Here is a 72,089-nt window from a genome sequence, read left to right on the forward strand (position 1 = left end):
GCCGCGACGTAAATTTTGCGATGTTTATGGACCTAGTGTATTTATTTATTCATTTATTACACTTCATGTAAAATTTGCATTGGCGGACTTAATGCCTAAGGCATTCTCTACCAGTCAACCAAAGGTAGTGCAGAGTAAATAGTGGTAGGTGCAATGAAATTTTATACTAAGTTACGAATACATACAATATACGAATATAGTGTAGTGTCTGTGGGAGTAGCACAAATTGGTCTAAGAGTTTTCAATCCCGAAATTATGATGTCAAAGGTGCACGTCGCTCTGGTCGCCCTATTACGGATGAAATGGATGGAATTTTTGGAAAAGTGGAGCAAGATCGGCATATCAGTAGTTACGACGTAGCTGAAGAACTGGGAATTGTTCACAAAACAGTTTTGGCGCATTTGAAAGAAAACTGGGTACACAAAAAAGCTCGATATTTGGGTACCTCACGAGCTCACTGAAAGAAACCTAATGAACCGTGTACTGATTTGTGATCCTTTATTACGACGTAATAAAACCGAACCATTTTTGAAGAAACTGATAACTGGTGATGAAAAGTGGATCTCGTACGACAATAACGTGCGAAAAAGGTCGTGGTCAAAGGCCGGTCAGGCTTCACAGACTGTGGCGAAATCCGGGTTAACTCGCAACAAGGTGATGCTGTGTGTGTGGTGGGATTGGAAGGGCATTATTAATTATGAGCTATTACCACCGGGCAGGACCATCGATTTTGAACTCTATTGCGAACAAATGATGAGATTAAAGCAAGAAGTTGAGAGAAATCGGCCGGAATTAATCAACAGAAGGGTTGTGGTTTTTCATCACGATAACGATAGACCTCACACATCTTTAGCCACTCAGCAAACAGTAAGAGAGCTTGGCTGGGGGGTGTTAATGCATCTGCCGTATAGTCCTGACCTTGCACCTTCATATTTCCATCTGTTTCGGTCTCTTCAGAATTCTTTAGTCAGTGTCAGGTTAACACCACGAGAGGATTATCAAAACCAATTGTCGCGGTATTTTGATCAGAAGCCCCAACATTTCTATAGCAATGGAATCATGTCCCTACCAACAAGATGGCAAAATGTTATCGAACAAAGTGGTACCTACATGCTTTAGTTAAATGTAAATAAATTATATTAAAAAATGTTGCGAATTTTCTTAAAAATGCGAAGAAACTTTTTCCCCAACCTATTATTTCACAAACAAACTGGATTCTGATCGAGAATCGAACCGTGACAAACACCAGACGAAGCCACTAAGCATTCCACGAACGAGGCGACATTTATTGTCCGGCATAGTCTATACCGGCATAGTTAAGCGTTACATCTTAAAACAATACGACCAGTGAACCGAGTTAATCTCACGGACCACAGACATTTGTCCGCTGATGCATTAAATTAAAAATACCAGAGACGCCATGACCCAGCGGTTCGTCTACCGGAATTTAATGTTTCCGGGTGCGGCAGATACCGAGTCAAAGTGTGTTACATACACATATCGCTTTTTTTTTATTACTTAGATGGGCCGACTAAGGTCTCAGTATAGTTACAACGACTGCCCCGCCCTTCAAACCGAAATGCATTACTGCTTCGCGGCAGGAATAGGTAGGGTGATGGTATCTACCCGCGCGGACTCACAAGAGGTCCTACCACCAGAAAAACTTGCTTGGAGAATGGTCTATCGCAATGACCTAACTCCAAGCGAGCTTTTAGATCAGGTTTTTTTGTTGCCTTTGTAGGCAAACGTGCATACGGGCCACCTGATTATGAGTGGTTACCGTCGCCCATAGACTTCAGTAATGCCAGGGGCAGAGCCAAGCCGCTGCTTACCGTTCAGTACTCTTCACAAGCCTCGTTTGAAGAAGGACATATCGTAGCATCGGGTAGCATTTTTTTAGGAGGAAATACGAGCGGGTTGCTCGAACTATCGGACAGTAAAAATTCCCCGGTAATTATGTAGCTTAAAATTAAACAGAAGAAATAACAAAAGATAACACTCGAAGTTTGTGGAAAAGCTGTGTCAGCCACGGGTTTTTATCCGAAAGCAGCGAAAATGAAGTGCTGGGAACTCACCCATTTACGGTGAATGAGCAGTGCATTGCTGCCATATGGTCCGATAAAGCGCATCGATTAAAATATCCGGTCAGTATAACGCTATACAATAAACATTGTAGTCATTTAACTATGGTAACATTGTAATGAGGTAAACTGTTTATACAGGGTGTACAGAAAACTTTACCCAAGCTGAGAAGGTAATTTAGGAAGCATGCCCGGGTAAGTATGGCCATCCGATTTCTGTCACGATCGACTCCTAGATTCCGAATGGTAGGCCAGTGATAATACAAGATTAAGATCTCGATCTCATACTTTAAGCAGCATTTATGTGCTCATGTATAGAGTTTCACGACCATTTAACAACAGGTGAACCGTGAGCCAGTTTTTATATCTACGTAAAAAAGGATCACATTTTAAGTGGTTTCACTAAATTTATTATATGCGTAACGTAAGGCAATTTACAACGTGTTGAGAAGTACAACACCATCTATTGTCAGATAGCGGAAACACACAATACTCGACTTGTGTGGAATATTCTCGATAATTCTAGGGATATAGACTACTAGCGACCCGCCCTCGCTTCGCTTCGGAAACATTAAAACACACATGAAACCAAAAAAAAAAATTAAAAAAAAATTTAAAAAAGTAGCCTATGTTCATCAGGGACAATGTCGGCTTCTAATGGAAAAAGAATTTTTCAAATCGGTCCAGTAGTTTCGGAGCCTATTCGAAACAAACAAACAAACAAATCTTTCCTCTTTATAATATTAGTATAGATATAGATAAAAGCGTTGCAGAGATGGCACGAGTCAGTTCGTAATCGGAACTACTCGAAGCGAAACAGCGAACGGATCACCTGAAGCGAAGCGAAAGAAGTGAATTGAGAATTTTAAAGTGTTTGTAAATTGTTTTAAGTGACAATACAGTTAACTTGTAATTCGGTAGAATTTTTATTTATCCCGTACCGCAGCGCGTAACAGATCTATGGTCGCCTTCGCAGCGTGTTGTATGGGCTATGGGCTTTCAGAACTATTTAGATCCATGTGGTTCTTGACCTCGTTTGTCCAATCGTGTTACGTTATATATTATGTACTATGCTAACGAAAAAACAACCTCGCATGTCGTCGCTATCTCAATAGCGCTATGTGCTCAGCCGGTTGGGTATGGAAATAAAACAAAAACAGAACAGGGCACGTGCGAGTCGGGGTACAGTGAAGGGTTCCGTAGCCAAGATGAATGTAGACGGCGAATGTTCTATCTCTAAACACTATACAGGGTGTAGCCATATAAGACCATTTTGGTGGTAGGACCTCTGGCAAGTCCGCACGGGCAGGTACCACCGCCCTGCCTGCCGTGAAGCAGCAGATGCGTTTCGGCTTAAAGGGTGGAGCAGCCGTTGTAACTATACCTGAGACCTTAGAACTCATATCTCAAGGTAGGTGGCAGCATTTACGTTGTAGATGTCTATGGGCTCCGGTAACCACTCAACACCAGGTGGGCTATGAGCTCATTCACACAACTAAGCAATAGAAAATAAAAACATAATATACCTTAGTTAGTTACATACTCGAACCCATTTAACTGAAAGTGACTTTAAAACTAGCATTTTTAATAGGTTCAATTAAACACTGCATGACGGCCCTATCACTTGTTTAAATGATGCTTTTCCCCAAATACACTTATCCTCGTATCTTTAGTCTTTTTTTTAAATTTCGTCATTTCCTCAGTTCATTTATTCCACTCCGGTGAGGAGAATTTTCGAAGGACGTTTGAGTGGAGTTTATTTTTATAATCAAGCATACCAAAACGCGCGTCGGAGGTTGAGTCGAGTCAAGTTAAACTGGTGTGAACGATACGGAGGATAGACTTGGTCGTACGGACCAAAAAAAAAACTGACCGAAATCATAAGTTTTCTGGGTTTTTTTTTCGGTCATTTGGCTGCGGAACTCTATAAAAGGGCTTTATAGCGTGTTGATTAACGACACAATTCTGTTGCAACTTTGTATGTTTTTTTGATAATAAAAAAATCCTTTATCACGCGTTTCTGTAGCAGATATGTCTAATGTAATGTTATATTGTTTGCTAAAGATTCTGCATACATAATGACGTCACGTTACTAGTAATAAGTCATATTTTAAAGGATTACTGGTGGCCTAGAGGCCTCTCCAGTTTCAACTGGGCAGGTGGGTGAGCAAATGCTCAGTCAGGAGATGGGATTATCTAACAGCTGCCTGAGCGCCTCTGAAGGAGACCTGACAACTCAAGAGCAGCTGCTTCCCGAATCAATCTACTATCGGTATCGCGACCCGCTGAGAAGATCCGGAGAGAAGCTTTTTACTGGTGGTAGGACCTCTTGTGAGTCCGCGCGGTTGGGTACCACCACCCTGCTTATTTCTGCCGTAAAGCAGTAATGCGTTTCGGTTTGAAGGATGGGGCAGCCGTTGTAACTATACTTGAGACCTTAGAACTTATATCTCAAGGTGGGTGGCGCATTTACGTGGTGGATGTCTATGTTCTCCAGTAACCACTTAACACCAGGTGGGCTGAGAGCTCGTCCACCCAATCTAAGCAATAAAAAAAAAAACTCAGAAGGCTGATGCATGGGTTGGTTGCATGTCAAACTCTTTGCCGAGTTCGACGAGTACGGTTACCGAAATCCCTAAGTCTGCTCCCAGTAGGCTCCCTGAAGGCGTCTAATGCAAGAGTTATTGGATCTGATGGATCCGTAAGGACGTGAATAAGTTTTACTGTGGCGTGCAAGTGTATCGATATTCTGTTTCAATTGAAATTACTTTTAGGACTTAATCTCGCGTCTTTGATTTTAATTACACTATCAGCATCCAAGACATCCAAGACTAGATAAACAGTAAAGTAAAAAAAAGTAAAGCACCTATTTGAAACATCGGAAATAATATCGCGCCTTTAGAATTTAAGTGGCAGAACTTAATAATTTTAAGAAAAATTAGTTTTATAGGTACTTCGAACAACTTATAAACATCTATTCTATCACTCTATAAAATCAAACAGTCTCTTTTAGGCTAGAAAAGGACAAACGTACCCTTTCCGCATCTTTTAAATCAAGGGTAAGTATACCCCAAAATATTAAACTCGAAAAATTTTTAAATTAGAATTCTTCAATTACAATTTTGGCGTTTATTAAAAAAACAAGACTTTTGGATTGAGCCACTTAAATTCTAAAGGTGTATTATTGTCAAAATAATAACAAAAAAAATATTTATCCGTAAAAGTACTTCCAATCATATCTACGATTTGTAAAAACATTATTTCTATGAGTACCACGAAACTATTATATTGTAGATGTACCATTGAGGCTTGAGGAGTGGAATTCACATTAAGAACAGGTAGGCTGTGAGCTCGTCTAGAATTGTTTCTTTTTCCAAGTCTATCGAATGACAAACAAAAGTAAGGGCCCCTCCTATGGTTACGTATTCGAGTTGTATGCTAAATCTAACGAAAGAGTAAAGACTCAGTTTTATCACAGCGGGCCAAATATTAAACTTAGAGTGAACCAACCGATTCGCGATTTTTTTTTTTTATTGCTTAGATGGATGGACGAGCTCACAGCCCACCTGGTGTTAAGTGGTTACTGGAGCCCATAGATATCTACAACGTAAATGCGCCACCCACCTCGAGATATAAGTTCTAAGGTCTCAGTATAGTTACAACGTTACTTCTGACATACGAAAAGGAATTTGTATTGAATATTCATAGAATTCTTTCAAATTTCGAAAAAAGTTATGTACCAACTGTATCAGAGAATCTCGGCTCATCCAAAAGCATTTAATTCGTGTTGATACCGCCATCTTACCGATTTCTTCCGTGAAGCAGTCATAAGTTTGGATTCGAAGGGTGAGACAGACACTCATCATTCTCCTGCCCTTATCCCAGTCACCTGGGGTCGGCGCAACATGTTTTCTCCTTCCATACTTCTCTATAATATACTATTTCTTCACTCACTCCCCTCTTACACATATCGTCTTTCAAGCAATCCATCCATTTTTTCTTAGGTCTAGTTCTTCTTCTAAAGCCTTCCATATTCATAGTTAAAACTCTCTTACCAACCTCATTTTCTTTTCGTTTCATTACATGTCCATACCATCCCAAACGCGCACTTCTCAACTTCTCTGTCACGGGTGTTACTTTCAAACTTCCTCTAAGATATTCATTCCGTATTCTATCCATTCTCGTTACTCCACACATCCATCGCAACATTCGTATCTCTGCTCCATGCAATCGCCTTTCATCCACCACTTTAGTGGTCCAACACGCTGATCCATACAAGGGTGAGATAAACACTATACTGTTTAAATTAGACTTTGATCCTTAGCCTCAAGGTGGGTGGCAGGGTTGGCGTTTCAATGTCTGGCTGCGGTAATCATTGACCACCAGTCCAGCCGTGTCTTTGTCTTCCCATACAGTATATGTATAGAATAAGAAATTGTATGCGCTATACCCGCTATGCTACCATCACCGCTGTCACAAAGCCTCGGCGCGTTTGTTATGTATTCAATGTAAAACATTTCATTCACGGTCAATACGTATCGATCGATGACTGTAAATCGTCATTCCGTGCATCTCATTGAATTTTATTTACTTCAATTAATTTATTATGATTAACTATTACATTATCTAATTAATAATGCATTGCGGGTGCTCTACTCAGGACTGTTTGAAACTGGTCTCGCATTAGACTACAATATAATCACAACACCTAACCTAGCCTCTAATTAGTCTAATTTAATTAATCTAATCTAGTCCTCTACAGTTCTGTATTGATCCGGAACTCTTCCCAATCAGTCACAGATATTTACAGATTCGACCTACGGCTAGACAAAGGTTTTTTTTTTATTGCTTAAAAGGTTGGACGAGCTCAAAGCCCATCTGGTATTAAGTCGTTACTGGAGCCCATAGACATCTACAAAGTAAATGCCGCAACGCACCTTGAGATATGAGGCCGCATCATGAGATATGAGTTCTAAGGTCTCAGTATAGTTACAACAGCTGTCGCACCCTTCGAACTGAAACGCATTACTGCTTCACGGATAAAACAGGCAGGGCGGCGGTACCTACCCATGCGGACTCACAATAGGTCCTACCACCAGTAAGCTAGTAACTACACCACAATATAAACACAGTCCTAGTTGCAGATTAGCCACCAGATTGGGTATGCTGGAGTCTAGACAGGCAGATTTCTTAGAACTAAATATTTTTTGTGTCTTATAGAAATGAAAAGATTCATATCAAATCGAAATCTTATTTGGTTTACAATGTTTTAGCGCTTTTAGGGTAGGTAGGGTTGGCATGGAGTGGAGACAGCGAATTGGCAAACTAAGTGCAGGGTTGCAGTGCAGGAGAAAAAAAAAACAAAAAAGTGGATCGTGGTCAGTGGCGAGCAATCGGAGAGGCCTAGGTATGTCCAGCAGTGGACTGGCTAATGATGATGATAAGTGGCTTTTTTTTAGACGGGTGGACAAGTTCACAGCCCACCTGGTGTTAAGTGGTTACTGGAGTCCATAGACATCTACGACGTAAATGCGCCACCCACCTTGATATATAAGTTCTAAGGTCTCAAGTAAAGTTAAAGCGGCTGCCCCGCCCTTCGAACCGAAACGCATGACTGCTTCACGGCAGAAACAAGCAGCGTGGTGGTACCTACCCGCGCGGACTCACAAGAGGTCCTACCACCAGTAAGGCGTGTTACCCAGTAAGTATTTAGGTAGCTTACTCGAGGTATATGTGTATAGCCGCCTCTATTCTTTGCGGCTCTGTGTTGATCGCTAACTATTGAACTCCGAGTCTCCTATCCAAGAAATGATCGAAATTCCAAGAAGCCCGCGTGTTTCAATTGAAATCGGACGACGTTCTGATGTACCAGATTGTGGTCGGACCGTTAACTGTGTTCAATGCCTTGATGTTAATTAATTAGTATCTTGCAATGGTTTAGATTGAATTCTAACCTTGAATATTTCTTATTGCATGTTTGAAACAAGAATGCGTGCACTCGTGATGTTAGTTACATTAATACGCGATCTAAAATAAACTTGTAACATTGTTTGGTGGTGTTTCTTTTATAAGATTGTACTCGTAGGCAGAGTTGCATTATTTAATAAAACGATCAAACAAACATCTCTCTCATGTCTTTGATGACTACGACATATCACACATTAGACGCTTTCAGTTCTAACACTAGGAGCAGGCTTAGGGACCCGGTAACCGTACTCGTCGAACTCGACAGTAGAGGTCGACGTGCAACCTAATAGAGCAAGAGCCCGCGACAGCCAGACCTTCGTTATTTTATAAAAGCTGAAAGTTTCTCTGTGTATGTCTCCAACACAGGTAAGAACGACCCGCGATTATAGAGTTTCGATTGTGGTTACTTGGGCAGGTAACAGGCAGTAAAGGTATATAAAATAGTACCTTAAATTCGTTAAAGTATAAAGGTTTTTTTTTTAAATATTTACTCCAGAATATCTTTAGAAAGCACGATATCCGTTGCCGGACACTTTTTCCAGTTGTTACCCCCTGCCAGACACCCCTAAACTTTAATAAATTTTAATTATACTTTCGTTATACTATAAAAGCTAAATTTTATATATGTTACTTAGGGACTTATAAAAATATGTTACCCCAATAGCCGGACAGTTTTAATGGTTCTTACATCTTGCCAGACACATTGAGATCCCGCTGTAGGTGCGAGCGCGAGGTAGCAACTGTTCAAGCGGGTGTGAGCGAGATAGAGTGCTTAGTCTATTGTGATCTTTTAAGATATTATCCAATAAAAAAATTATTTTATTACGTTCATAGCAATATTATAGAAAATAAAAAATTTTATTTTAATATTATAAAGTACAAACAAAATATTACATGTCAAAGAAAAATATTTAATCGTTCTTATAATTTTCCTCATTGTCGTCGATATTGAACTGATGAATAAGGCGATATCAATATCGCCTTATTCATCAGTTTCTGTAAAAAATTAAGAACGAGATCATCGACTAACGCGTCGAGCCGCCTGCCATTAGGGGTTGTGGTGTGTGAGTTCCACCTGATGTGTTTACAATTTAGGTCGCCCGCCAGAATGACAGAGCTTCCCATGCCGAGTAGCGCCTCGATATCACTGCTTAGAACGGATAAATCCTATAAACGACAGCTGATGTGCAGTAAAAGATCACAATAGACTAAGCACTCTATCTCGCTCACACCCGCTTGAACAGTTGCTACCTCGCGCTCGCACCTACAGCGGGCTCTCAATGTGTCTGGCAAGATGTAAGAACCATTAAAACTGTCCGGCTATTGGGGTAACATATTTTTATAAGTCCCTAAGTAACATATATAAAATTTAGCTTTTATAGTATAACGAAAGTATAATTAAAATTTATTAAAGTTTAGGGGTGTCTGGCAGGGGGTAACAACTGGAAAAAGTGTCCGGCAACGGATATCATGATTTCTAAAGATATTCTGGAGTAAATATAAAAAAAAAAACCTTTATACTTTAACGAATTTAAGGTACTATTTTATATACCTTTACTGCCTGTCACCTGCCCAAGTAACCACAATAGAAACTCTATAATCGCGGGTCGTTCTTACCTGTGTTGGAGACATACACAGAGAAACTTTCAGCTTTTATAAAATAACGAAGGTCTGGCTGTCGCGGGCTCTTGGGCTATAACCCATGCATCAGCTCGCTGAGTTTCTCGCCGGATCTCGTCAGTGGGTCGCGATTCCGATCCGGTAGTAGATTCATTCGCGAAGCAATTGCTCTTGAGTTGTTAGTTCTCCTTCGGAGGCGCTCGGGCAGTTGTTAGCAAATCCCACACCTCCTGGCTGAGCATTTGCTCGCCAGCTTGTCTTGGTGAAACTAGAAAGGCCTTCGGGCCAGTAATCTTCCAATAATAAAAAAATAACCAATCACGCATACGGTACGATAGCGTCACTTATGCAAATTATGTAATTTTTCAGGAGAAACGTTGGAAAATTCATCTTATTAAATAATTCTTATATAGTTCTGCTAGGCTATAGAAATTAAATGATAATATTTAAACTACAACTTTAAACTTCATCAGTAAAAGTAAACATCTCTCTCGTCTCACTAATCTATACATATAAATAAAATTGGAGTGTCTGTTTGTATATTGAAATAGCCTCTTTTTACTACATGCATACGAATATATATACGGTACATACACCAAAATAACATTTTTGAAGTTATACTTTTTTAGGCGCGTTATGAAAAATTGATGAGAGTGAAATTTTACGATGCGCGCGCACCGTGACACAAAATTAACAGAAATGAAGTTGCCCACTAAATCGCTCATTACAATACGACCGACGTAACTTGGCGAGTCTGAATATAGCCGCAGGTGAACTTTCCGAACCGTACCAAGAATTACCGAATTTATACGATGTCAAGAAAAGGGATGTCCAATATGCGTGTTTGAGGATGTTGTTTAATCGATGTTTTTTCAAATTGATTAAAATTTAAATAATAAAAAAAGAAACAAATTTAATAAAAATAAAGTATAACTTCTTACGCGCGTACATAAGTACACGCACCCTTTATTTTACAATTTTTGTCTGTCTATTTGTTGCGGCTAATCTCTGGAACGGCTGGACCGATTTTGACGGAATTTTCACTGATAGGTAGCTGATGATATAAGGAGTAACTTAGGCTACTTTTTTTAGACTAGCTTTGCCCCGCGGCGTCACCCGCGGTATGACAATAACCGCGGGTAACGTCGCGGGACTCCGCTATCAATAATAAAATTTAATGTTTCCGAAGCGAAGCGAGGGCGGGTCGCTAGTAACATATAAAAAAATGTATTTTCTCATACTAAGTTCAGTGTTAACAATTTTTTTTTTATTGCCTAGATGTGTGGACGAGCTCAAAGCCCACCTGGTGTTAAGTGGTTACTGGAATCCATAGACATCTACAACGTAAATGCGCCACACACCTTGAGATATAAGTTCTAAGGTCTCAGTATAGTTACAACGGCTGCCCCACCCTACAAACCGAAACGCATTACTGCTTCACGGCAGACATAGGCGGGGCGGTGGCACCTATCCGTGCGGACTCACAAGAGGTCCTACCACCAGTAAAACTTTATAGCACCGTATGAACGATATATTTAGAGAGATATTTATTTATGCTGCCGCTAAATAATAATCTCCATAACATATTCATTATCCCATTTAGTACCAGTTAAAAGGAAGTCAAAAATTCCATGAATTTGTTCTCGATTTGGTCATTCCTATAAACGAATCCAAGGTCGAATTCTATTAGTTAAAAGCATGCTTAAATGAATGTAATTAACGGTGTTACATTCGTGTGTGTGAAGGACATTGGGTACACTGTTGTAGTCGTCGTGGCCTAAAGGATAAGACGTCCGGAGCATTCGTATGTAGCGATGCACCGGTGTTCGAATCCCGCAGGCGGGTACCAATTTTTCTAATGAAATACGTATTTAACAAATGTTCACGATCGACTTCCACGGTGAAGGAATGACATCGTTTAATAAAAATCAAACCCGCAAAATTATAATTTGCGTAATTACTGGTGGTAGGACGTCTTGTGAATCCGCACGGGTAGGTACTAACCTACCTATAGGCTTCGGTAACCACTTAATACCAGGTGGGCCGTGAGCTCGTCTACCCATCTAAGCAATAAAAAAAAACTGTGGCCACCTACCAAATCTCAAAGACGCTGCCTCTACGACTGCTATTTACCAATCTTATATCTATTAGGAATCTCATAAAAAATGCTTGTAAAGAAATACGCTTAAGAATATCACAACCTCAACACTTTTTACGGCTTAATACAGTTTTCATTGATAGTTCTGCACAGACGGCTCCTACTGGTACTGAATGGCTGTGTAGTTCTCGTAAGCATTGTTGGAACTTGCACCGACTATGCTTATTGTTATAGAAGCAGTAGCGTTCAGCTTAAAAACTGTAGCAGCTGTTGTTCTACCGTCACGCTTAACACCAGGTGGGTCGTGAGCTCGCTTATCTTCTTAATATATGTAAATTACGTGTCACGTTGTTTGTCCGCGATGGACACCTAAACTACCGAACCGATTTTTCCTTTTTTTATTTTAAATATGTGTTTTGTTCCAACTTAGGCCATAGGATGGTTTTTATTTCGATTAATGGTCGCAATATTTATTAATTAACAATAAAATGATTTCTTATGTTGATTATTGTTATTAATTGTAAGTTTCATAAGTCTAAAACAGATGGCGCCTTAAATCAGTTTTTTACAGACAATTGTAATACTGTCTGACAGTAATATCTCATAGATGGCGCTGTTTTAAAAATACCAACGTTTCACGTAAGCTACAATTAAATGGCATAAACACCACGTGTTGCCGAGGCTAAAGTCTAAGTGAAATTTATTTCGTAGTAAACGCAATACAGCGAAATCCAATTGTTGTTACTTTGTTAATTTTTGGTATTAGCGTAGCCGGCCACGTGTTATTTAGAAACAAAAATCGGTTGTCTGTAAAGTCGGTTTACTGACGATAGTTGAACGTGACAACGTCATAAGGAAATACTGATGGAATGGTTTCATTTTACAAAAGAAAATTTCAATTTTGTTTGATAGATATTGTCGCTCATTGCGCGCTCTCGCTTGCACTTCAAGCCTTAAATGGAACGCCTCAGAGCGAGGTAACGCCGCATTAGTCATGTTTTTTCGTGCGTACAGCCGGCTCCATCGAATTATAAGTCGTTGTCACGTCAAAAACCTTAGTCACAGCAACGTATGGCCGGGTCCGCTAGTACAAGTATATAAAAATAAAAGGTAGTCGGTATCATATTGGACTACACTTGGACAACACGTTAAACCTTCACAGTTCTGGGTGAACTTGTCAAACAAACTGTATTAAGCCGTAAAATTGTTATTTGTCTTTGACTCTTCAATACTTAAAGCTAATGTTTTCTTATCTAATTTCACTTATACTAATCACATTTATATAGAATATTTGGATCCTTGTTTCTAAGTAACTAATCTTATAACGACAGCTTGGCAGTTTTTGTTATATATTTTTTTTATTATTTATATATTTTTTAAATATCTTTTGTGCCGATTGAAATCGTGCATAAACGCATTAGCTGGGCCGCATATTGCAAGCAGTCCGCCAGAAAACGAGAATATTTGAGCAAGAACGTGAACGGCGACAATGTGCGTTCTACGACCGGACGATTGCTCCGACTATGAAGTTTAATATTTCTTACAATGTGCGAGATCTGTAGTACTTTATAGTAACAAATGTATTCATCTGTGCTCTTTGTTCGACTTAGTAATTTCCGTCAGAAGCATCACCGTTTGCCTTTAATTTGTTGGATTGTGATTGTTTTGATTGATTACCTAGGCCCTTAACACATTACAAAATTATGTGGACTGGAGAAGTTCTCCTGGTTTGTAGATGTACGTCTCACTAAAATATAATTCAACTTTTACACGACACAATACTCGGCAAAAGGAATCATCGTCAAAAATCCACGAAAAATATCTTACGCAAAAAAAAATTACATACTTTTTTCTGTTTCTCATTGGAAGGCGAATATCATTATCAACAACGGCACGGCGATAACGCACACCATGTACACTGAGGTCCTGGGTTCGCATTCCGATATGATGACGAATTGTTCGTTCCACAAGGAGTCGTTGTTACGGAGAGGCACTTCAAGGACCACCTGTAAACAAAAACATCGTGCTTAGTGAGAGTTTTTTAACGTTCTCGATAGCGTAAAAGTTAACCCAATTTTGTAAGCAATGCTGGACATAGGCCTCCCTGATTTGAGCCCAAAGATCGCTCCAGCACCGCCTGCATCCAGCGAACCCCCAATTTCCATAAGATCGCCACTCAAGAACTCTTCAGCTTATTGACCTTCCGTTCTTATGCTAACACATTTGAGGGTAGTTCATACTAGTCATGAGTGGAGCCTTAAGAAGACGTGCGCTCCGGGAGTCCCCTTCTACACTGACGATAACAAAACATTGTACATTCAATATTATTTTTATTCGAGCTTACGAAAGCCATATCTTGAAGTTCTAGTGAAAGTGAAAGCCTTATAAGTGGCTGCCATTGTAGCTGATTGCCTAATATCATGGGTATTGCTACGGTGAAAGTGTTTAGTGAAATTGTTGTCTTTTGTGTTCACTGCTCTTGTTAAATGCCGCCCATCATTTTGACCCAGAAGTTCGAAATCTTTAAAATAGCTCGGGCACCCTTCAGGTCGGTTTGCACGTTGCTTCTTTGGAGAAACAGGTCGGATGGTGGTAGGTACCCGCGTGGCGAACTAGCCATATGTAATTTAGTACTGGTGGTAAGACCTTTTGTGAGTCCGCGCGGGTAGGTACAACCACCCTGCCTATTTCTGCCGTGAAGTAGTAATGCGTTTCGGTTTGAAGGGCGGGGCGGCCGTTGTAACTATACTGAGATCTTAGAACTTATATCTCAAGGTGGGTGGCGCATTTACGTTGTAGATGTCTATGGGCTCCAGTAACCACTTAACACCAGGTGGGCTTTGAGCTTGTCCACCCATCTAAGCAATAAAAAAAAAACTCTTTTAAAAAGGAATTTTTAAATTCTCGTTTAACAGTACCTTTTGAGTGGAGAAAATGTCCAGCGCCAGATCGCATCTCGCAGTGCTGTTGGTGCACTCGCGCAGCTTGCTTCGCGCCACTTCGTACTTCGTCTTCTGAAGGTCGAACCGAGCCCGGATGTAGTTCCTTTGCACTTCGTTCTCGGAGTTAAACACGAAGAAGTAGTAGCCATTCGCTGGGACTCTGATGGGGAAAGGGAATTTATTTTATCGGCATACTTACATATTTTTTATTGCTTAGATGGATGGACGATCACAGCTCACCTAGTATTGAGTGGTTACTGGAGCCTATAGACATCTACAGCGTAAATGCGCCACCCACCTTGAGATATAAGTTCTAAGGTCTCAGTATAGTTACAACGGCTTCCCCGCCCTTCAAACCGAAACGCGGTAGAAATAGGCAGGCTACCCGCGCGGACTCACAAGAGGTCCTACCACCAGTAAACCGTTCCGCACACTATAGATTCGGTAGTGTCTCGCAAGGCACCGGCGCCACTGACCTGTACGTGAGCGCATTGGCCTTGGAGGCGGAGAGGGCGTCGTCGGCACCGGCCCCGCGGCGACAGGCACCGTGCGGCGTCAGGGGCAGATACAGCACCAGACCCGCGCACTCTAGAAGCGCCTCTTCGCTGCTGGAGAACGACGACCAGAACTCCGAATTGCTCATGTCGAACGCTGTCGTCTCGTTGACTTGGTCGTGGTGTTCCGCGTAGCCGTCTGGTGAGAGACCCTGGAGTGAGAAGTTGTTTTTAATGTGAAGTATGTGTAGTAGAACCAAATTATACGAGCCAAGAGAGTTATATTTTTATTTTATTTTTATTGCCCGTTATGGTGATGGTTACCGTCGCCCATGGACTTCAGCAATGCCAGGGGCAGGGCCAAGCCGCTGCCTACCGCTTAATACTCTCCACAAGCCTCGTTTGAAGAAGGACATTTCATAGCGCTCGGGAAACACCGTGGAGGGGAGCTCATTCCATAGCCGGATGGTGCGTGGCAAAAACCGTGTTTAATTATGTTTATTTATAAGTGCTGGACTTATACAGACTGCCTTTACAGACACCACTGTTTTTTTTTTTAATTTTTAATTTTTTTGCATAGATGGGTGGACGAGCTCACAGCCCACCTGTTGTTAAGTGGTTACCGAAGCCCATAGACATCTACAATGTAAATGCCGCAACCCACCTCAAGATATGAGTTCTAAGGTCTCAGTATAGTTACAACGGCTGCCCCATCCTTCAAACCGAAACGCATTACTGCTTCACGGCAGAAATAAGCAGGGTGGTGGTACCTACCCGTGCGGACTCACAAGGGGTCCTACCACCAGTAAAGTCTTTTATTTATCGATTAAGGCACTACGAAGTCTGCCGGGTCAGCAAGTTTCGAATAAAATTTCATTTACAAGGGGAGTATTGTCTGGGCAGTAGAACACAACACTATGTACCTACTTCTTCTGCCGCGAGATCCCTCGCCTCGTCGTTTTGGTTCAGAAGTTGTTGCAGCTCCTGCTGTCGCAGCATCAGGTCCCTCCTGGAGCGCGCCTCCTCTCTAGCGTCGCGTCGCTTCTCTGCAATACAATCAATGGTCTGTGCATTCTTCTGTTCAGGAAGCAGGAAGAATTTCGTCGCAAGTTCGTACGTATTTGAAATTCAGAAGAGGGGTCTTCATCTCCATCTATCGCCGAATAGTCGAACGAATATCGAAGGATCTAGTAGCACCTAGAACGCTCGAGAAGTACAACGCCATCTATTGTCAGATAACGGAAACACAATACTAAAGATGTGTGGAATATTCTCGATAATTCTAGGGATGTGGTATCGGCTATAAAAGCGTTGCAGGGATGGCACGCAGTCAGTCAGTAATCGGAGCTACTCGAAGCGAAACAACGAACGGATCACCTAAAGCGAAGCGGAAGAAGTGAATTGAGAATTTTAAAGTGTTTGTTGAGTGTTTTAAGTGCTCTAAGTGCTGAATACAGTTTTTAGTTGTACTTTGGTGGAATTTTACTTATCCCGAACCCCAGTGCGTAACATTATTTTGGTTGGGGGAACTTTTTCCAGTGTTTTTTTTATTGCTTAGTTGGGTGGACAAGCACTACGAGCAACAAATTCTAAGCCCAAGTTGAACAATGCAACGACTGCTTTTAAAACACCCTTGATACCGAGATGCATTATTGCTTCACGGCAGAAATGGGTATGATGATTATTGGATGGATTGGATGGATTATTGCTTCACGACAGATATGGGTATGATATTGATATTGCAGGTTACCAGTACGCGTTAAGACCACTAAAGAAAAAAATTATAATGTTTATTGAATTAAAGAAAGTGGCTCACGCTGCCTTTGCGCCCTAGTTCTCTCCTCGTCGATAGCTTCTACCAGGACCTGACGGAGCCGATCCAGCTCCTCGCTGCTTCCGCGAGCCGCAGCCAGGGTGTTGGAGTGCGAACCCTGAAATTGTCGAGTTAAATTTTGGTGAACCTTCAAATAAATGTGTGTGTGTGCAAAGTCACACAAGGTAGTAGTGAAGGTTATAAAAAATAAGAATAATCGCAAGGGTCAACCACCAACTACTCCGCAGTACAATGGAGCAGCCTCACCCTGGAGGAACTACCTGCATGATCACGGTATCTCTACGCCAAGTTAGTATGATTCAGCAAGAGAAATACGAGAACATCTATCAACTGTGTAACATCTCGTCATCGCGAGTCAGGAATTGTTGAATTTACGTGCAGCGACATCTGCTGATAACAAACTAAATAGAAATAATTGTAAATCATCTTTTATAGTATGAGGTAGCGCCCTCTGTGAATTGATATATTAACTTCACGTTTCATTTTTTCGTTTCATCGAGTTTGAAATCACATCACAACGATTCTAAAGAAGTTTCACTTCAGAAACCTGGCCAGTTGTGATTTATTTGTTGGTGGTTACACAGCACCTCGACCCTGGCCGGACGCCCGTGGACTCCACGTAACATCTACTGATTGGAACACCGACGAATAACACCCAGGTCTTCCGCGATCACGAACTTTTAAGTATTCGAAACGGCGGTAAACAATACCTAGTCAGGTCATAAGTATTGTCACACAGTAAAAACTTTTCTTTTAGAATGCTGGCCACAAAAAAGTTTATTGAATTCGAATTTCGAGTTGTTCATGAAAATAAAAATAGTATACATTTAGAATTTTACTCATTTTTAAATATGGAGTGAACGCTTAAAGAAGACCGTGTTGCAGTTATTGCGTTGCATCGTTGCGGTTACGCGTCAATTCAAATTTTTAACATACTGAAAAATTTGAATACAACCAAAAGATTCGTTTATCGTACCATCAAACGATACAATGAAGACTCTAGTGTAGATGACAGGTCAAGAAGTGGTCGCCCTCGGTCTGTTAGGACTCCAGCAGTGATAAAAGCTGTGAAGGCGCGAATTCAAAGAAATCCCAAACGTAAACAGAAACTGTTGGCCCTTCAGATGGGGTTAAGCAGAACCACGGTGAAAAGGGTGTTAAATGAAGACTTAGGGCTTCGGGCATATCGAAGAAAAACAGGACATCGTTTGAATGCTCGTCTAATGGACCTGAGACTGAAGAGATGCCGCGCTTTGTTGAAGCGGTACGCGGGAAAAAAATATCGGGAAATTCTTTTTTCGGATGAAAAATTTTTTACCGTAGAAGAGAGCTACAACAATCAAAATGATAAGGTTTACGCACACAGTAGTGAAGAAGCGAGCAACCTTATTCCGCGTGTCCAACGAGGTCATTTTCCATCCTCGCTCATGGTATGGTTGGGAGTTTCTTATTGGGGCTTAACAGAGGTACATTTTTGTGAGAAAGGTGTAAAAACGAATGCAGTTGTGTATCAAAATACAGTCCTGACGAACCTTGTGGTACCTGTTTCTCATACCATGTTCAATAATAGGCACTGGGTATTCCAACAAGATTCGGCGCCAGCTCATAGAGCGAAGAGCACACAAGACTGGCTGGCGGCGCGTGAAATCGACTTCATCCGGCACGAAGACTGGCCCTCCTCCAGTCCAGATTTGAATCCGTTAGATTACAAGATATGGCAACACTTGGAGGAAAAGGCGTGCTCAAATCCTCATCCCAATTTGGAGTCACTCAAGACATCCTTGATTAAGGCAGCCGCCGATATTGACATGGACCTCGTTCGTGCTGCGATAGACAACTGGCCGCGCAGATTGAAGGCCTGTATTCAAAATCAAGGAGGTCATTTTGAATAAACTTCAGTGTCATAAGAATCTATGTTTTGTTAAGTTCATTTTGGTATATTAATGGTTACATAATGAATAAATTTGTTTCAATTATTTTACATTAAACATGTGACAGAATTTATGACCTGACTATGTATAATGACAATAGTTCTAATTACAACTCAAAACGTTTACGTTACGTATCAAAACGTCGTCCGAGTTAGTTGTCGCCCGCTCAGTCATACTATTAATGACGATGACCTTTTTTCTCCTACTATTTATTTATTAGTTACGCGTCATATCCGTGACGTCAGAATAGCGAGTGCGGGAGGTAGTGCACGTACCTCCCCGGGGCGTGTCCCTCCCACGCTTGCGTGTAGTCTCCGCAGCACCCGGTCCCCGCGCTCTCCCAGGGCTCGCAGTCTCCTCAATACATCTTCGAAAATTTCTTGTGAACTCGCTTCTGAGTTTTGTTCCTGAAAGATATGTTTTTAATTAATGGCAGTCAAAAATACAATGCCTGTGGTAAGTGGCCACTGTCACCCGCGGAAACCCTTGTCCAGCACGAACTCTTTTTACGCTGTTTAAGAAGTGCGGAAAGATGGTTGTCATGGGTTCGATTTAAAATGAACTCTAGTGCTACCGATGTCTGCTCACTTGTCCTTTTACTGTTGCAGACGGAAGAGCGAGATCGGCCGCGGGTGCTAATTAGCTACCGAGGGTCGTAGGCATATGGACTCTGCCGGCTATGCGAACCATGAAGTTGATGACTCCTTTGTTTTCGTAATAATGACAATAATTATTAGGGAATATTAGCGGATTCTTGCTTAATACTCCATTCCTTGGTTATGGTGAAAAAGGAATTTGGGTTTGCTTTAGAGTCCTGCCTAGGATATTTACATTTCGTTAAACATAAACAAGAAGAGTGGTCGCGGCGGATGCCTCCCCCTCCTCGCACCTAATCAAATCTAACCCTCCCCCGTCCCCTGCGTTCCAACAGGCTACAGACTTGGGTCACCTAACTTTGTCAGAACTCTCTTGTGGATTGCGAAAATGGATCATCATTCTTTGTTAAATTTCCTTTTATTACCTAACGAAGCAATACCCCAGAATATTGTACCTTATCACTTAGATTGGCTGTTTGTGAATGGAAGCTTATTCAATGAAATATAATTTTTCAAAATTAAGTACCGTATTCTCGTATTTGGTCGTGGTGGTTTCATATTTTTTCGTATAAGGTATATCTAAGTGGTTGTTGTGTTCATTCGGTCTATTGTATCTTCTGTCCTTCAGACGACTCTTACGTTCGTTATTTTCTTTTCTTCTCGAATCTTCTGGTGCCACGTGACTGGCAACAGGTTCAATGCTTTCTTTAGATTCTAATCTTTCTTTTCCATTCTGCACAGTAGACGGGGTTGGAGTTACGGTAGCATCTTTTTCCTTGAAATGTTTGATAGTGTTATTTGTCGACTTAAGTTCTGGTTCACTTGAATTAGTTTTAAATTTATTCTCATTTTCAACATTAGCGCCATTAGCTTTTGGATATTTTTCAGTCGTTTCAAGAACTATATTATCTTCGATGGTTGTTAGATTATGTTTATTGATTTCTTCCACATTAGGGTCTTGTGTTGTATTCCTGGTGTCTGATGTTTCCTTTTTATTAATGTGTTCACTATTAGTGCCGTCGAGTTCTGAAAAAATGTTCGATTTTAAAATTTTGATTTGGTTCACAGCGGCCTCTATCCCAAACTATTGAGCTTTGAACTAATCTTTGGAATGTAAGCTGTTATTTCTTTTGATGCAACGCCATGAACGAACCTTCAAATGATAACCATCTCCGCTCGTCTCTATCAACGTTCGCATCTCTATGTCGATGTAGAGCCGGTAGAGACATCAAATGAGAAGGAATGTGGTAATATTTTAACTGCTCATCTTTTACTGCCTGACGAAGAGCGTGCAGCCTCTCTAAAATCTCACGCAGTTCCTGGAAGATACAGAAAGATTTATAAGTTTTCAGTTTGATTCGCCTATTGATAATTGAAGACCGGATCATTGGAGGTCACGTACTCGAAGGGTCAAAACAAAAAGGCTTTATTTTCCACACTCACTTTTGGATCTTGATCGGTGATGTCAGCGTTGTGGACATTCTCCGATAGCGCGCTCACGTTAGCTGTCTTGTTGGCGTCGTAGAAGCTTACTCCAGCTCTGTGACGCCTCATTGTGTCTGCAACAGACCGGACACTGTCGTCAGTATCATGTGCGGCCTACACTGATCAACCGCTGGTAGGTCCTAACCTATTGATGGGTGGCTTAACGCACATCTGCTTTTAAACAGACAGCTGTAGCATACACTTGTGTGCTGCAGACCGTCTTCATCCCGCTAGCTAATAAGCTGATATGTGAATCAATCCATTTCGTGAATCAATGTGGGTTGTACATTATAATTTGTGTAATTACTGGTGGTAGGACCTCTTGTGAGTCCGCGTGGGTAGGTACAAGCACCCTACCTATTTCTGCCGTGAAGCAGTAATGCGTTTCGGTTTGAAGGGTGGGGCAGCCGTTGTAACTATACTGAGACCTTAGAACTTATATCTCAAAGTGGGTGGCGCATTTACGTTGTAGATGTCTATGGACTCCAGTAATCACTTAACACCAGGTGGGCTGTGAGGTCTTCCACTAGACTAAGCTATAAACAAAAAAGGTACGATGGTGCTGCTAACACTGATAAACTATCGAATTATTAAAAAGTATTGTAATTCTTTAACAAAGCACCTTCTTGAAAGTTAAAGTCAAGGAGGATTGGTTCAGTGATGAGTTTCTTCACCCGTTTACATCCTTACCAGGATCGTTAGCCTTCCCGTCGATTTTCTTAAGCTCTTGAATCTTCTCCAGTAACGTACTATTCGTCATCAGCCCCAATTTGTACGCCTCTATCAGCTCGTCCAGTTCTTCTGAAGAGTCGTCTCCAATATACGCGCACTCCTGGAGATGCTTGTAGCCCTTAATCATTATGAGGGAGGCTCCTGGCCAACTGCGAAGAGAACAGATTGTGAAATTAATTAAATGAATGTTCGACTGGTGTGTATATCATACTGTTACGCGCTGGGGTTCGGGATAAATAAAATTTCACCAAAGTACAACTTAAAACTGTATCCAACACTTAGAACACTTAAGCACTTTAAAACACTCAACAAACATTTTAAAACTCTCAATTCGCTTGTTCCGCTTCGCTTCAGGTGATCCGTTCGCTGTTTCGCTTCGAGTAGTTTCGATTACTAACTGACTGCGTGCCATCTTTACAACGCTTTTATAGCCGATTATTATATTCATAATCATCCCTAGAATTATCAAGAATATTCCACACATCTCTAGTAGTAGTTCCCGCTATCTGACAATAGATGGCGTTGTACTTCTCGAGCATTCTAGGCCCTTCGATATTCGTTCGACTATTCGGCGATAAATGGCGTTACTGTTACCAGCGTAACAATATTTATAGCGTATATAGTCCTGAGGTCAATAAACTATGCTATTAATTATCGAATTTACATGGCTGATCTACCGTCACTCGGCTCCCGCGTGAGGCGTGACGTCAGCTACTGAAATTGTACTACATGTGTGGATCGGGAATTACTCCCACATCTGTATTTGCGCAGCGATGTTACTTTGTTTCTCAAATGACGTCGAAATGGTCCATATTGGTAAGCAATAGTTGGAGCTGTGGAAGGCAACTGTGTTCTTAGTGCGAGTTATTTAACTTCGCGACAGCGCTTACTATGTTTGCCGCTAGGGGCGCTGTTCCAACTCCATACAAATTTGAGTTAGCTTTTACGCGAACGAGAAGTTAATATTCTCGGACTAAGCACACTGTATCTCATCATCTAAATTTAAATTGTAATTGACAACATAGAGACGGTGACTTCGTTTTTTTTTTAATGCATAGGTGTGGACAAGCTCACAGCCCACCTGGTGTTAAGTGGTTACCGGAGCCCGTAGACATCTACAGCGTAAATGCGCCACCCACCTTGAGATATAAGTTCTCAGGTCTCAAGTATAGTTACAACGGCTGCCTCACTCGTCACACCGAAACGCATTACTGCTTCGCGGCTGAAATAGGCGGGGTGGTTGTACCTACCCGCGCGGACTCACAAGACGTCCTACCACCACGTTTTACCATGGCTACCGTTTAATTGGTTTAACCACTTAAAACTTATCCAAACTCCATCTCAATACCTATTTTTCAAGAATAGCTGGTTTTCAAAAGAAGTGACCAAGAAGATAATAGTACTGACTGAGGAAATTTCCCTTATCATAAAATCATTTACCTAACACAAGCTGAAACAGTAACGCTTGAGCCCTTGAGCAGATAGAAGCCCCAATACTCTTTCATGTCGTCTTCTAGCTCCAGCTCTCTGGTCATGGACACCGGGACTAGATCTTCGGCTATCTCCGGAGGACCTGGCACCACGAAAGCGTTGAATGTAGCATTCGATCTTACGACTTGTCTCTGAAAGAATAAGATGCCCGATTTTAGGAAAAATCTTCCAACTATAAAGATTTTTAATTACAAAGGTACGTATTTCTCTGATGTTTTTTTATTGCTTAGATGGGTGGACGACCTCACAGCCTACCTGGTGTTAAGTGGTTACTGGAGCCCATAGACATCTACGACGCAAATGCGCCACCCACCTTGAGATATAAATTCTAAGATCTTAGTATAGTTACAACGGCTACCCCACCCTTCAAACCGAAGCGCATTACTGCTTGGAACTTATATCTCAAGGTGGGTGGCGCATTTACGTTGTAGATATCTATGGGCTCCAGTAACCACTTAACACCAGGTGGGCTGTCAGCTCGTCCATCCATCTAAGCAATAAAAAGAAAATAAACAAATAAATTCCGTACGGGTCGAGCTAAATAAAACCGTTTAAAAAACTCAGTTAGCTGTTCTAATCTGTTTTAGATCCGCACAGTATTGTATGGTATTGTATAATGGTGTCTTATTTATTCTACGAATTAATTTTATAAAAACGTCAATGAAAACCAGACTGGCTCTTATATCTATTAAGAATTTTATGACCGTGAAATAACAAGGAAACTTCAACCTTAGGCCGCGCTAACCAGTGATCAAATTTCCCTGATAATTCATCGAAAAGCATGCCAGCGATCGTAAACTTTATGGCTCAACGAATAAGGGTCATAAAAAAATACTTTTAAACGACAAGTTGTAACCGATAAGAGAGTTATCACTGGGTGTTATCAGCCGCAGACTTAGGGCAATACAACTAAGCCTATGTGATAAAAACTGTCTTGGACTGCGTTAACGCTTTCACCGATCAATGAGCTAATTATTGATGGTCGCAGTGGACTGATGAGTTGAAGGATATGTGTGGTTAAGCCTTGTTCGGACTAGGCGAGTATTTTAGTCGAGTACCGAGTAATTTAGTGGCTAAACTACTCGCTACTCGCCCGAAAAAATAGAACAAAATGGATGGACTTGACTAAATTATTTACTAACCCACTTGACTAAATTTTTGGTGCTCAGACACATTTAGCTACTAAATTACTCGGTACTCGACTAAAATACTCGCCTAGTCCAAACAAGGCTTTAGTGCGAGTTTTTAACGTTCTCGATAGCGTAAACGTTAACTCGATTTGTATGGAGTTTTTTTTTTGCTAGATGGTTGGACGAGCTCACAGCCTACCTGGTGTTAAGTGGTTACTGGAGCCCATAGACGTCTACGACGTAAATGCGCCACCCACCTTAAGATATAAGTTCTAAGATCTCAAGTATAGTTACAACGGCTGCCCCACCCTTCAAACCGAAACGCATTACTGCTTCCCGGCAGAAATAGGCGGGGCGGTGGTACCTACCCGCGCGGACTCACAATAGGTCCTACCACCAGTAATTACGCAAATTATAATGTTTGATTTTTATTACACGATGTTGTTCCTTCACCGTGGAAAGTAAATCGTGAGCATTTGGTGAGTACGTATTTCATTAGAAAAATTGGTACCCGCCTGAGATTCGAACACCGGTGCATCGCTAAACACGAATGCACCAGACGTCTTATCCCTTAGGCCACGACGATTTCAGACGGAGTTGGAACAGCTGTTCTTCGTTTGCCGCTAGGGGCGCTGTTCCAACTTCATACAAATTTAAGTTAACTTTTAACCACTTTTAACCACTTACCATCAGGTGGGCCGTATGCTCGTCTGCCTGTAAGGCAATAAAAAAACATACAGTCCACCAGGTATTAAGTGTATTGTATATTGTTATTTCCAAACCGGAATGAGATATGTCCGTCTCGTGATAGAAATGGATTTTTATTTTTTGTACAGGAGAAAATCGCCGGATCCCCACCCGTCCGGCGCGTGGGGTATGTGGGAGTTGAACCTCACTAAAAACTCCTGCTGCTCACAGCCGGCGTCCTATCCTGGACCGGGCTGGAGCCCAGTAGGGGCCTGTGAGACGGGGGACAGGGTTGACGCAGAGCATATTACACCCATCCCGCATGATAGAAATGGATGATAGGGTACTTTTGCTACCCGCGCTACTTACAAAATAGCTTATCCCATTGATTATCATATTATTACGCACTGATACAACTTTTAACCCAAAGCACCGGTCATCATTCTAGTCGAACCTGTCGCCTGCGACGAAGGGCTCGGCGAGTAAATTAACCCATAGACACAGTCCACTGAGCTTCTCGCCGGATCTTCTCAGTGGGTCGCGTTTCCGATCCGGTGGTAGATTCTGCGAAGCACTGCTCTTGCTAGGGTTCGTGTTAGCAACAACGTCAGATTTGAGCCCCGTGAGTTCACCTACTACTTCGGTGAGTCTACAATAACCCGAGGTTACTAGAATAGGTAGGAAAATAATAATAGAACAACAACAAAACCGGGCGTCTCATCAAATAAACTACGACGAAATCACGAGCCGTATATACATACTTTTAACTAGATAAATTTGCACACTTTGAACATCAATAAAAATGCTATAATCTTGTTATCACGACGCGTGTCCGAACTTGATAAGAGGTTACTAGTTTCAGATGTTTCGTAATATATTAATGATATAATATATTATATTATAATATATATGTATTATATAATATATTATATTATAATATACCTAGTCAGGTCATAAATTCTATCACATGTTTAATGTAAAATAATTGAAACAAGTTTATTCATTATGTAACCATTCATATACCAAAATGAACTTAACAAAACATAGATTCTTATGACACTAAAGTTTATTTAAAATGACCTCCGTGATTTTGAATACAGGCCTTCAATCTGCGCGGCCAGTCGTCTATCGCAGCACGAACGAGGTCCATGTCAATATCGGCGGCTGCCTTAATCAAGGATGTGTTGAGTGACTCCAAATTGGGATGAGGCTTTGAGCACGCCTTTTCCTCCAAGTGTTGCCATATCTTGTAATCTAACGGATTCAAATCTGGACTGGAGGAGGGCCAGTCTTCGTGCCGGATGAAGTCGATTTCACGCGCCGCCAGCCAGTTTTGTGTGCTCTTCGCTCTATGAGCTGGCGCCGAATCTTGTTGGAATACCCAGTGCCTGTTATTGAACATGGTATGAGAAACAGGTACCACAAGGTTCGTCAGGACTGTATTTTGATACACAACTGCATTCGTTTTTACATCTTTCTCACAAAAATGTACCTCAGTTAAGCCCCAATAAGAAACTCCCAACCATACCATGAGCGAGGATGGAAAATGACCTCGTTGGACACGCGGAATACGGTTGCTCGCTTCTTCACTACTGTGTGCGTACACCTTATCATTTTGTTTGTTGTAGCTCTCTTCTACGGTAAAAATTTTTTCATCCGAAAAAAGAATTTCCCGATATTTTTTTCCCGCGTACCGCTTCAACAAAGCGCGGCATCTCTTCAGTCTCAGGTCCATTAGACGAGCATTTAAACGATGTCCTGTTTTTCTTCGATATGCCCGAAGCCCTAAGTCTTCATTTAACACCCTTTTCACCGTGGTTCTGCTTAACCCCATCTGAAGGGCCAACAGTTTCTGCTTACGTTTGGGATTTCTTTGAATTCGCGCCTTCACAGCTTTTATCACTGCTGGAGTCCTAACAGACCGAGGGCGACCACTTCTTGACCTGTCATCTATACTAGAGTCTTCATTGTATCGTTTGATGGTACGATAAACGAATCTTTTGGTTATATTCAAATTTTTCAGTATGTTAAAAATTTGAATTGGCGCGTAACCGCAACGATGCAACGCAATAACTGCAACACGGTCTTCTTTAAGCGTCCACTCCATATTTAAAAATGAGTAAAATTCTAAATGTAAACTATTTTTATTTTCATGAACAATTCGAAATTCGAATTCAATAAACTTTTTTGTGGCCAGCATTCTAAAAGAAAAGTTTTTACTGTGTGACAGTACTTATGACCTGACTAGGTATTAATGAATAAATAAATAAAATGCGTAAATCGGTAGATGAGCATTACGCAGATGGTCATAGATGCACACGGCTACAGCGTCAATTGGGGCCTTAGACCAGTCTCAATTTTTTTGCATAGATTGCTGGACGAGCTCACGGCCCATTTGGTGTTAAGTGGTTACCGGAGCACATAGACATCAATAACGTAAACGGCAACCATGAGTCATGAGTTCGGAGTCTCAGTTTGTACAGTACAACAGCTGCCCCGCCCTTTAAACCGAAACGCATTACTGCTTCACGGCAGAAATAGGCAGGGTGGTGGTACCTACCTGTGAGGACTCACAGCACGCCCAAACACCAGAAATTACGCAAATTATATATTTGCGGGTTTCATTTACATTACACGATGTTATTCTTTGGTCGTGGATATCGGTCGTGAAGATTTGTTAAGTACGTATTTCATTAGAAAAATTAGTAGCTGCCGGCGGGATTCGAACACGGGCACGGTCGCATCGCTCGATACGATTGCACCGGGAGTATTATCCTTTAGGCCACGACGACTTCATATTTGTGAAACAGATATCTTAGCTTTCAAACTGTCCTATGATACGGTCCTCGTCGACGAGAAACTGGAGGCCTTAGGCTACCAACGAATAAGTAATAATAATAATAATTTATTTATTTCTCTCTTAAAGGTATACTAGAGGATGATTTTTTTTGATAACGCCATTTTGTTGTGTCTTTAAAGCAGTTAGTTGCTCTCAATTAAGAAAAATAGTATTATTATTCGCCAATAGATGTCGGGAAGAGTCATAAAGTTGATTATAATCGATAAAGTTGATTATTGAAAACACGAATAAAACGACATTTTCTGAAAATAAATCGTAGCTAGATCGATTTATCGCCCCCGAAATCCTCTGTATACTAATTACATTTTATGAAAATCGTTGGAGCTGTTTCCGAGATTCAATATATATACAAGAATTGCTCGTTTAAAGGTATAAGATAAGATAAGAGTACAAATATAAATAGAAATTACCTTATAATATATTTTGTAAACCTTTGAAAGAGCTGAAGTCTGTGCTAGGTTCAAAGACCTGTATTACTGATCTCCAGGATCCGTCCTTCTTAAGACAGATTAGGTTAGGTTAAGTCGTGATCACTAATAGTAATCACGTAGGCCATGAAGTAGGTATTTCAAAGGCAAAATAAAATTATTTGGGTACAGGGGTTACTTATGACGTTTTTGCTTCGAATCATCCTTCTTTGGAACGAATATCCCTTCATAGTGTTCTTGACGTGTCTTCTTTCAAACGAAGCTAGAAAACAATTCTTAGCGGCGAGCATCGTCATAACTGATTGAAGTCCTCGATAAACGGCTTTTGTTAAGATTAGGAGCCACAGTAATAAATAACTAGATTAAAGTAATTAAAATTAGGATGTTTAAAATAAATAAAAAACACTTTATCGATAGGTATTCTTTCGCAATGTAAGCCAACGCATTGTTCCGAAACTAGTTTCACGTATTTATAGAAAAACTATAAAAGCTGTGTGTGTAGCGTGTTATCCGTGTGGCTTCTTGTTTTGCTCAACAAGCCCGTACGGAAATTGATATACGCATATATACTTCTAGCGCGAAATTGTTTTTTTTTTATCGCTTAGATGGGTGGACGAGCTCACAGCCCACTTGGTGTTAAGTGGTTACTGGAGCCCATAGACATCTACAACGTAAATGCGCCACACACCGTGAGATATAAGTTCTAAGGTCTCAGTATAGTTACAACGGCTGTCCCACCCTTCAAACCGAAACGCATTACTGCTTCACGGCAGAAACAGGAGGGGCGGTGGCACCTACCCGTGCGGACTCACAAGAGGTCCTACCACCAGTAATTACGCAAATTATAATTTTGCGGGTTTGATTTTTATTACACGATGTTATTCCTACACCGTGGAAGTCAATCGTGAACATTTGTTAAGTACGTATTTCATTAGAAAAATTGGTACCCGCCTGCGGGATTCGAACACCGCTGGATCGCTAGATACGAATGTACCACCGGACGTCTTATCCTTTAGGCCACGAAGACTTCGTATTTATAGAAAACTATAAAAGCTGTCTGTGTAGCACGCGTATTCGGTAGGCAGCGGCTTGGCTCTGCCCCTGGCATTGCTGAAGTCCATGGGCGACGGTAACCACTCACCATCAGGTGGGCCGTATGCCCGTCTGCCTACAAAGGCAATAAAAAAAAAAAAAAAAAAATATTCTTCGTGTGGCTTCTTGTTTTACTCAACAAGCCCGTACGTAAATTGATATAGGCAAATATATATGGGCGCAAACGCCACTATTGGCAATAATTAACATAATAATATATCTCTTCTTCTTCCAGTGCCTCTTCAATCCTGAAGGTTGGCAGTTAGCTTCCTATATTCATTTTTATCAGCAGCCAGCCGGAACAGCTGTTCGACGGAGGCAATACCGGTTCACTCCCACTCCCATAATAATATGTAGTTTAGTTTATTCTATGTTAATATTCATTTATTATTAGCAAGATGAAACTGTTATTCTACCATATTTAATAATTAGCAGACACTGTTTTGATGTGAAAATGTTCAGAATATGTTTAATGTTTATATTATTGTTTAATAACACAAATGACTGTATAAATAATTAAATTTTAATAAAGCATAAATATTAATAATAATTGATATTATAAATAACAGTAATTAATTAATTAACTATTGTAATTGTTCTGCAAATGATGTTGGCGCCATCTATTATTAGGCTAGATAATAACAATGTTAGTTTATATTAGTTAAAAGTAATTTATGTAAAATAAATTAATGTCAGCTCATGTAAAAATCACTAAAATATGTATTGTGAATATTAAGCTATATTTTGTGAATTGTTTTGCAGTAATTATCTTCGTTTGTGTAAAAGAAGTTGTAGTTACTATAACCAGCACAAAATGGCTAACTGTGTAAGAACTAAGACGTAGACGTAGACTTTTTGTAATAAAATAGTAATGTTAAAGTTTTATAGAATTGTATTGTATTTTGATTGTAAAAGACCTTATGTGTGTAAACCCTGGCTTAACGCCGAAATATACTTCTAGCGCGAAATTGTGTACATAAACAAAAAAAAAACCGGTCTTTGATAGAGCATCCTGTATGTTTTAAGGCTCTCGAAGTCAACTAATAGATACAACTCACCTGACACCAGGTCGGTGATATTTTACTGTCGATCAGACGCATATCCGTCATGCTCATTGGATATATTTGACCCGAGTACACGCGATATCTGAAAGAAAAGTAATAAATCAAAATCAAATAAAAGATAGTGGAAATTTTGCATAGGCACAATCGAGAAGGGCCGTGTTATTATCAAGGAACAAAATTCATTGCTTATTGTAGAAAAAATGACCGTAAGAAACATACTATTTAATACCAACACATATCAAGTTTGCGAACTATCACTCTTATACGAGTATAGAAGTTAGATGATAAACTAATAGGATTATCAAAGTTTAAAAGAATCCAGAGCAGTCGGTAATGGCTGATCTACGCTTCTGTTGTTACCGATATGGTTCTCGTCGAACCGGTCGCTTGCGACGAAGGGCTCGGCGAGTAAATTAGCCTACAAACACAGCCCACAGAATTTCTCGCCGGATCTTCTCAGTGGGCCGCGATTTCGATCTGGTGGTAGATTCTGCAAAGCACGGTTCTTGCTAGGGCTCATGTTAGCAACGTCAGGTTTGAGCCCCGTGAGCTCACCTACCAGTTCAGTAAATTTAGAATAACCCCTGGAGGTTACTATAATATGTAGGAAATAAAAACAAATGACTGGGTAAATGGTATTTTTGGAACTCGCCCTAATCATCTGGAAGGCAAACAGCTTCACAGAAAGTGGTGGAATAATATAAGGTTTTGTTTAAAGTGTTTACAACATACTTTAACATTATCACATTCTCGGTACCTACTCGAGTTAAAGTGCCGGTTAATATCCTCGAAGTTAATCTAATTAGGACATTTGGTAACGTTATATAATTTACCTCAATTTATATTGTTAATCAGCTATTCCAATTATTTAATTGTTTGTTTTAAACTGGCCAACGTTCATTTGGAATCGAATACTTAGGACGTCAATCATAATTGAGTCCTAATGTGCATAATTAGGTTCTACAATTGAGGAACCAAACTAAATATAAATTGTGCTATTAGAAAAAAACACATACGAGACTAGACTCCAATCGGGATTCAAAACTGGACCATTGGTGGTCATTTGTGAGTTTAGGTCTCAAATTCTCATGGGCAATAGATACAATTTGTTCTATTTTACTTGTGTTCATTGCTTACCGGAGCTCATGGATAAGAAAAATGTCGCCGCAGGCCCTCACAGGTGGGTACCACCATCCTGTCTATGCCTGCGCCGAAGTATCCTGCGTGCCAGTTTGAATGGAAAGATAGACAATAGTTCAACTTTATGTCTTAAGACGGACATACATGTTGTGGTCTTGGGTAACCGCTTAACATCAGGGTGGCCGTGAGTTTGTCTGCCTGTCTCATGTAATAAAATAACGTCGGCTTATAAGCGCAATCTAAAAAGGGCCATTAATCTCAACTCACCTTAAATATAATGGAATCATTATGAACATACTGGGCAGTATGATGAGGAGAGTGAGGAGTCTACACAGCCTCAAGGGTGTTCGGTAGCAGGACCGGCCGCTGAGGGTACATCGGCGCTGAGGTGGGCGGATTATTGGAAGACCAGCTGTAGATATTGGTGCTTGTTTGTGAATCAGGAATATGCAAGGCTTTCTCGGGATTAGATATTGACTATGGGATATTCGGTGTGGTTTGGAAAATTATATACAGCAGGCTATTGGAAAAAAGCCATCACTTTCGTCCACAGTCCGTCTCAAGATATAATTTGTACAGCTTATTATACAATCGTTGTCTGAGGTGAATTCCTTTAGTGTATTTCGCAAAAGCCTCATACCTCAACCTGTCGGTTTTTTAATCGATGTTTCACCAGGCTCATAGCTATAACCAGCAGCGTAACTGTTATTACTGGTGGTAGGACGTCTTGTGAGTTCGCACGGGTATGTACCGCCACACTGCCTATTTCTGCCGTGAAGCAGTAATGCGTTTCGGCTTGAAGAGTGGGGCAGCCGTTGTAACTATACTGATACCTTAGAACTGATGTCTCAAGCTGGGCATTTAGGTTGTAGATGTCTATTGGCTTCGGTAACCACCAGGTGGGCTGTGAGCTCGTCCACCCATCTACGCAATAAAATATAAAAGATCCCGAAATTTCCGGTGTTCCAATAATCAACGTCAATTCCAAGTCCTTCTTTAATCTGACAGCTGGACTTTTTGGCGGGAACGCGAGGAGTGAAGTTGTGTGATTTGTTTTATTTTGTCTATTTAGTTTTTCTTGAGGTTTAAATGGGTAATAAAGTTGGTTTATTAACTGTTTAATACCAGTGAAAGTGCACAAATGTGGGAAAATCTAACAAAGCCGCTGGACTTGGCTTCTCGGGATCCTCCAAAGAGTCCACTGAAAAAATCTCAGTAAATGACCATCATTTCACTGAGATTATATTTCATCCCACATCGTCTCATCTCAGTTGATTAATATCTTAAAATAATGATATACATTTCATTTCACTCCATATTATGATTTTTGATAAAAACAAGAATATAAATTAAAATAAGACATGACTTTTTAAGTTACCGGGTCATAAAATCCCTTAAAAAAATCTGACAGATAGTAGGTTTATCTAGCTTACCTTCTAAAGGCACTAATTCTTGAGGGTCCATGGTTGGGCGCTTAATGTTCACATCACAGCCTCAGTCGCTTGAGGTTGGTTCACTTCTCTTACTTCGCAGTCCGAATAAGTAGCGTTGTAGTATGAGGCAACTGGTTTAAAATTGAAACAATTTAGATTCATTATCCGTAGACAAGTAACATAATAGAGTTCTTGACGTTAATAGGCGGCCATTTTGGATCTATCTTTAATCTGATAATGTCAGGTGACTAGACCGCACGCGTCTTTTATCACCCCAACAGGATAATTTTATCGTTATTTGTTTTAATTTTATGTGAATATGAGAACACACCTAAAAATGTAAGTGCTTCGGCTACTAATTTAGTTTTTAGTCGCTTGTATTTATTTGATTATTGATTATTTCACTAAATTATAGGCCCAATAAGCAACTTAATTATTCCAGTTACTTTTAATTAATAAAAATATCTTGATTCTATTTTTATTGTTTATATCCCTCTTAACTTCATTGTTATGCCCCCCCTATTCCCTTGGTCCTTGACTTTACAATACCGATATTTTCTGTTATATTTAAGCCCGCTGAAGGTTTTTAGTATTTTTGAAGAACTTTGTTTTTTTTTTTTTTTTTTATTGCCTTTGTAGGCAGACGGGCATACGGCCCACCTGATGGTGAGTGGTTACCGTCGCCCATGGACTTCAGCAATGCCAGGGGCAGAGCCAAGCCGCTGCCTACCGCTTAATACTCTCCACAAGCCTCGTTTGAAGAAGGACATGTCATAGCGCTCGGGAAACACCGTGGAGGGGAGCTCATTCCATAGCCGGATGGTACGTGGCAAAAAATATCTCTGGAAACGCACTGTGGATGAACGCAGTGGCTCCAGCTAGTATGGATGAACTCTACTCCGGTGAATTTCGTTTGCTACTTTGGTGTTTTGGTGGAGTTCTGTAAGCATGGCTTTAAAATGCTGTCACTAACGTGTTGACTTCATGACAAATGTCAAGTAGAGAGAGATAGAGAGAGAGAGAGAGAGAGAGAGAGAGAGAGAGAGTTCATTGCACATCAAAACATACTGAGCATTGAAAATTTGTAAGCCGATAAGTATAATTTGTACAATAAGCAATCTTATCACTAAGACTAGGGAAATTCTGAAAAAGACCACGGCAAGTATGTATATAGCGCTGTAGCTGTTATTAACAATATTAATCTATCGTTATAGGTGCAACCATTAAGCATATACTCAAATATGTTTAAATTTTTGATTAATTTATAAATTAATGAAATTTCGATAAACATCTTTATATATTCTTAGATATGGCGAGTAATCTAGATTTTTTATTTGTCTCCTTTATCCGGCTGTCACAATAGCCTTTAATAATAACTAGTGGTCCCGCAGTAGTCGAAATTCGACTATAATTAATTGGAATTGTAGGTTTGTACACTATTATGATTGTATTTTATACTTCTATAATCACAAATTTCACCAAGACTACACTATAAAAAGTATTAACAAAGACAAACAATATTTAATCTATTCTCAATTTGACAACAGACGTCAAGAACAAAAGTTTGACAATAAATAGTATGCATGGTGTGTGCGTCAAATACATGGTATGTAGTGTGTGTAATGTTTTCTTTATTGATTTAATGTATCTTTTATGCTTTATTTTAAAAAAATATTAGCATTGTGCACTTCTTCTCTATATTCTCTATAAGTGTGGAAAATTTTATACTCCTCCGTCCGCGCAATTTTGGTAAAAAGGGATACAAAGTTTTTGCTTCACGTATTAATATAAATAATAATAAAGTAATAATCAATAAAGTAAAACTCAATCAAAGTTTTTTGCAACTATGATATCACTTAGCAACTGCGTGCGTTAATATAGAGCTTATGATATCCTAGCGTGGTGATTTATCTAATCACTGGGCCTATAATAAAACCTACAATGACGCGAATTATGTACCACATATATACAGGGTTTTATTGTTTTTTAATAAGCTTTTATTACCATTTTTTTTATTGCTTAGATAGGTGGACGAGCTCACAGCCCACTAGGTGTTAAGTGGTTACTGGAGCCCATAGATATCTACAATGTAAATGCGCCACCCGCCTTTGAGATATAAGTTCGAAGGTCTCAAGTATAGTTACAACGGCTGCCCTACCCTTCAAGCCGAAACGCATTACTACTTCACGGCAGAAATAGGTGGGGTGGTGGTAATTACCCGTGCAGACTCACAAGACGTCCTACCACCAGTAATTACGCAAATTATAATTTTGCGGGTTGCGATTGAGAAGAAATACACAGCCTGCCGTCATCGCCAGCTTCAAATTATTAATCTTTTAATCTATATCTAATATATTCTCGTGTCGTGTAATTCTCGTGTCACAATGTTCGTTCCCATACTCCTCCGAAACCGCTTGACCGATTCTCATTAATTTTTTATGCATATTCAGTAAACCTGAGAATCGGCTACTATCTATTTTTCATACCCTTAAGTGATAAGGGTTGTCCCCCCCTAAGATTTATTTTTTATTTTTTGGACAATTTTTTTTTGTTATAATGAGACATTATGTGGTTGAATGAGGTATTGTTATTTTTATGTTCCTTCATCGTTCACAGCGCTACATGCCTCTTTCACTCATCTACCACATCCTTACACACTTACAATAAGTTAGTTTTTTTTTTCTACACTAGAGATTCCCTAGAAATCTTATACATGGCAAATACTTATACTTGGCAAAACAACGTTTGCCGGGTCAGCTAGTAATATATAAAAATGAATTGCTGTTCGTTAGTCTTGCTAAAAGTCGAGAACGGCTGGACTGATTTGACTAATATTGATCTTGAATTATTTGTGGAAGTCCAGAGAAGGTTTAAAAGGTAGATAAATATGAAAATGTTCGAAATTAAATAAAAATAACAATTTTGTTTTTCCTTTGATGTGTCCCCCGTCGAACGGATTCCTTTTATTTGTTTTAAGTTGTATTTTATACAAAAGTTTAGGTCTTTTATTTATCGATTGAGGTACTACGAAGTCTGCCGGGTCAGCTAGCTTATTAATAAATATAGGAACGTATGATAATGAATGAAACACCGCTTTTCTATGCAATAGGTACTAGAGATGTAAATATCATAAAACTTTAACCCACAGACACAGCCCACTGAGTTTCTAGTCGGATCTTCTCAGTGGGTCGTGTTGCCGATCCGGTGGTAGATTCTGCGAAGCACTGCTCTTGCTAGGGCCAGTGTTAGCACAACTCCTGTTTGAGCCCCGTGAGCTCACCTACACGTTAGGGCGAAGCTGATATAGCCCTATCAGCATAAATAGGGGGAAAAAACGGTTGCTAAGCCAAATTGAGACATTCAGTTATCAGCTTCGAAGCGATGTGGATTTAAGGAATTTTCCTCGGACCTTCTTTCTTCAAACACAAGACGTTATCATTATTATCGTATTATCAATGTTTATTCAAATTCTATTCAACGTCTGCGCGATAAGTATCTATGAAATGCACAATTACATAACTTTTTACCTCACAGGCTTTACTGGTGGTAGGACCTCTTGTGAGTCCGCGCGGGTAGGTACCACCGCCCTGCCTATTTCTACGTGAAGCAGTAATGCGTTTCAGTTTGAAGGGAGGGGCAGCCGTTGTAACTATACTTGAGACTTTAGAACTTATATCTCAAGGCGGGTGGCGCATTTACGTCGTAGATGTCTATGGGCTCCAGTAACCACTTAACATCATGTGGGCTGTGAGCTAGTTCACCCATCTCAGTAACAAAAAAAAATGTAAGACACCGCGGTCTATAGAAATGGATGGGATGGTTTCGTACCAGAAGGAGGCATGTTAGTGCTGCGTTATGAGAGGTCTTTTTTGTTATATACCATCTGACTTCGGAATTACAATAAACCTGGTAAATTGGTAGTGTAAGGGGCTATTCCAGTCACGCCCGGACGGTTAGGTGAGCTCACGGTCTCAACCTGAGAGAATTTTCTAACACTAGCCTTAGGAAGAGCAGTGCTTCGCTTAATCTACCAACGGATCGGAATCCGAATTTATTAATGCCAAAAAAAAGGATCGAAATCGCGACCCACTGAGAAGATCCGGCGAGAGATTCAGTGGGCTGTATTTATGGGTTAGTTACAAAATCAATCCGCATTTCACTATCGATCGTTGACTCCGTGATATAATCGTATGACTTTTACGAGATAGGCGGCAGCTAGGCTCTTCCCTTGGCTTTGCTGACATCCATGAGCGTCGGTAACCACTCACCATCGTGTGAGCCGTATGCTCGTTTGCCTATAAGGGTAATTAAAAAAAAGGTAGTCATGGAATAGGTAGCTTTTTTATTTATTGCTTATATGGATGGATGAGCTCACAACCCACCTGGTGTTAAGTGATTACTGGAGCCCATAGACATCTACAACGTAAATGCATCACCCATTTTGAGATATAAGTTCTAAGGTCTCAGTATAGTTACAACGGCTAACCCGCCCTTCAAACCGAAACGCATTACTGCTTCACGGCAGAAATAGGCAGGGCGGTGGTACCTACCCGTGCGGACTCATAAGAGGTAATTACGCCAATTATAATTTTAGCTAGCAGCTGGCACAGGAATATAAATTCCTGTATGACTTTGTTTCCCTGACTGATTGTTAATGGCCTAATGGGCTATTCCGACTAGGCGCAGACGGGTAGACGAGCACACGGGGTTCGACCTGGGGGCATGTGACTTCCACAAAGAGTAATTGCTGATTTTAGAACGTATTGTCTTCTCTTTGTCCTTCTCTCAAACTGAGCACAGCCCAAGTTAGGTACATGCGAGATATTCTGACCCTGCGTAGTAAGCGGTGGTCTTACCACATATTGAGAAAATGCGATCTGATTGGACACACGATCTCATAACCCACTTGATTTGAAGTTGAAGTCATCGAAGCCCACAGTAATCATTATTGTACTGTATAAAGCTTCAGTGTTAATACGCGAGTGTATGACTACTGCGCGGCAGAAATCGGCGGAATTGTGATAGCAGTACCAGTTGAGCGTCAAAAATTGTTATTAAATTACCTAAATGTAACTATACTTGAGACCTTAGAGCTTATATTTCAAGGCGGGTGGTGCATTTACGTTGTAGGTGTCTATGGGCTCCAGTAACCTCTTGACACCAGGTGGGCTGTGAGCTCGTCTATCCATCTAACCAATAAGAAAAAATATATTTAATTACAATTCTGAACCTTAATACCATTTACGGAGCTCTTAATTTTCAAAAGTCCAACACGCACTTGTCCGAATAATTATAATCGAAATATTTTATGCATTTCATAAATTTGATTATTACTGTTTATGTATTTCTTATCAATTAAGATATAAGTAGTGTTTGAGAGAGATCTTAACAATATACATAAAAGTAATGCGGAATAAATTTACGTTGTGTTTTGGTTAGTGTTGACCGCGGTAGCCCCCCGGTAGGTATCATCCGGGTTCTGACCTCGGAGGGGATCGGACGTCGGGTGTAAGAGTGCAGGGGAGTCGTTTAGTGGGTGGGTCCTAAAATCCTTGGGCCCGCGGTCTGCTCACAACACCATGCAGATCGTTGAGTCTCACATACCCCGCGCGCCCCTTTTGCGCGGGGACCTCGCATTCTGCCATCTACCCGAAAAAAAAAAAAAAAAAAAGGCTGTCGTCAGACGGTCCGTCAGCTCATCCTCATATTTATGAAAATTCAATTTTCAATTAATACTGAGAGCATGTGTGTTTGTAAATACTAGAGGTCCCGCAGTAGTCGAAATTCGACTATAATTAATTGGAATTGTAAGTTTGTACACTATTGTGATTGTATTTTATACTTCTATAATCACAAATTTCGCCAAGACTACACTATAAAAATATTAACAAAGACAACAATATTTAATCTATTCTCAATTTGACAATTACAGACGTCAAGAACAAAAGGTTGACAATAAATAGTATGCATACGTGTGTGCGTCAAATGCATGGTATGTAGTGTGTGTAATGTTTTCTTTATTGATTTAATGTATATTTTATGCATTATTTAAAAAAAATATTAGCATTGTGCACTTCTTCTCTATATTCTCTATAAGTGTGGAAAATTTCATACTCCTCAGTCCGCGCAATTTTCGTAAAAAGGGATACAAAGTTTTTGCTTAATAATAATATATAGATGACCGCGCCTGCTACCTACCTAAATGCTTCAAACAAAACACTGCAAAAACAAGTTGGTTTCACGGTTTGGAACGTCAATCATTCAAAAGTTCACTGTTCGAAATTCAAATAATAGTTTTAAAAATAATTTGTTGTCAAAATCATTAAATACTTCCGCATCGATTTGGGTCGAAATTCGAGTTATAAATTTTTAAATTTGGAAACTTTTCGAAGCAGCACTCTTCACACCCGCGCGGCGTTCCGAATTCAAATATACTTTTTTTTTTCGTTTGTTTGAATACGCACGACGAAGTGTCTCGTGAAGTGAAACCGATTTGTTTACGTTGCTGTTATAAGTTAATTTGTTTTTAATTTTCTCGTCGTTTTACTAACGTGTATTTTTTTAATAATGAGACGTGCGTTCCGCTTGGCGTCTGTTATAATACTGATAGTTTAGCTCGTTTGGACATTATCATAAAGAGACAAACATTAATATAAATAGAATCGCTTTGGTGCACGTCACAATAGAATATCGAAGAGCCCGGTAGACACTGAGACAGTAGCTTGCACGGATACGTACCGACGTGCCGTCTGTTTATTGCTAAGCGATCATGTATTTGACACATTCATTTTGGAGATTTAAATCTTATCTATGTTATTCAGTCGTTGGTTTTTATGTAGGAAGCAAACAATGATCTGTGGTCGCTATTTCGCTAAGATAACATTGAAATATTCGTGTGTATTATGTCATTTTTAAACTAAGGTATTTGTGTATATTTTTTTCTACTTACTCGCTGGTAGCCTTGGGGGCTTCGAACTACGCTCTGACTGGGTGAGCTCACGGGCTCAACCTGAGAGAATTTGCTAACACTAGCCTTAGTAAGAGCAGTGGTTCGCAGAATCTACTACCGAATCGGAATCTCAACCCACCGAGAAGTTCCAAAAGGAAACTCATTGGATTGTGTCTGTGGCCTAGTCCGCACGCCGAACTCTTCGCCGTAATCGAAGAGTTTGACTAGGACGGTGACTGTTATTTGATGAGCCTAAAAGCACCGAGAGTGGATCTGGGGTAAAAAAAAATCTACCTATACTGATAGCCCTGAGAGGCTATTTCAGTTTCACCTTAGCGTGTAGGTGAGCTCTCGGGGCTCAAACCGGTGGTGTTGCTAACACTAGCCTTAGTTAGAGCAGTGCTTCGCAGAATCTACTACCGGATCGGAATCGCGACCCACTGAGAAGATCCGGCGAGAAACTCAATGGGCGAATAGTAGCTATATGAAGTCAAGGTTTTTTTAATTGCCAAAATGAGTAGACGAACTCATGTCTTACCTGGTATTATGTCGTGCCCGGGGCCTATAGTCATCAACAACGTAAATGCGCCATCCACCGTGAGATATATAGTATAGAGTATAGTTACAACGGCTGCCCCACCCTTCAAATCGAAACGCATTACTGCTTCACGGCAGATATAGGCAGGGTGGTATTACCTACCCGTGCGGACTCACAAGACGTCCTACCACCAGTTATTACGCAAATATAATTTGCGGATCCGATTTCTATTACATGATATTATTCCTTCATCGTGCGAGTAAATCGTGAGCATTTGTTAAGTACGTATTTCATTAGAAAAATTGGTGTTCGAATCCCACAGGCGGGTGCCTGTGGGATTCGAACACCGGTGCATCGCTATATATGAATGGACCGGACGTCTTATCCTTTAGGCCACGACGACTTGTTTTATTTGAATGTTTATAAAATAATCTATTGTCATCCGTCTTTTATAGGTACGTGTGCAAATTTTCAAGTAAATTGATGCACCAAATTGAATATGTTAATAATTGAAACGTTAACGTCTTTTGATGGGTACCTACTAGAGGTCCCGCCGTAGTCGAAATTCGACTATAATTAATTGGAATTGTAAGTTTGTACACTATTATGATTGTATTTTATACTTCTATAATCACAAATTTCGCCAAGACTACACTATAAAAAATATTAACAAAGACAAACCATATTCTATTCTCAATTTGACAACAGACGTCAAGAACAAAAGTTTGACAATAAATAGTATGCATGCGTGTGTGCGTCAAATACATGGTATGTAGTGTGTGTAATGTTTTCTTTATTGATTTAATGTATCTTTGATGCATTATTTTAAAAAAATATTAGCATTGTGCACTTCTTCTCTATATTCTCTATAAGCGTGGAAAATTTCATACTCCTCCGTCCGCGCAATTTTCGTAAAAAGGGATACAAAGTTTTTGCTTCACGTATTAATATATAGATAGTCTAATTGTTGTATTAATGGTTTTGTAATTGCAAGAGCGTGACTCCTTTGTCTTACTAATTAATTTATATTGGAAACAGGTTCCAAAGATTTAAAATATGTCATATTTTTTTCCTGCTCAATAGAAGCAGGTATTTTATTAGCTAAACTTATAGCTAGGAAATTGTGTATAAAATACTGTAGCGATTTTGCTACTTGTCTAAAATTGTAGCTACCTACACACAAACCTGAAAAAACCTAACAAATACTATTGTATTTGTTAGGTTTTGTCATAATAATACATTTATTTTTTATCATGCAATTAACACATTCACTGCGTTACGGTCAGTATTTTGGCGTATTTGAGTTCCCGTCAGTGCGGCAGCTTTTTTTATTTTTTTTTATTGCTTAGATGAGTGGACGAGCTCACAGCTTACCTGATGTTAAGTGGTTACTGGAGCCCATAGACATCTACAACGTGAATGCGCCACCCACCTTGAGATATAAGTTCTAAGGTCTCAAGTATAGTTACAACGGCTGCCCCACCCTTCAAAGTGAAACGCATTACTGCTTCACGGCAGAAATAGGCAGGGTGGTGGTACCTACCCGCGCGGACTCACAAGAGGTCCTACCACCAGTAAAAAATACATGTCTAAAATCAAGCTAATCGGACGTCTAGAAGTTTGTGGAAATTACGCTGATAGATTACGTTGCATAGTTAAATACAAGATAAATATAATATACGGGTTAAGTCATTTGTAATTATTCACCGTAGCCTTTATCGGAATTCATTGTTCGCCGCGTGGGGAAAATAGACGAGGCAGACTCAACATAGATTAAAATTATCTTAAAGCAAATACATAGCTGAATAATATTGATAAAAATATCGCACGGTAAATACTTTCGTGCTACCCGTTTCTATTTAGACTGTGTCATAAGTTCGATGACCTCTCGTGTAATACGGAATAAACTTTAATTTTTATTTTATACAATATATTTTTTTAACTTTTACTCATATTAGGGTGTAATGTGGGCCTGCTGGTATCAACAACATAATCCTGTGCTATGTCGCAACGGAGGCATCCACTTTGTGATGCCTATGGGCTTCAAAAAGCATTTAACACACATAAACAAAAAAACCCTAATTTTTTTTATTTATTCCTACCTATGCTATAGACTTGAGAGGCTATTTCAGCTTTACCCTAGCGTGTAGGTGAGCTCTCGGGGCTCAAGCCGGAGATGCTAACACTGGCCCTAGCAAGAGCAGTGCTTCGGAGAATCTACCACCGGATCGGAAACGCGACCCACTGAGAAGATCCGGCGAGAAATTCAGTGGACTGTGTCTGTGGGTTAAGTTGCTCATCGAGCCCTTCGTCGCAAGCGACGGGTTCGACGAGGACGGTGACCGGTGCTTGTGGTACCTAAAAGTACCGTTAACGGATCGGGAGGATCCGTAATGACGTGTAAAAACCCTAACAAATCAAACTTCCAAGCAAATTTATTTTGCCCTACACACATGTACCTAATTACCATTAGGTAGGTTTCTAAATTTTAAGTTAATTAGCTAAAACCGTGTACTCTAATCGTTTTTTTATTTATATAAATTAAATTTTCGAAGTCGCGATTTGACACACTGACACATTTCTCTTTTTTTTTTTTTTTTCCCACAGGAGAAAATCGCCTGATCCCCACCCGCGCGGCAGGTGGGGTATGTGGGAGTTGAACCCACTAAAAACTCCTGCCGCTCACAACCGGCGCCCTACCTCGGACCGGGCCGGAGCCCAGTCGGGGCTATTGAAACGGCGGGACAGGGTTGACGCAGAGCACATTACATCCATCCCACCGTCCCACGGACGCCGGACCGGTGGCCGCCAGCGACACGACCACCGGTTCCCTCGTTCAGCGGGCCGAGAGCCCGCTTTGATGGCGCCGCGTTACACCTTCCCCCAGAGCGGTCGGGGGAACGCGGTCTACCATCACCCGGCTTCCTATTGCGGGTGAGCGTGCCAAGCACGCCACCCCACGTCTGGGTCTCTCCCCGCACAAAACGGGTGGGACCCCTAGCTCTTAGGGGGCCAGGTCACGGATACGACCCCGGTCCCGACCCCCTGCTCGGCGGCGGCGGGTTTCTGCGTAGTGAGGAGAGCTTTCCCTCACTCGCCCCGCCGCCTCCTTCTGCGAGATGGTGCACTCGCAGAAGTCGAGCATAGCCTTCCATGACTCATCGCCGCCAAGCATCGACGCCACGACGCCAGGCAGCGACAAGTCAGGTCCTATCTTTGCGACCAGGACACGGCGCTGCACCTCCCACGCGGGGCAGACAGCGAGCGTATGCTCCGCCGTGTCCAGGTCGTGTCCACAATGGTGACACCTCGTCGTCGGCTCAGCCCCTATCCGGCGCAGGTACTTCCCGAAGCATCCGTGCCCGGTCAGCACCTGCACCAGACGAAAGGTGAGACGTCCTTCGCCACGATTCACCCAGTCATCAAAGACCGGGTAAACCGCCTCGACGGTCCGTAGCCCCCACGTGGGGTTGGCCAATCGCCTCGACCACGACTCGAGCACGGACCGCCGAGAATGTGCCTTCCGCGCCCGCAGCTCACTTTCGGGGAGACGCGCCACGCCCCGAGCACGAAGCTCGCTGCGCCACCGATAGTCGGCAGCGAGCGACTCCGCCTCCAGTTCCCATGGCGGCGTCCCCGCCAAAACACACGCCGCCTCGAAGGAGACGGTGCGATATCCGCGGATGGCCCTGATGGCAACGGTGCGCTGCGGCCGGCGCAGGAACCGAGCCATAGTGGCCCGGTTGCGCGGCTCAGCCCACACAGGTGCACCGTACAGGGCCATCGATCGCACCACCCCCGCGTAGAGGCGGCGCACAACCTGATCCGATCCCCCAACATTCGGGAGCAGCCGGCTCAAAGAACCGGCCGTCCTCATCAATCGGGGGACCAGCTCCGCAAAGTGAGCACGATAAGCCCACCGGCTGTCCAACACGAGGCCGAGGTACTTCAACTGCACCCCGACCCCTATCCGGACGCCTCCAACCACGATGTGGGTGTCAACGGGTGGCGCCCTCCGCGGCCCGTGAAACCACAGAGCCTCGGATTTACTGAGCGCCACGTCGAGACCCAGCCTCCTTATCCTTCCGACGACGAGGGCCACTCCCGCTGTGGCGAGACGGGCAGACTCCCTATAATCATCCCCCCGGGCCACGACCAACGTGTCGTCCGCGTGACAAATAACGCGGAGGCCCGGGAGGAGGGCGCCCCTCAGCACCCAGTCGTACCCGATATTCCACAAGAGGGGGCCGAGAACCGACCCCTGTGGAACACCACGCACGACCGGAAAACGATGAAGGGTCCCACCGTACCCGGTACATACGACCGACCTGGCCCCCAAATAGGACCCAACCAGCCGGCGGAGGTAGAGGGGCACTCCATGCCTCTCCAGTGCCCCCCCTATCACGGTCCAGGGCAGAGTGTTAAATGCGTTGGCGATGTCAAGAGACACCGCCAGCGCCACCCCACCCCGAGAAACGGCCTCGTCCGAGAGGGACCGCACGCGAAGAATTGCATCCACGGTCGAACGGCCCTCCCGGAAGCCGTACTGCTCCGCCGACAGGTCAGGCCCCACCCCGACCAGGTGCCGAACGATGCGGGCAGCCAGAATACGTTCCAGCAATTTTCCCGCCTCGTCCAGCAGCACGATAGGACGATACCCGGCGGCTGTATCCACCGGGCGCCCCTCCTTCCTCAACAACACAAGTCTACCCGTCCGCCAGAGCGACGGAAACCGTCCCGACTCCAAGCAGCCATTATATAGCTCAAGGAGCCGGTCCCCCAGGGCACCGAGGGCCAAGGCCAATACCCGGCCGTGGACTCCGTCCGGGCCGGGGGCCGTGTCTTTCGCAGTCATCTTGACAACGGCCACCCGGAGCTCTGCCTCGGTAATACGGGGCACCTCAGCAGGAGCTTGGCCGTCGACGGTGTCAGACGGCCTGCCCATAGCGGGAGGGACAAAACCCTCCCGCTCCTGCGGGAACAGCGCCGAAACGATGTCCCGCAGCTGCTGGGGCTGGAGACGCTCAGTCATAGAGGGGGCCCACGGGCGTAACTTACCGCGTACCAATTTGTATGGGCTCCCCCACGGATCCGCTTCGAGCGCCTCCAAGAGTCTCTCCATGTTCTGCTCCTTGGCCCGCCTGATGGCCAGCCGCAGGGCGTCCTTCGCAGCGCGACATTCGCGGTGCAGCCGAGCTTCCTCCTCCGCGAACGCGACGGGCTCGTCGCGCCGCAGGCGGCGGCGACGGCGGTGTCTAGTGCACTGGCGGCTCGCCCGAATGGAGACCGCACGCAGTCTTGCAATTTCGGGCGACCACCAGGGCGACTGTCGCCGTCCTGAGACACACTTCTCTTAAATGTTTTTCTAATAATGACTAGTGGTTCCCCACTAGTCGAAATTCGACTACAATTAATTGAAATTATAAGTTTGAACATTATTATGGTTCTATTGTCAAAGATTATTATATTTCGATAACCACAGATTTCGCCAAGACTAGGTACACTATAGACAAATAATATTAAAGACAAACAATATTACCTAATCTATTCTTAATTTGACCACAGACTAACAAATGTTTGACAATAAACAAATAGTATATCTACATATATTGGTATATTTTGTGTCAAATACATGCTTGTGTGTGTAACATTTTTTTTTATTGATTTAATGTATTTTTTATGTATAATAAAAAGAAACTATTAATATTCTGCACTCCTTCTCTATATTCTCTATAAGTGTGGGAAATTTCATACTCCTCCGTCCGCGCAATTTTCGTAAAAAGGAATACAAAGTTTTTGCTTCGCGTATCAATAGGTATATAGATACTGTAATTCAAATATAAAATAATATCATAGTTATTATTTTTATTTAATTCTGGTATACTATATGAAATGTTAATGAATGTAATATGGATGCAAAATCTGAAGTAAATAAAATAAATAAAATAGTTGAATTTTTTCTTTTAAATGGCAGCAATTCTATCGCTGTCAGCTTTAAATAATATTAGAGGTTAAAAGCTAGCTCTGCATTTTTATTAGCTTCATCACTTCCAACCCCTCGAAGCGTGAACCATACAAGATATCAATATATCAACCCCTGTGGGACGTCTCCGTCTACTTCGGTATTGGCTAATCAAATAATTAACTCGACCAATCGCAGCAGGCCACCACCACCCCATTTCCAAATTTGAATATTTGTGCGAATTTCCCTTCAGTCGTGATCTAGCGCTCAATGTGTATACATCATTTTCGTGAAGAAATTTAATCCAACAGCCAATTAAACAGCGGTCGCGTATATTGTTTATTGGTTTACAAGTTAATAGTGTGTGTTTATATGCCAACTGTTACAGAAACATCAAGGAAAAAAGGTATTTAACTCATTACATACTAGATGCGACATGCGGTCTCTCTCGCGTATATGTAATTCAGACAGAATGTGTCGTTTTAGTGTTAATATTTAGTTTTTTTTTGTATAAATTGTATGATCTAAAATCTAAATTGTCATATACTATGTTTTTTTACCCTACATCGATATATTTTATAGTAGGTATCTACAAAAACACAAAACATCGTCCATTGTATAAAGCAATGTCTCTTCGTACAGGGTTGCCTGAAAAAGATTGCCTAAAGTGATAAGGCCGCTTTTACTGGTGATAGGTGATATTTCTGCCGTGAAGCAGTAATGTATTTCGGTTTGAAGGGCGGGGCAGCCGTTGTAACTATACTGAAACCTTAGAACTCATATCTCAAGATGGGTGGCGGCATTTACGTTGTAGATATCTATGGGCTCCAGTAACCACGTCTTAATACCAGGTGGGCTGTGAGCTCGTCCACCCATCTAAGCAATAAAAATAAAATAAAACTTAGCTCATGAGTGTCGTCGAATGCGGCTAAGAGCCAAAGCCTGACCAAAGCCAATAAATACATCCTAGGTCTAAGGTCAACAAAAGCATTACCAAGGAGAGTTGAAGTCAGGCTTGCGGCATGTCAATTTTACCCAAAACTTAGAGCAACATGAGAACGAATAAACTATTATACAAAATTTATTTTTTATTTATTTCATATATAGGTGGACGAGCTCACAGCCCACCTGGTGTTAAGTGGTTACTGGAGCCCATAGACATCTACAACGTAAATGCGCCACCCACCTTGAGATATAAGTTCTAAGGTCTCAGTATAGTTACAACGGCTGCCCCACCCTTCAAACCGAAACGCATTACTGCTTCACGGCAGAAATAGGCAGGGTGGTGGTATCTACCCGTGTGGACTCACAAGAGGTCCTACCACCAGAATAAAAAACATTAAATGAATATAATATAAATTAATTAATGAAATAAACATTAAACAAACTAGTCCAATAAAATATACGCGATCGAAATTATTTTCCTCCTTTTATAAGTACTAGAGGTCCCGCAGTAGTCGAAATTCGACTATAATTAATTGGAATTGTAAGTTTGTACACTATTGTGATTGTATTTTATACTTTTATAAACACAAATTTCGCCAAGACTACACTATAAAAAATATTAACAAAGACAAACAATATTTAATCTCAATTTGGCAACAGACGTCAAGAACAAAAGTTTGACAATAAATAGTATGCATGCGTGTGTGCGTCAAATACATGGTATTTAGTGTGTGTAATGTTTTCTTTATTGATTTAATGTATCTTTTATGCATTATTTTTAAAAAAAATTAGCATTGTGCACTTCTCTATATTCTCTATAAGTATGAACAATTTCATACTCCTCCGTCCGCGCAATTTTCGTAAAAAGGGATACAAAGTTTTTGCTTCACGTATTATTTATATGTATTGTTCATTCACTAAAATAAACATCACAAAGAAACTATTTAAATAAAGCACCATTATTACGGGGTATCAGAGGAAGCCGTTATCGCAGGAAACACTATAATTAACAAATACAGAAATTGTATTTGTAACAAAAAGCCGTTCGGAGTAAGACGCGCTCTGATGTTTTGGATGACTTACGGCTTACAGAGCTGTGCTTGTTTGATATTTTTTTTCCCTACATATGCTGATAGCCTTGAGAGGCTATTTCAGTTTCACCCTAACGTGTGTAGGTGAGCTCACGGGGCTCAAACCGGAGAGTTGCTAACACTGACCCTAGCAAGAGCAGTGCTTCGCAGAATCTACCACCGGATCGGAAACGCGAGCCACTGAGAAGATCCGGCGAGAAACTCAGTGGGCTGTTTCTATGGGTTAATTCACTCGTCGAGCCCTTCGTCACAAGCGACGGGTTCGACGAGGACGGTGACCGGTGCTTGTGGTGCCTAAAAGCACCGTTAATGGATCAGGAGGATCCGTAATGACGTGCTTTGGGCGACGTCGACGGTTTACCATTCGGTCTACAGGACCGGGTATGTAGTTTCCAGCGGCCACGACAAGAGGGTTCTCAGGTCGTGCCGCCTTCTCAAAGTGGCGCAAAATGTGCTTGTACTGTTTTATTGTTGTATGGGTCCGTTCACCGTGAGGTTGCGCGTGTGAATGTGACAAAAAAAATCACCTTTCTGATTTGAAATCTGTTTTTACACATACATATTATTATCGTCTTTTCGCATTAAAAGCGTAGAATTTCCAAAAATGATCGAAATTGAGTTAATATGCGGAATCATTTGGTATCATCAGTATTTTTCTTATAAATACTGTCAAAAGAGCGTAGTTTAGTTTTAATTATTGTTTTTAGTTTTGCTATGTTTTGACTACTATTAACAAAATTAATACATAATTTTATCTTACTTTAAAAGACAGATAATGTAACCGGTAACAAAAAAAAATATTGATGCAAAGATGATTAATATTAAAAATATCACACGTTAAACCTTTAGAACACTCTCCTGTAAAATTAGCAAGTTTTAAGATTATACAGTTTTAAGGCGAGAAGACGATATGTGTTCACGATGTCCGCGATGAAGCAACAGGATTGTGGATTGAAAAAAATACCACTATGTTTGCTTGTTATTCTCTTGTCCTGGCTCGGGTTTGTACTCCTGGTCCTGTCTATCCCGGGCGCAAAGCAGTTACGCATCCTGATCCAAAGGAGTAACGTAATCTGGCGAAGGCGGCTTTCCGTAGCCCCGACGCGGTCAGATAAGGAATGTTTATGCTTTAGAGACACTTTGAACATCTCTCAAGACATCCGTATCGTTATGAAACACGAAAAGTTGATTTACAAAAAAAAAAGATTTGTGGTTTTATGAAACCACGGTAAAAGTGAAACTTTTTTTTTCACATTATAGACATTTAATTCTGACAAACAACATCTATACTAATATTATAAAGAGGAAAGATTTGTTTGTTTGTTTGTTTCGAATAGGCTCCGAAACTACTGGACCGATTTGAAAAATTCTTTTTCCATTAGAAGCCGACATTGTCCCTGATGAACATAGGCTACTTTTTTTTTTTTTTCGGCTTCATGTGTCTTTTAATGTTTCCGAAGCGAAGCGAGGGCGGGTCGCTAGTTTAGATTAAACACTGACAAAAACAAACAAAATAGAGTGGAGCACTAGCATAAATGAGTAATAGTCTATACACTACACGGTCAGCTGTGGCTCTAACGAGCGCCTTTCACTGTATCCGTACTCCGCGGCCGACCGTCACGCGACATGCAACACACAGACGAAAAAGTTTGAGACGATGTAATAAAAGTTTTACTTTAAAAAGACCAGCATTAGTAATAATTGAAGGCGGCGAAAATCGTTGATGATATCCACAACTACTTATTTAGTATAGCTTTCTTATAAACTAACAGTCAAACTAAGCCATTTTTAAGGAATCAATGGTGGCTTTTTGCAAGCTACAAATCGCTGAAAGCCGTGATGGAAATTATCCGTATCCAGAGTAAGGCTGGTATGGCATTTGGTAGCGATACAGCATCATGCGTCGCAGAGTGTGTTAAGTAGTATAACGCTAGACCCTTCAAACTTAAGAAGAAAGTTGCTTGGTAGCCAAAAAATTAGTTTCCCATTTTAAAATACTCTCATTCCGTAGCGCAACCTATAATGGCGTCGGATCAAGAGTCTTGTTCGGACGAGGAGCCTGACAGTGAGATGCTGAGTGACGACCTGTGTCTCCCCGACAGTGATGATGACAGCAGACAGCCGAGAACAATACAGGTAAGATGTGAAGTCGAAATAAAGACACGGCGCTGAGGAGACGCTCGCGGTATCACACGTCCACGTGTCCACTTAAATGCAAGACACAAAACTAGTATAAGTAATTTTGAGGCTTAAATCCCGTTCATAACGATCATTTTTGAATTTGCTAAACTATAATACAAATACTGTTATTCATGGACACGTAATGCGATAATCTGCGAGTATTTTACTAAAATATAATTTGTTAGAGTTTCAGTACATATCACGACAATAATTAATTTAATTTTGAAATAATTAAATTTCATAGCGATATCATGAATGCAGTGAAGATGGCTAACTGTTGGGCCTACGTGGGCCTAAAATTTTATAGATGGCGATCATTTTTTTTCATGTAGGTATACAAAAATGTCAGAGCTTAAAAATGCTTTGAATTCGAATTGTCACAGAATATTTCGGAAGAGCTGTCAAATCTGAACCCTTGCTTGCTGCGGCCGCCACGGAAACTCTTCACAAACTGCAGAGAGCGCTGGAGGCAGCAGAACGTTAGTGGTGCGTTTGCGGAGCTTCGGAGACTGGTGCCCACTCATCCACCAGATAAGAAGCTATCGAAGAACGAAATACTCCGGATGGCTATCAGGTCAGTCTTCTTACTGGTGGTAGAACTTCTTGTGAGTCCGCGCGGGTAGGTACCACCATTAATGCGTTTCGGTCTAAAGGGTAGAGCAGCCGTTGTAACTATACTGAGATCTTAGAACTTATATCTCAAGGTGGGTGGCGCATTTACGTTGTGGATGTCTATTGGCTCCGGTAACAACTTAACACCAGGTGGGCCGTGAGCTCGTCCACCCATCTAAGCAATAAATAAAAAATTGTATGAGAAACTAATCTAAGAGGCAAACAGCCAAAGCAATATTTTCTTGAAAATTCCGGTAACTCGATAAAATTTACACAGGTACATAGGACTTCTTTGCGAGGTCCTAGAATGGCAGAAGAACCACAGCGTCACGAATAAGGAGAATTCCGGTAGCTTGGCGATCAAATGCGAATCTCCGCTGAGTCCTCAATCCAGAAGACTTCGATTAAAACGACAGTGTTTTGATGAAGACGGTCCCAGAGCCAAACTGTACCACGATCAAGAAGAGTATTTCCGGTACGGCAACGAAGAAAATCAGGAGTTGTTAAGAGGAAAGGGCTTGGGAAGACCAGATTTGTATTTCGGGAAGGAACACCTTAGGGTGTTGAGACACCAGTATTACTATTCGCCGAGGTGGAGACAGACTTACCCGTTCAGAAGTCTGGCCGATCGCAACGGGAATAACTTGCTGATGATCGCTCCCCTCCAGAATGGGGGGAAAGAAGATGTAAAGCCGAACGGTTGTAAAGAGAACGAGAAAGAAGATAAATAAGTAGCGTTTCTAATGATTTGCGTTGTTAGGCTCTAAATCGCGATCTCGTAGAAAATTATGAAACAAATTTAGAACTAGTTTCAGAATTCTATTTATTTTTAAACTTATTGGAGGAAGATGGAGAAGGTGATTCTGATTGGGCACAGTAACTGTCACGTGTTAGTAATGCCCAATGTGCTAAGTGCGAGTTTTTTAACGTTCTCGATAGCGTAAAAGTTAACACAAATTTGTATGGGGTTCCAGTTTCTCTTCATTTGTCGCTAGGGGGGCTGTTTCAGACTCCATACAAGTTTGAGTTAACTTTTACGCGATCGAGAACGTTAAAAAACTCGAAATAAGCACACAGGCGGTGATAAGTTGAGCGGGAGAGTGCCAAGCTAAAGAAGTCGAAAAGTTCCGTAATTTATCAATACGCTTTTATTAGTTTGGTACTACGTTTGCCGTTAAGGAACTGTTCCCACTGCATACTTTGAGTTAACTTTTACGCTATCGAGAACGATGAAAAATACTCGAACTAAACACACAGGTACTCATCCGAGCTGCTTCTCTCCATCTCTCGTATATTCTATTCTACGTCCTTTTTTTTTATTGCTTAGATGAGTGGACGAGCTCACAGCCCACCCGGTGTTAAGTGGTTACTGGAGCCCATAGACATCTACAACGTAAATGCGCCACCCACCTTGAGATATAAGTTCTAAGATCTCAGTATAGTTATAACGGCTGCCCTACCCTTCAAACCGAAACCCATTACTGCTTCACAGTAGAAATAGGCAGGTTGTAGATAACCACCCACGCGGGCTCCCAAGAGATCCTACCATCAGTAACTACGCAAATTATAATTTTGCGAGTTTGATTTTTATTACACGATGTTATTCCTTCACCGTGGAAGTCAATCGTGCACAATTGTTGAGTACGTATTTCATTACAAAAATTGGTACCCGCCTGCGGGATTCGAACACCGGCGCATCGCTAGATACGAATGCACCGGACGTCTTATCCTTTAGGCCACGACGACTTCAAAATGGAACGACGTCCTTTATTCTAATTGAAAAAAGTAAAACCAACAATAAAACAAATTTCTGGTTGCGTTAGTGGGTTGTTATTTTAGGAGTTTGGATCGTAAGTTGAAAGAGTGCTGTCGTATGATCTGTTCAGTTCAAACCATTTTTTTTTTTTTTTTTTTTTTTTTAACGCTGGGGAATCCATTTACGGATACCCGGTCCGGGGGGGTAACGAACCGGGTTATGTCGGACTCCGGCGCCTCCTGAGAGGAAGAGGGGGACGAGAAGGTCCTCCACCTCCCCGAATTCCTCGCAAGAGACTACGCCTTGAAAAAGGCGCGCGAAGCACTTGCCCCGCAGAACGACTACCGACTAAACCCCATCGAGCTCCACCACACCGGCTACACCAGACATACGGTACCGCAGTGCGCGCCGAAAGTCTGCCTTCGCCGGTACCCGTCCTGATGATAAGACGGGATTTCATCTCCGGGAAAATCCCGAAGGACGTCATTTCGGGAGATACACCGTGGGCGGCGCACAGGAGCCACCTTGCACCGCCCCACCACCGGACCGACAGTCGAGTACCGGGCGCCCCCGCACCCGCCACCTGATAGTCCCTACGGGGGCTGAGCGGGAGCTTCACGCCCGCGCCGGCCATCCCGCCTTCTGCGCTGAGGTGCTGAAGAGGGATCCCACTCCCTTTCACGCTCCTCAGCCTCACGGGACGCCATTACCAGGTCACAAAACCTGGCCATGGCCTCCCACGAGCCCTGATCCTCTAACATGCGGGCGACGACAGCCCGCAGGGAGAGGTTTCTCCCCAGCACCGCGACGAGATCTCGCCGCGAGTGCTCCCAACGCGGGCACGTTTCGAGCGCGTGCTGCGCGTCATCGTCCGGGTGCCCGCACTGGTGGCAGCCCGGGTGTGGCTCTCTCCTGCAGACCTTCCACAGGTACCTCCCGAAACAGCCATGTCCCGAGAGGACCTGCGCAAGGTGAAAGGAGAGTACGCCGTGACGCCGATCCGACCATGCCTCCAGCACGGGCACCAGGGCCTCGAGGGTGCGCCGGCGGGTGGCCGAAGTTTGGCCAAGTTCTTTCAGCAATCGCTCTCTCCACTTAGCGTATGCTACATGACGCGCAGCACGCTTCCACCGACCGACAGCCGACGGGCCGGGCGACCGCCCCCGACTCAAGGCCTGCGCCTTACGCCGATATACCGCAGCCAAGATTTCGGCCTCGAGGTCCCAGGGTAGGGATCCGGCGAGAGCGCAGGCCACATCTTGAGAGATGGTGCGGTACCCCCTGATGACCCTCACCGCAAGCGCCCGCTGAGCTCTATGCAGCAGAGCCGCGTTTCTCGCGGAGAGTGCGGGACATTCAGTTCAAACCAGAGATTGAGCCGTCGAGAGAAACTTGTTGATGACATATTGAAATCTATTAAGATAGTAATAGTAAAATAATTTTGAAAAATAACATGACTACTAATAGCCCGTATTTCGGGATATCACAGTTAAAGCTTTGTAAAAATAAATCTTTTCAACAATACATCAGAATGTTTTTTTAATATAAATACTATTCAAATTTAATAATTTTAAAGATTTGCTTAAGTATTGTTTGTAGAAATAAAAGTTACCCAGTAATTCTTGTTTCAATTCACACGCCCTGTATCTACGTCCCTTTCTTACAGGTATAGCTGTCTCGTTTATCGATTAAGGGTTGGTAGGTTCGTAAGCCACTCCCTCGGCGCGATTCGAGCTTCAAGCATTACAGAAAGAATTTATGTTGCATGCCGATAATCTATATCTATACTATAATAATATTATAAAGAGGAAAGATTTGTTTGTTTGTTTGTTTCGAATAGGCTCCGAAACTACTGGACCGATTTGAAAAATTCTTTTTCCATTAGAAGCCGACATTGTCCCTGATGAACATAGGCTACTTTTTTTAATTTTTTTTTTTTTTGGTTTCATGTGTGTTTTAATGTTTCCGAAGCGAAGTGAGGGCGGATCGCTAGTAATGTTAATAATTGTGAAAAGTTCCGTGTCGATATTTAAAACAAATGTTTTTTGATACCTTAAGTTTAAGACAATCTCCGAATCTATTTACTGGATAATTTTCAAACTTAAAAAGCTTTATTTTGATGTAACAATACACTAAGTCAATATTGGAATGAAATCGGATTTCTTATAGTTGATAGTTGTTATCTTTTATAGTTGAATTCGAATAGACTGGGTTCAGTATAAAAACTAATTACAAAATCCACTTTGAAAAGTATGAGTTCAAAATCCGCTTTCAAAAGTATTTCAAAAGGTTATACGATACAATGTTGACTTTGACCTCATCTCTTAAGGTCAGTCACGATATTCACGGTGTGACGTCCATGAGCTCTGATGACCATTTGACATAAGGATCGTAAACTAAGTAGTTCAAACGTCTATGCCGGCCGTATGCTCATCTGCTTACAAAGGCAGTAATAAATGTTTTTATTTTTTATTTATTGCTTAGATGGGTGGAGGAGCACACGCCCACCTGGTGTTAAGTGGTTACTGGAGCCCATAGATATCTATATCGTAACACTCGCCCTAGTAAGAGCAGTGCTTCGCAGAATCTACCACCGGATCGGAAACGTGACCCACTGAGAAAATCTGGCGAGAAACTCAGTGGGCTGTGTCTATGGGTTAGTTCGCTCGTCGAGCCCTTCGTCACAAGCGACGGGTTCGACGAGGACGGTGACCGGTGCTTGAGGTACCTAAAATCACCGTTACACACCCGACATTTATCTTTGTAATTATAGGTGCGTTTTATTTGGTATTGGAAACTCAGTGGGCTGTGTCTATGGGCTAATCTACTCGTCGAATCCCTCGTCGCTAGCGACGGGTTCGGCGATTTTTTAGAAGTAGATTATATTTTATGTTCGTACTGGCAACTGAAAAAAATATACCTAAGCTCATATATTGATAAAGTCGAAGATAGCTTTGGCTTTCATACATCTAGTTATCAGGTCGCATAGATATACGTGGACGATCTCATGCGACCCAACTCAACGACCCAAATTATTTTCATAGGCCACAAACTGCCATCAATATTCATAAGCATCAGTTGACGGCCACAATAAGCCCGAATGAGCCACCCTTTTGAGGGTCTAATACGTTTTTAACTGAAAGTCAATTTCTCTCACGCGTCCCCCACGTATCATTGGCGCTAATACAATTAATATATCCCTTATCGCACGTCGACCAGGCGCGTGGCGTGAGCTAAGTGCTGAATTAATAGTAGCGATTTTTTTAAGGGGTGCTTTACTGGTATTTTTTTGTACAGCCAGACGAGTTCGAAGCTTTAATTTTGGAGCCCAGGCAAATATTCTTTAAAATAAATATTGATGTGTATAATGAAATATTTCATTAGAAAAGGTGATCAAGTTCAATAGAGTAAAATGAAATGTTATGGATGCCTTTTCCTAATTTCTATTATATCCTATTTCCTAAAAAGTCTGACTTACATCATAGAAATACTAGGAACAAACACAAGCTTGATGTGCCGATGAGTAGGTTACATAAGATACGAAATTCATTCGGGTGTTTGTCTGTGCGCCTGTACAACAAAATCCCACAAGATGTTCAGAACCTACATATACATAGGTTTAAGAAAACTATTAAAGAACATCTGTGCAATAAAGCTTACTATAAAGTCAATGATTATCTAGAAGATTGCACAAAGTGGGAATGAGTTGCTCGCTCTGGACATTTCAATATTGCAATAATTGTTACGTTATAATACTCATTGTAAAAATGAATATTTAAAAAAATCTAATATTTAAAAAAAAGACATGCCCGCTGAGTTTCTTGCCAGTTCTTCTCAGGACGGAGGCTAGTTCTTGTGAATTGGCGGCAGTTCTTTTTGACGTTCAACAAGTGTGTACTTTCATTTATGTTGAATTTTTTTTTTTTTATTTGATTTGATTATGGTTTTTGGTAATGATTCAGTAAAAAACGATTCACATGACTTCGTCTAGCCATCTTAGGTAATAGCAGTATCTAATGAATACAACGTGGCTTGTTATAACAGAGTACCTAAAAAGTTAAGTTAACAAAACACCAATTTATTAAAAAAAAACAAATCACAACTCAGTCTTCACGTTCTTGAGTTTTCTGAACTCGCCGATTGCCTTCAGGACGTCCTTGGCGAAGATCTCCGGTAGCTCGAACGCCAGGAAGTGGCCTCCGTCTTCAATGACACTGGCATTGACCAGTTTCGGGTACTTCAGTTTGAGGATGCAGGGCGGCTGGTAGGCTAATTCGTATTTCGCCTGGAGCACCCATGTTGGGACTTGTACTTGAATCCTGTGAAGAGATATAGCATTGAATTGGATATACGAAAGTAATGAAATGCATAATGAACATTCCACGATGCAATTTCTCGTTTTGCCATTTTATCGACTAGCTTGTTCACGTAGCCATTGCGCTCATTCCTAGCGAGCTTCAAGAGATCATTGGCTCCCATAACCTTTGACTTTGGAATCAACTCTACGGTATTTCGCAAGAACTATATGTCCTTGACCAGCCGATGCTCATACATTACGGTAACCGCTCACCACATCAGGCCTGACATACGTTCATCTGATTAAGAAATGCGAACTTAATTTTACACTTTTTACTGGTGGGTGGGACCTCTCGTGAGTCCAGACGGGTAGGTACCACCGCCTTGCCTGTTTCTGCCGTGAAGCAGTAATGCGTTTCGGTTTGAAGGGTGGGGCAGCCGTTGTAACTATACTGAGACCTTAGAACTTATATCTCAAGGTGAGTGGCGCATTTACGTTGTAGATGTCTATGGTCTCCAGTAAGCACTTAACATCAGGTGGGCTGTGAGCTCGTCCACCCATCTAAGCAATAAAAAAAGAAAACTTACTCATCTAGTTTTAAGTTCAAGTGCCTAGAACTGAAAGACTCAGCATAAAGTCTCATTGACGTGGCTATTGACTTCGTGCTCCAGTACAGCATGAGATTATCGATCAGCTGGTCCTTTGTCCACCGGTAGGAGAGACCGCCGTCTTCTTTACTGCGGAAGTCGGGGTTGGTCCAAGTGGAAAACTTCTCCAGGATATAGGCGAGGAGACCGGCCGGGGAGTCTGTTAATCCAATTCCTGGGAAAAAGGAAAAAGTGATAAAACTGATTTTAATACTGAAATTTAGTGAAAAGACATTGTTAACGAATCAACGTCGCGTCATACATTGATAGCTGTGATTGGCGAACGATGACGTCATATCGCACGAACCAATCACAAATCAGGAAACGCAGTAGTGGCACCAATTGTCAAAATTTAAAATTATTACACGAGGAAAAAAGATGGACGCGCATGTCAATTATATTTTGTAAAATAATTAAAACAATATAATGAGAAGTTAACGCATTTATTCATTTTCTTGGCCACCTCCCCTCCACGTACCATCCGGCTTTGGAATGAACTCCCCTCCACGGTATTTCCCGAGCGCTATGACATGTCCTTCTTCAAACGAGGCTTGCGGAGAGTACTTTATGGTAGGCAGCGGCTTGGCTCTGCCCCTGGCATTGCTGACGTCCATGAGCGACGGTGACCACTTACCATCAGGTGGGCCGTATGCTCGTCTGCCTACAAAGGCAATAAAAAAAAAACCTCAAGATACCTCTAAGAAAGAGACGCAACAGAAATTTAGGTATCCATTGAAGCCAATAAAAGGGTAAAGTGTTTATCTCATCACCTCTTTCCTCTCTGTCTAAGCTCATGCTAACGACTCCTGCAGAGGACGACACTGGTGTTAAGAGCACAGACAGTTGTTTAGAGCAAGATGCTTGCATGTAGATAAACATATTCTGATCCACGTCAATGCAAGCTCTATACTTTTTATTATTTATCTTTCTTACCAACAGTATCAGGCTTCGTGGCTTGAATATGCAAGTAGCCCAATTCCTCGAGAAGGGTTGAGTATTTCTCCGATAATGGATAAAGTCTGTTAGCTAGTTCTGATTCGACTATCAGAGATGGGAATAAGGCACCGACAAACTCAAGGAATGTCGCCGCTGGACTAAGAGTTAGCGCCATGTTGGAGTGGAAGCCGATTATTTCCTGAAATTAATAGATTTTTATTGGTATTAAGCCGGCTAATTCACGATATCAGTGGTACAATACTATAAACCTGGGCTCAATAGTACTGTCATTTTCAAAAGTCATAGGCAAAACTGTTCTTCTCTTCCTTGCGTCGTTAACTCTCTGCTCAGGGTCGTGACCAGCATGTTTCAACAGAATTTTACTCTTTGTAATATCCCTCCAGCGCCTCCGATCATTGCCCACATTGTCACATTGGAAGGGCTTCGTGTAATGGGATCTCTATTATGATGCGGATTTGATCGAACCACCTTGTCGGACTGCGCGCACGCGGTCTATTTCCCTTGATCTTCCCTGATCTTAAAGAAGTCTAACTTGATGGTTAGATGACACGACGGCCCATAGATACAACCAAGTGAATAAATCCATTCATCTGATCTAAATAGTCAATTTTGTATTGTATTGGAGCATCTGTTTCACCCCCAAGAGTAAGAGAATTCTGTGAAAATAAAACTATAAATACCACAGCGCTCTAGAACTTAGAGAGAACTTTTTACTGGTGGTAGGACCTATTGTGAGTCCGCGTGGGCAGGTACCACCGCCCTGCCTATTTCTGCCGTGAAGCAGTAATGCGTTTCGGTTTGAAAGGTAGGACAGCCGTTGTAACTATATCTGAGACCTTAGAACTTATGTTTCAAGGTGGGTGGCGCATTTACGTTGTAGATGTCTATGGGCTCCAGTAACCACTTAGCACCAGGTGGGCTGTGAGCTCGTCCACCCATCTAAGCAATAAAAAAAAAAAAGATGGTTGGCTAGAGAAAGGATCAAACGAAGGATATTTCTCGGCAAGAGCACTGTTCATAAACAGAAATAATTATGAAAACCCTTCAAGCCCTAAAAAAACGCATTTTAGATCCAACTGGCCTTAAAAAGATATTGGAGAGCATATTTGTACATCAGATTGTGAATGGCGGTATCCATCGCCTTTTAAAACTAGTACATTTCAATCCTTACCTTAGGGAAGAAAGTAGCCATAGCGCTACCGATGAGAGCTCCCCAATCACCTCCTTGGACGTAGTATTGCTTGTAACCAAGTCTGGCCATCAGGTTTTTGAAAATGACTGCGACTTCAGCAGCAGCGAGGCCGGGACGTACCGCCGCCTGTTAAATTATGAATGTGTTAAATTATGAATCTTAATATGAACGTGTGTATGTGTACGAGAATTTAACTTTACGAAAATAATGGAGTCTTTGTTTTCTTCTCGTCTCAAAGAAACTCCAAATGTCTGATCCTTTTAGTCTATTAGTTTCTGTCGTGAAGCTTCGTGGTTCCCGACACGAACGTTACGATAGAATTATGACTTCACCTCCTATAAAGGCATACAACTGAGCTTACGTTAATGTGGGTGATAATGGTAATTACGTTAACGCTTACAAGGTGGGTGGCGCATTTACGTTGTGGATGTCTATGGGCTTCAGTAACCACTTAACACCAGGTGAGCTGTGAGCTCGTCTACACATCTAAGCAATAAAAAAAAATAAAAAAAATTTTATAATCCCCGATAGGCTTTTAGGGACATGCGCCTCTTAGAAATGGTTGTCAAATGGGTAACAGATTGGGTTATTTGGAGACCCGATGATAGGATGAAGTTGAAGTCGTCCTGGCCTAAGTGATAAGACTTCCGGTACATTCGTGTTGAGCGATGCACCGGTGTTCGAATCCCAGGCGGGTATCAATTTTTCTAATGAAATACGTACTAAGCAACTGTTCACGAATTGACTTCCACTGTGAAAGAATAACATCGTGTAATAAAAATCAAACCCGCAAAATTATAATTTGCGTAATCACTGGTGGTAGGACCTCTTGTGAGTCCGCGCGGGTAGGTGCTACCACCCTGCCTATTTCTGCCGTGAAGCAGTAATGCGTTTCGGTTTGAAGGGTGAGGCAGCAGCTGTAACTATACTTGGGACCTTAGATCTTATATCTCAAGATGGGTGACGCATTTACGTCGTAGATGTCTATGGGCTCCAATAAAAACTTAACACCAGTTGGGTTGTGAGCTCGTCCACCCATCTACGAAATAAATAAAAAATAAAAAATAACTTTTTTTTTATAGCGCTCTAATTTTTTATAACGGACACAAACGTTGTGGGATTTACTCCCTCATACTTACGTCGGAAAAGCCATAACCAGGTAAACTTGGAGCGATGATTTCTAGAGCAAAGTTCCTGTCTTTACTGACAGCTGTGAGATGGGGAATGGCTTCGTAGAATTCCCTGACAGAGCCCGGCCATCCGTGGAGTAACAGCAGTGGTACTATTTCAACGCCTTTAGGGACCTGTACAGAAGAACGCTTTTACTTCATTAAAGTTTTGGCAGATGATAATATTGTTGGAAGAAAATGAAAATACAAAGTAGCAACACTGTGACCGCCTTTTTAAGGAGCAGTGTTGGCTTTACCATTAACAGTGCTTTTAGGCACCACAAGCACCGGTCACCGTCCTCGTCGAACCCGTCGCTTGCGACGAAGGGCTCGACGAGCGAATTAACCCATAGGCACATCCCACTGAGTTTCTCGCCGGATCTTCTCAGTGGGCCGCGTTTCTGATCCGGTGGTGGATTCTGCGAAACACTGCTCTTACTGGGGTCAGTGTTAGCAACTCTCCGGTTTGAGCCCCGTGAGCTCACGTACACACGCTAGGGTAAGCTGAAATAGCCTCTCAAGGCTATCAGCATAGGTAGGAAAAAAAAAGTGCTCGCTCACTTATCTCGCCAGCTGTCGTAGCGTGCGGAAGCTCTGTCCGAACTCTCTCTTCATATTACTGTCTAATAAGGCCAGCCATTTAATAAATTGTTTTTAAAAACGCAAAATTCGTTTCTGTTTATTACAATATATTTTGGCAAAGATTATAGGGGACTAGTGAAGATCCTCAGCTTTCTTAAATAACTGGAATACCAGCTTTTAAATTTCTTAGTTAATTGCGAACAGTACTAACCTTTGGAGTAATCCTCATGAAGTGAATATTCAAACCCTGGATATTAGTCTTGAAATGAGGATATTGGTTAAGGAACTTCTGCCTTTCAGCGAATGGGTATTCTTCTGCCCAATATTTGAGCCAACTGTCCAATTGTTTCGAATTGAACCCGTATTTGAAGCCAACACCCTCCAATGGAGGGGCGAAAGGTCTTCGTTTCTTGATGCGTTCTTTTAGTTCTTTTACCATCTAAAAATATGGTGATAGTTGCATTAACTGTTCTTAACTCCGTGTGAAATGATGACCAAAAATGTTTAGCATTAAAGAATTTAGGGAAAATTTCGCCAAATTTGAGGCAGTTATTTTGAACTGCTCTATAAATCTAGTAAATTAAAAAATTATACCAATTTACTTCCGAAAGTCTACAGATCTGTGATTCATTGGAAAACTATATTCTGGTACATTCGTGAAAATTTCAGTGTTCCCATTCTTCCTAATTGACAAGACAAATAGATCATTCCTTTTTTGGTCGATAGCTGTGCACCCCTTGTTTTCTTTTTGTCCTTTCTATTTTTTTATACGTATCTGATTAATCTATCCAATATTTGTTATTTGGATTTTGTTTACTTATTTTTAATATACTGTGCGGATGTTTTGTAGTCTTGATTTCTCAAGTAAATAAATGATGTTACTAAAAAGACATTTGATATTTAGAAGAAACTTGCTGTTCAAGCTGATGCTCGAGACGAGCACGCCATAATATCACGCCTCTAAAAAGGTAAAGAAGAATGGTGATTTATGTTTGCTTTTGCGCTTTTAAACACATTGCCGACTAACATTGTAAGTAACTAAAATCGAATTTAATTTAATTCTAATTATTTAACTTAATTCTATTGTCGTCTCGATTTTGAAATTTTGGAAGCAATCGTGATATATTCAGCTTCTCATTGTGTGATTCTGTAGAACTCTGAAGCAGCGTTGGATTTGGAAGGGCTATTACTGATAGTATAATAGTGATTTCAACAGGTGCAGTTAAAAAAAAATTAAACTAACCGTCTCACTGAAAGTGATCTCGAAGGGTTTGATGCTGGTATCATGTTTCTGTTTAAGTTCGGGTGGTCCCCACCACTCCTCCAGGTCGAGCTTAGGCATCGGCGGTGGACTCTTCAGAACGAGGAGGTACAATGGTATGGACGCCAGCACTAGCAGCGGAAAGACGACGATCAGAAGACGTGACATCTGTAACAAGAGCATCGGGGTTAGTTAACAAAATACGTCTAATATTTGAGACGGTCGATATTAGGGTGAACATACAAGTCAAGTCAAATAGTCAAGAAGAACTTTTGGGACGAAGTTCCTTATGGGACGATGCGGAGGGGTTTTTTTTATTTATTTTTTTCGGGCCGAGGGCCGAACCTCCCACGAGGTCCCCGCGCCTAGGGGGCGCGCGGGGTATGTGAAACTCAACGATCTGCAGATGTTGAGAGCAGACCGCGGGCCCAAGGAATTTAGGGCCCACCCACTAAACGACTCCCCTGCACTCTTACACCCGGCGTCCGATCTCCGTCCGGGGTCAAAACCCGGTCAGAGTCGTCAGGTTTGAGCCCCGTGAGTTCACCTACTAGTTAAGGTTACGCTGAAATAGCCTCTCAAGGCTCTCAGCTTAGGTAGGAATAAAAAAATAATAATTTAATAGTAAACTATATTTTTATAACGGAACGTATTACATTTTTATTTGTGCTTCATATTTTTCAAAACTTCCGTTTTCATTGCTACAGACGACAATGGTAAATAAATTTATCGTAATTTGAATAACGCGTTCGCTAAGTACTGTTTGACAATGAATATCATTATAACGTAGCTTATTGTTCTTTGTACACAAAAACAAGTCAGACTTGAGGTTATAATTATAGAATTCCAAGGGTTTTGATAAATTATAATCCAATAAACGTGCTGTTTACGTATTTATCTCTAAATCGCTTGGCGTACGATACTTCGAACAATTTAATACGATTTTTGGTTATATTTTAAAATTTAAAAGAAATTCGGTTACAAAATCACTGAAGCTGTACGTAAAAAAAAAAAAAAAATTTTTTACACTAACTACCTTGATGCGTGGAAAATTTTTGAATTTAATCTGAAGTCTTCTATGGGCTTCAGTAGAAATGCGCCACCCACCTTGAGATATAAGTTCTAAGGTCTCAGTATAGTTACAACGGCTGCCCTACCCTTCAAACCGAAACGCATTACTGCTTCATGGCAGAAATAGGCAAGGCAGTGGTACCTACCCGTGCGGACCCACAAGACATCCTACCATCAGTAATTAGGCAAATTATAATTTAAACGGGTTTGATTTTTATACACGATGTTATTCCTTCACCGTGAAAGGCAATCGTGAACATTTGTTGAGTACGTATTTCATTAGAAAAATGGGTACCCGCCTGTGGGATTCGAACACCGGTGCATCGCTCAACACGAATGCACCGTACGTTTTTTTTTATTTTTATTGAAAGATTACTGGTGGCCCGGAGGCCTTTCCAGCTTCACCGGGACAGGTGGGCGAGCAAAGGCTCAGCCAGGTGGGGTGGGATTTGCTAACAACTGCCCGAGCGCCTCCGAAGGAGACCTAACAACTCAAGAGCAATTGCTTCGCGAATGAATCTACTACCGGATCGGAATCGCGACCCACTGAGAAGATCCGGCGAGAAACTCAGCGGGCTGATGCATGGGTTAGACTGCACGTCGACCTTTTTGTGCACCGAACGTCTAAAGGCTTCGTCAAACAGAACGCGTAATTAGCGCGTTATAGCGCTGGCACTCTGTGTGACGGTATGTTACCACAGTAGTACATCACATCTCGGCGTCATAGCGCGGCGTTAGTTTAGCGCTCTGACGCGCGCTAAGTTCGCGTTCTATTTGACGAAGCCTTTATCCTTTAGGCCACGACGACTTCGATATTTGTTTGTACTGTTCTTAAAATCACAGATTTGCGTATGGAAACACTGATCTTTATTTGTATTTAGATTATTTTTTTCTCTAAGTACCGGTAATTTTTGTTTATACTGTGATATTGACAAAATCAATGCCGGCTTTGGAGTTAGTTATTAAAAAAAAGAACTCTAGACGATACAATATTTTTATGACTTCGCTCCAAGATCTTGATCAGTATCAAAAGCATAAAATTGTTATATTAGTTACGTTTGTAATTTAAGGATATATCTTTTAATCTTTTAAGCTAGATATGATTTATTGCTGGAAGGTACCTACCATATGTATTTTTCTGTACCAAAGGAAAAATAAAATTGTTATTTTTATTGAATTCCGAGCGTTTTCATATTTATCTAGGTTTTAAACTTTCTCTGGACTTCCACAAATAATTCAAGACCAAAATTAGCCAGATCGGTCCAGCCGTTCTCGAGTTTTAGCGAGACTAACGAACAGCAATTCATTTTTATATTACATAGATATTTACTTCACTGTGGAGTCATTCATGAAACATGCATCACTGAGCACTGATTAAAGATCTAATCAGAACAGTTGCTGTGTAGAGCACAATTTCTATAGCATGCGGTTCTGATATTAACATGGTCACTGACTACCTAATGAGCCTTCGCTGTTAACTTAACTTAATAACTGTCCCATTCAGATTCAGTTAGGCTTATGGGCCTTTTAAAAGACTATAATCTAAATAAATGTTATTCGGAATTACATTATGAGAAATAACTGTTTTGCTGTTTTCTTATAACGGACTAGCGACCCGCCCTCGCTTCGCTTCGGAAACATTAAAACCACTGAAGTAGGAAACCTATGGAAATGAAACGTCAACAAAAATTCGTGCCACTGTGACGTCATCTGGCCACAAAACATGGCGGTTTTAGTACTGCCCAGAAGATTTTAATGTTAGTAGGTTTTATCGATAAACGTTCTTGGCTTATTTTATTTTAAATATTGTTGAGTATGAATGTATTTGTAGAATTTATACTTTAATAGGAATTAAGTATATTGTTATGTGCAAAGATGATGTGATTTAGATATTATGTGAAATCTAAGACGAGTTCGTGCTTCAAATTTTCCAAGTAAACAATATGACGATTTTTAAAATTTGCTACACTGATTTTATAAAGTTGTCGTTTGCCAGAAAACATAAAGATATGGCATAGTACAGTACCATCAGCCCATTTCTAGCATGCTGAATGTTATCGTATTTTGAGTACGTGTTTTTCTTAGACTATTACAATCTATTTTAATTGTTTTGCTGACTCTAAAGTCCGTAACAGACTACCGCAGTGCACCTCAAGGAAGGTGCACCGCACCATTTGAATCACTCTCACTTGAGAGTGATTAAAATTTTAAACTTATCAAGGGACCGCCTGATAAAAAAAAACACCTACAGATTATTTATTCGTTAATGAAATTACAAACGTCATTCCTTGTGACTTCCTGTCTAAAATCACTTAATTAATAAATATTTAACGAATTTACAATAGTGTTTTACTCACTGCGGAATAAAACTATTTTATTTAAATAGTTCCGAAGAGATTTTGTCGGTAGCCTTTTTCTCGAAATATCTAAACAGAATGTCTAAATATGTTTTGATGACATATTTTAAAGAGGTATTTATGATTAGTGTCATGATGAATAGATTCCGACCGAAAAATGGTGTCCGATATTTCGGATTCAAATATATTATTAAGTGTTTAATCTATGTTTCGGATGAGGGCTCCATAATGAATTTAAATATATATAGATAATAGTTTTGGGGCATCGACCTTCTTGAGATCCTATAAAATATGTTTTAACTATTATTTTTGTATGTTTTAAGCATGATAAAATTAGAAATTTTATATAAGCAATCATATTAAATCGATATCAAAGTCAATAAATAATGTACAACCAAAAACAGGCGGCCGAACTGACGTGACAATGACATTTGGCGCGCTAAACATGGCGGATTTTCGGCCTCATTAGACGGAGACGGAGACATTTAGGTATATTCATTTTTCATTTTATGTACGCACTGAAATACTGTTATATTGTTTTCCTGCGAGTTAAAGTGCTGAGTAAGAACGAGATAGATATATGTTTATGTGTGTGCCTTCAAAATGGGTGCTATTTATATAAGCAATTGTACGTATAGAACAATATGTCGTGTCCCTACTATATAGGTCTATGATTAAAACACACATGAAACCAAAAAATAAAATAAAAATAAATAAAAAAAAGTAGCCTATGTTCATCAGGGACAATGTCGGCTTCTAATGGAATAATAATTTTTCAAATCGGTCCAGTAGTTTCGGAGCCTATTCGAAACAAACAAATAAACAAATCTTTCCTCTTTATAATATTACTAGCGACCCGCCCTCGCTTCGCTTCGGAAACATTAAAACACACATGAAACCAAAAAAATAAAATAAATTTTTTTTTAAAAAAGTAGCCTATGTTCATCAGGGACAATGTCGGCTTCTGATGGAAAAAGAATTTTTCAAATCGGTCCAGTAGTTTCGGAGCCTATTCGAAACAAACAAACAAACAAATCTTTCCTCTTTATAATATTACTAGCGACCCGCCCTCGCTTCGCTTCGGAAACATTAAAACACACATGAAACCAAAAAAATAAAATAAATTTTTTTTTAAAAAAGTAGCCTATGTTCATCAGGGACAATGTCGGCTTCTGATGGAAAAAGAATTTTTCAAATCGGTCCAGTAGTTTCGGAGCCTATTCGAAACAAACAAACAAACAAATCTTTCCTCTTTATAATATTAGTATAGATATATAAGTATAAGTATAGATATAGATATAGACTATAGGACTATAAACCTTTTAAAGTTCACAGTTATCTTGTAGCAGTAATTGTCCCTGTCGATGATTTTTCATTTTGGTAAATACTTTGTAGCTATACGACTGATTTTATGCTTCGTTTGACTTTAGAAGTAATGATTGATAACCATCAGACAATACTGTTATGGTCTGTTAGAAGTCTTCCTACCGTGACCCAAAACAGAAGCCATCACACAGAGTCAAGATCAGGATATTATACACTCTAAATTTGGACATGAAATTCGTTATTAAATGTTTTTGATGCTACTAAAATTAACCGCGGTTTTCTTTGTCACGCTCACGCGTCTGAGTGGGCTCATTGGTGCGAGCGAGACGGACCACGGAACGGACATTGACAGCAAGATATTCCCGTTACAAAAACGTCAGAGATATACCAAGAGAGTGTCGACCTTTGTTCAAGAACTTGCCGCGAAAGATAAACATTTTGAGTCCGAAAGAAATTTATCTGGTATCCACGGTGTTTAAATTCGAATTCTATATAAGCCACTAAAAGAGCGGGTAATTAACAATTATTTAGAGAGAGGAGATATTAGGAGCGTGAGAGCGTAGAATGTTCTCGTAATACTAATGGTCTATTTCTGCAGAGAAGCAGTCTTATCGTCATGTCTGATTAGTGACTAAGATCTAGTGTTTTCTGCTGGGCGGCGTTCAGATATATAGGCCCGATATTCACTCAATACCATGGAATATGTTAGAAGAAGTCTGAAAGTGGCACCTGTGACCGAGAAGCTGAGAAGTGCGCGCTTGGGATTGTATGGACATGTGATAAGACTAAATGAAAATGAGGTTGGTAAGAGAGTGTTAACTATGAATGTGGAAGGATATAGAGGAAGAGGTAGACCTAAGAAGAAATGGATGGATTGCGTCAAAGACGATATGTGTAAGAGGGGAGTGAGCGAAGAAATTGTATATGATAGAGGAGTATGGAAGGAGAAAACATGTTGCGCCGACCCCACGTGACTGGGAGAAGGGCAGGAGAATGAAACGATGATGATTCACTCAAAACCAGGTGAACTCTGACGCCATCAAGAGTGATAAATAATAGGTTAGGACAAAGTTCAAAAATCGACACTCTGACCTCACGCATCAAGGTCGAGAACGGCACGAACCGACGTTAAGGATTCTTGATTATTGATTGGCTTATTCCGGAGCCGGTCATTGGGTGGTGAAGATTACCCTCATAGTCTTGAAATGGATTTTGCAGGACAATGGCCCCGAGTAGTGCGGTGGACTATGCTTAAGTCTTCGTGGCCTAAATGATAAGACGTCCGGTGCATTCGTATGTAGCGATGCACCGGTGTTCGAATCCCGCAGGCGGGTACCAATTTTTCCAATTAAATACGTACTTGGTAAATATTCACGATTGACTTCCACGGTGAAGGAATAACATCGTGTATAAAAATCAAACCCGTTTAAATTATAATTTGCCTAATTACTGATGGTAGGAAGTCTTGTGGGTCCGCGCGGGTAGGTACCACTGCCCTGCCTATTTCTGCCGTGAAGCAGTAATGCGTTACGCTTTGAAGGGTGAGGCAGCCCTCGTTCTGTAAAAACTGAGACTATATGTCTCAAAATGGGTGGCGGCATTGACGTGGTTGATGGGCTTCGGTGATCACTTAATACCAGGTGGGCCGTGAGCTAGTTCACTTCGACATAAAAATAGTACACCGTGAAGCACAAGACACAGAAATATGAACAAATAAAACTTCTCCTTACGTAGTTTTAAAAGAGAAGCAAGTGCTTACAGTTGACCTTTTGTCAGCGAATTAACTGTTTTGACATTGTTAATGACTTCACTGTATAAAAAACAGCTTGAGCCTAAACTCATTCGCATTTAAAAGTGCTTTAAAAAAAAGTACTAGGCTATTTAATACAAAATCCATTTGCCTTTTCTAGCAAAAGAATAGACATAAAAACTATACTCACTACACTGGTCAAGTGCATACAGACTTACCAATGGCCATTATCATCTAAATTATATCTTTTTGCTTCTAAAGAGTTTCGTATAATGCGATTTGAGTATGAAATAAAAAGAAAAAAAAGAACATTAAAATAAGCACTAACCTTGATGCACTATTAAGCACACACTGACAGCTTTATCATTTAATTTTGATAATTAATCGTTATCAAAACGCCACGTGTGCCCACCGCTGTGGTGTGATACGGACTGACACAACGCTATCTATTAAAAAGTTATGTAATCTGAATTTCGAGTGAGACCTGATGGAATCTTACGTTGGGGTCCCTAAAGCACAATTTGCTTTGAACGTGCATTGTTTTGAAGACACGCGTTCCGCTATGAACTCCGTCATGGTCAATAGGTAACAGGCCAGTATGTGGTGATGTGAAATAATATACATTTGCGCCTGCACTTAGGTTTTAGGACGAAGATACATGTATTCTTTGCACGTTTTATGAAAAGGCTCACAATTATTAGACATTTCTGGTGGATAATTGTCGCTTGTAAATTCCTCTTCTTTTTTCTACCTATGCTGATAACCTTGGGAGGCTATTTCAGCTTCTCCTCGACGTGTAGGTCAGCTTACGAGGCTCAAACCGGAAATGTTGCTAACACTGGCCCTAGCAAGAGCAGTGCTTCGCAGAATCTACCACCGGAAACCGGAAACGCGACCCCCTGAAAAGATCCGGCGAGAAACTCAGTGGGCTGTGTCTATGGGTTAATTCACTCGTCAAGCCCTTCGTCACAAGCGACGGGTTCGACGAGGACGTTGACCGGTGCTTGTGATACCTAAAAGCACCTTTAATGGATCGGGAGGATCCGTAATGACGTGTTTTGGGCGACGTAGACTGTTTACCATTCGGTCTACAGTAAGCTCCTTAAGAATAGCTCGTTTCTACTGTGAAGCAGTCATAAGTTCTAGTAACAAGTCTGGTGCAGCCGTTGTACTAATCTTCGTTTTCATTGTGATGTTCTACGTGCTCCAATAGCCACTTAAAATTCCGTGGACCGAGCGCTCATTTATCCATCGATGTAATTGAAAACAATTGAAGCTACATTGCGGAGTGGGGGGTTCGCGGGATTTAATAAAATGCACGACTTACGGCCGTTTTCAATAACCTATCTATCCTTAGTTTCGGTTACTAAAGATAGACAAATCTATATTTTTGTCCTTACTTACGTTCCAATAACCTATCGACGGGCAGCAGTTCCTATCGGATTTATCTATCCATCGTCGGGAGGACGGATAGCCTGTTAAAGATAGAACGCTCATACAAATAGTGCTTACTTCTGTTTCAATATGAGTTTTAAGTAACTCTCCGGTAGGCGGCGCTATCTCTAGTATGGGCATTCGCTTATCTGTCAAAATCGGCCGGTTACATGTTTATCTTTCGAAAGTAAATCGCTATAATTTAATAATTGTTTCTCTTCATATTGGCATATTGTAGCAGTGATGATAGTGATATGGAATTATTTCAAATGATAATGGATTGTGATGCAGATAGTGATAGTGAGGCCGATATCATATGGTTAGGAAAATAAAGATCGTCTGAATTACATGGCGAAGATCAATAATTACGAATTTGACTATAGATTTCTGAGCAAAGGTGTTGTGAATGAATTGATTAATTTAATGAGACCATATTTGAGTGTAACGTCAAAAAGGTAAGATAAATTTTAACCATAAAAGTACTCGTTATTACAACTTATATTTGTTTATAGCAATAGCAAAATTATACCAAATTTTTGTTGTGTTACAAAATCACACTCAACAGGAATTCTATAATACTGCTGGATTCCCATGGTGCCCTAAATGACATTCATATACTAATACTATAACCTGGTAGGCTATTTACCTTCATTCCTATTACACATTGATACCTCTACATTTTATATTTGTGTTACAGATTCAAATATAGAAGAGGAATTTAGAAATAGAAAAAGAGTATTTTGAATGTGTAATTTGTGTGCAATGCATCATTGATGTTTCAAAATGTTGTTGCTTGATGGCCTGGGTCTACTCATGATACAACTATAATTAACCATTCCGATTGAAAAGGTATTTCTTATTTATATTACCTTATTTATATTATTATTATTATATATTATTATTATAT

The 72,089-nt window shown here is 41.1% G+C and overlaps 3 protein-coding genes and 1 long non-coding RNA gene across 5 annotated transcripts in view; 2 read left to right on the forward strand and 2 right to left on the reverse strand.

The window, feature by feature from the left end:
• Positions 1-10,561: 10,561 nt before the first annotated feature.
• On the reverse strand, positions 10,562-33,238 carry LOC114249824 (uncharacterized). The gene is made up of 14 exons (XM_089739041.1): positions 33,106-33,238; positions 31,940-32,084; positions 30,527-30,614; positions 23,221-23,402; positions 21,739-21,929; positions 21,007-21,122; positions 20,717-20,882; positions 20,090-20,589; positions 19,243-19,374; positions 17,019-17,133; positions 16,130-16,248; positions 15,185-15,414; positions 14,685-14,868; positions 10,562-13,772 (listed from the first exon to the last, which is right to left on the reverse strand). Exons 1-14 carry the CDS (start codon positions 33,134-33,136, stop codon positions 13,626-13,628), a joined length of 2,346 nt encoding a protein of 781 aa, XP_089595167.1. The 5' UTR covers positions 33,137-33,238; the 3' UTR covers positions 10,562-13,625.
• Positions 33,239-46,811: 13,573 nt separating this feature from the next.
• On the forward strand, positions 46,812-54,758 carry LOC114249839 (uncharacterized). Its single transcript, XM_089739044.1, has 4 exons — positions 46,812-46,960; positions 50,602-50,726; positions 51,155-51,345; positions 51,661-54,758. Exons 1-4 carry the CDS (start codon positions 46,927-46,929, stop codon positions 52,112-52,114), a joined length of 804 nt encoding a protein of 267 aa, XP_089595170.1. The 5' UTR covers positions 46,812-46,926; the 3' UTR covers positions 52,115-54,758.
• A 2,398-nt stretch (positions 54,759-57,156) lies between these two features.
• Positions 57,157-70,234, reverse strand: LOC114249827 (juvenile hormone epoxide hydrolase). Its single transcript, XM_089739042.1, has 8 exons — positions 70,077-70,234; positions 63,227-63,412; positions 62,195-62,422; positions 61,372-61,536; positions 60,212-60,358; positions 59,017-59,218; positions 58,024-58,258; positions 57,157-57,458 (listed from the first exon to the last, which is right to left on the reverse strand). Exons 2-8 carry the CDS (start codon positions 63,410-63,412, stop codon positions 57,236-57,238), a joined length of 1,386 nt encoding a protein of 461 aa, XP_089595168.1. The 5' UTR covers positions 70,077-70,234; the 3' UTR covers positions 57,157-57,235.
• An 868-nt stretch (positions 70,235-71,102) lies between these two features.
• LOC149499663 (uncharacterized) overlaps positions 71,103-72,089 on the forward strand; it is a 1,503-nt gene continuing 516 nt past the window's right edge. The window contains exons 1-2 of one of the 2 annotated variants that reach the window (XR_016325549.1): positions 71,103-71,637; positions 71,880-72,089. The exon at positions 71,880-72,089 is cut by the window's right edge and continues 238 nt beyond it. This is a non-coding gene — a long non-coding RNA (uncharacterized LOC149499663). The remainder of the gene's footprint in view (positions 71,638-71,879) is intronic. The other variant, XR_016325550.1, reaches the window with a different exon arrangement.

This window comes from Bombyx mandarina, chromosome 28 (genome assembly GCF_030267445.1).
Source record: "Bombyx mandarina strain Sakado chromosome 28, ASM3026744v2".
Lineage (NCBI taxonomy): Eukaryota > Metazoa > Arthropoda > Insecta > Lepidoptera > Bombycidae > Bombyx > Bombyx mandarina.

Coding starts and splice junctions, on each gene's coding strand:
- LOC114249824 (XM_089739041.1), bottom strand. CDS start 33,136: ATGGACCCTCAAGAATTAGTGCCTTTAGAAG. Junction 20,883..21,006: donor TCACCGATCAAGATCCAAAA/GTGAGTGTGGAA, acceptor TGTATCTTCCAG/GAACTGCGTGAGATTTTAGA. Junction 17,134..19,242: donor GAGGGACACGCCCCGGGGAG/GTACGTGCACTA, acceptor CGACAATTTCAG/GGTTCGCACTCCAACACCCT.
- LOC114249827 (XM_089739042.1), bottom strand. CDS start 63,412: ATGTCACGTCTTCTGATCGTCGTCTTTCCGCTGCTAGTGCTGGCGTCC. Junction 59,219..60,211: donor TGGCTACTTTCTTCCCTAAG/GTAAGGATTGAA, acceptor TATTAATTTCAG/GAAATAATCGGCTTCCACTC. Junction 57,459..58,023: donor TTGAACTTAAAACTAGATGA/GTAAGTTTTCTT, acceptor ATCTCTTCACAG/GATTCAAGTACAAGTCCCAA.
- LOC114249839 (XM_089739044.1), top strand. CDS start 46,927: ATGCCAACTGTTACAGAAACATCAAGGAAAAAAG. Junction 46,961..50,601: donor AGAAACATCAAGGAAAAAAG/GTATTTAACTCA, acceptor CTCATTCCGTAG/CGCAACCTATAATGGCGTCG. Junction 51,346..51,660: donor ATACTCCGGATGGCTATCAG/GTCAGTCTTCTT, acceptor AAATTTACACAG/GTACATAGGACTTCTTTGCG.